This window comes from Toxotes jaculatrix, chromosome 2 (assembly GCF_017976425.1).
Source record: "Toxotes jaculatrix isolate fToxJac2 chromosome 2, fToxJac2.pri, whole genome shotgun sequence".
Classification (NCBI taxonomy): Eukaryota; Metazoa; Chordata; class Actinopteri; family Toxotidae; genus Toxotes; species Toxotes jaculatrix.
The window spans coordinates 18323788-18395876 of record NC_054395.1 but is presented as its reverse complement, the minus strand read 5'-3'; the positions used below and the strand labels follow the sequence as shown (position 1 = coordinate 18395876).

Sequence of the window (72089 nt, the reverse complement as noted above, 5' to 3'; positions counted from 1 at the left end):
ATGGGAGGTTTTACATTAGATTAAACACAAATCTATATAAAGCCAGAACCTTCTCATGACTCATTACAGGCTAATGCCAGCACACAGGACTTTTTGATTTTGCTATAACAATAACTCTGTGATTTCACTGTAACTATTTGATACTCAATTTCTTGTCTATTCAAGCAGACTACTGTAGGCAGTGGGTTTATGATCCATTCTGGTTCTGTCTTTCAGTTCCATCAGGATAAAATGAGCTTACTTCAGCAGTGGCAACAGAAATCACAGATGTTGCCTGCCGGACAGTCTGTACAAAAGAATGGGCCAGGAACATCTGATTACATGTATTGGCCACAGAATACAAGAGATGTGGAAGCACAGATGGCTCATCAGGCCTCCCAAAAGATTCAAGCTCGTCTGAAAGTGGCAAAGTTATTTCAGCAATACAGGTAATTAGATCTCTAAAGCTCAGAGAGATTTATAGGTATAATTACTGATAATCAAGGGTAGAATACTTCTGATTATTGTGACACCAAAGCAATCTTTGAGTTATGTTAAGTATAAGTAAATAAAAATAGTTCAGAACAAATGATCTTTTATTAAGTAAATATGAAGTGGTCACAGGCAGAACATCACAGCGCTGGAACCTGAATGGCTTAAGTGAAATCTTTAAACCTTTCATAGCTCCATCTTAAGCTGTTCTGTTTGAGCTCTAGTTAGGGATTGTGCTGATTATCAAAATAAATATCAACAATAAAAATAAGATGATTTTTAGTTCTGCAATGCTAAGTAAATATGACATACACATCTAGACAAGCTGCATGTTGACACATGGATACCATAGCGGTACTGCAAAGGCCTCAAACCTAACCAGCTGACCAACATTTGCCTGATGTGGTTACTTGCTGTGAAGACAGGTGCTGCCCTGAATGATTGCTTTCTCGGCCTTCATTGTGCATCTGCTTGTCTTCGGTGCTGGCTGACGTTTACACTCATTGCACCTCAGCAGCCTGTATTCTTTAGCTGATCTTTGTTTAGCAACCAAGGCTGGAGGGATAGTGGCAGTACAGCCTAAATTCATTCATTCATTCATTCCCACATTGTTATTATTTAAAACAAGGCTTTTAGTGTTACTTGTTGTCCAACAACACAGGGCTCGGCTAACCTCCAGCCAACATGATGTCACTGTAAGCTCAAACCCTGAGTCAGAGGACGAGAAGATCTGCCTCACTGTGTATGGAAACAAGGTGAGACTATCAGGAGTACTAAGTCATGCTTTGTTATGACCAGTCTCGGAAAACTTTGAGATTATTATCTAATAACACTAATAATGACATAATTTTAAACAAATTAACTCTAAGAAGAAGCCGATAGTGTATCTTAATTTAATTTTTGTTGCATCATTTAAGTCTCACCATTACAAACACACAATCTTACTGAACTGAACTGCATGAGCTCACATATCCCTGCTGTCCTATACAGACCTAGTGTTCTGATATGAATTCACATTACTATATCCACACCTTTTATGCTTAGGGTTATTTTTTCAGAGCGGACATCAAAGCAGAATTTGGATGGCCTCTTTTTGTCATGGTGATTAGTAAGAGGGCTTTTGTGTGTGTGTGTGTGTGTGTGTGTGTGTTTGACCATGGCTCTCATCAATAATACTTACAGTTTGCATCTAACATGTTTCATGCCCAACAGAAAGTTGTGCCACTCACTGTGAAGAACTCTGGTGCCCGTACAGTTTATTTAAGTTTTTGGGCTTCTGACCTTGTAAAGAACATTTTCACTGTCAGAGACTGTCATGGAAACATTATAACAAACAGGACTATCAAGCAACACACCCTTGGACCAGGTATGAAGAAGACACACACACTCATATGTCGCACCTACAAAAGGGTTTATACAGTCGTCCGTGTTTAATTGATAGTGATACCAGTGATAAATTAGCAATTTCCAGCAATGATCCACATCATGCACACCATTCGTAACTGTGGATTCACAAGGAGAAAGAACATAACAGCACAGGCAGTGACTCTGCATAGTCTACCTTGCTTTGAGGATGTGAATAATACATCAAAATAAAAAAATACAAAAAAGGGAATTTAACAACTGTTTCTGCTATAGTCATTTCTCAAATTAACATTACTGCATATGTAACTAATTTCTTCACCTTTGTTTTTCGTTTTCTCTCATGCTGTTTCTAGGAGAGGTATATAAGATCAAGGTCCATTTCCACTCTGATCATGCAGGCTTCTATGAGCATTTACTGGTCTTTAAGTTTGAAACAAGCCTGCAGTCCTCAAATAAATTTGAGATCATGCGCCTCTTAGAAGTTGTACATCGAAGAGCTCCTCCCCGCAGTGAAGAGCTCCTCCCCACAGCCACAAACTCATTGTGTGACATCCCAACTGCGAAGTGGACACCTGTCAAAGGGTATAACACATCAATATCATGTAATATTCAAGTTATTTATGTTAGTGTGTTCACTATGCTTTACCTCATTGCTTATGAAATCATCCAATCTGCATAACTTCTGGGATTTTTTTTTAGATAGAAATAAATATTTACACAAATAACTGAAGGGCTCAATGTGAAAGACAGTTTATCAGTTATATTGATTTCAGTTATAGTCTCCCTTCACATAGACAACTGTGTCACTCATCCCAATTTACATACTGCGATTGCAACATGACTTATTTGCCAGTATTATGAGTCATCCATGTTATTACTGATGTGCTTTTTTTCTTTGTTTTTCCACTCCAGTGTTATATTGATGAGGCGTAATCCGTGGGTTGCTTGGAATGCATATGCAATACCCTACAATATAAGACATCTCAGGGAATCTGACATGTATGTATTTACAAACTTTTCAAGTCTGTTAAGGGAAACCAGTTCAAATGTTGAGCCAGAATTGTGGCTGCATATTAAGTGTCATTAACAACCAGTCCAATGTCATGGCAATATAATTACATAATGCTTTCCAAAATAGGAAAATGAGTCTGTTATTTAATAATGACTCACCTCTGAAATAGTATCACTCCACCCTGAGCAAAGAGCAGTTAAGATTACACCAAATAAAGTCAAGGTGTCTTGGCTGATATGTAGTAAAATGCATAAGAAAACAGTGCTCTGATGTTATAACTTAACATACCGGGTGTGACTGTAGAGTGATCCATTTTTTTCATGCCACTGGTATCTCTTTAGGAGCCTGCTGAAGAGATCTCTGAACTGGGAGTTCTACTCCAGGAGGTTCCACTTGCTGCTGCATCTGGAGGAGCTCCAGCTGAAGACAGAGATAGAGAAATACAACCAGGATGATGTGCCCATGTTCAGACACAAAAACAACACAGACATTCTCATTCTGCGGGTGGTGCGTCTCACACACAATAAGACCCCAAAACTGAGAACTATCATTGCTTTGGCTGCAGCTTCCACCTCCACAATGTTACACATTTACAACATTTTGTGTCATCAGGTTTCAGGTGTTGCTAAGAAACCACCATTGAGGCTGTCTGGGAACCAGGTGATGGTGACTCCTTTAGACCAGTCAACAGCTTCTAACAATACATTTTACGCAGGATGGATCCGTCATCTGAATGCAGAGCAGGTCTATCTGAAATTTGGCGAAACGTAAGCACAGACAATTGTTTGAAAATTGTTTGAGTGCCCTCCATGTGCTTTACTGGTTAAAGATATTTTCATCACAGAGTTTAATTTTCAACCGTGAAATACAGCAAGATGAAAACAAAGCATGAAAGAAATCCAGCATAAAAGAAGTAGGGATACTTAAACTTAGTTGAAACAAATTTCCTACAAGTTTAACACTTGACTGAAATAAGTTCACACCTTTTCTCTGGGTTGTTGACCCTGTTGTTATAATAATGCCTAGACAGAGCACTAAAGGAGTTCTTGGTTTAACTGTTGTTCTAAGTTCTTTTTTTCTACACAGTTCTCACCAAATGCATTTGTTAACTTGTTCAGTGCTTAGCACCACACATGATTACATGTGACTTTGAATGCAGGTTCCTGAGTCATTTCAAGGAGGGCATGAGAGTCGGTGTTAGCTTCACTATCAACCGTATGCCCCTGTATATGCAGCACAGAGCAGTAGCACAGGCATGCAAGCAGAAACTGCAGGAGGTGCTGTTCCCTACTGGACAACTTTCTTCCCATCATTCACATCTACACAGGTCAGAGTCCCTCAAAGTCGAGAATCCAGGGAAAACATTCAAAACATGCAATACTGTCAAGTTCAAATCTTACAAATACATCTTACTGAGTCTGCATGCCTTTTATCTCATCTGTCCCTAGCATTCATATTTCCATGTGCATGTAAACACACCAGCATGTACACACTGACTCACTTAACTGTGACTCTGACTCTGACTCTGATTTTATTCCTTTGCACCAATGTCTCACTGTCATTAGGCTGTTAGAGCTTCAGAGCAACCCGGAGCAGTGCCTGGCCATTCAACACATTGTAGCTGCTACTGCGAAACCTGCCCCTTACCTGGTATTTGGTCCACCTGGCACAGGTACTGCACATGCATGTGATTGTGAATGCACCTTGATGCTGCACACAAAACATTATTTATATTTAGAATAATATATTTTTACATGTATTTGTCAGGCAAAACCGTGACCTTGGTGGAAGCCATCAAGCAGATAGTAAAAACCCAGGCCTCATGCACCATCCTGGCATGCGCTCCCTCCAACAGTGCAACTGATCACCTCTGTAAGAAGATTCTGGAAGGAAAGATTGGCAAGAGCAAGTTGTTTCGCTTGTACGCCCTCAGCTGGCCTGTGCAAAATATTCCCAAAAATATAAAGGTCTGCGCTTTTTTTTTTTGACTCAGTTCCTCAAAAATAAACAAACCTAGTAATTAGCACAAATATAACATTAATATCTTGTGAGGAATAAACCACATAAGCCATAGTTTCTAACAAGGGTTATAAAGATATATCTGTATTCATATACACAGTATTATTTTGTCTTGTACAGTTTTGCTGCAACCTGAACCAGGACACAAACACACTTTTCATTCCACCAAAAGAGGAGCTGATGAAGTATAAGATCATGGTCACCACCCTGCTGACTGCTGGAAGGTACAGTAACCAATGCAATCAAATACTATTTTTATTTGGATTTCCCTTATACTAATTAAGCCTCAGAAAAAAAACATGTCTTTACTTTTGGTATAATGCTCTTTAGGTAGCCAATAAGCATCTTTCACAGCATATTTTGACATCACAGCAGTAAAACCACAGATGTAATTAATAAATTCCATTTAGGTGTGCCAGTTGCAGTTATTGTAGTAATGTGCATGCTGGCACAATAGCGTGGTTTAATGCAGTAAGTTCAAGCTGCATTAAACTGCAACTTGAACTTACTAACCTTTGCTGTCCCCCAAATAAAAATGTCATGTCATAGTAATACCACGTCTTTCTCATATCAAAATGTGCCACATTGGTGGGAAATTAACTTCGTCTTCAATGCAATAAAGATAAAAAGCACTTGTTGCTACGACTGCAGTTCCTTTTTCCGAATGTTAAAATTTCCTGTGTCTCTGTCTCTCTCCAGGCTTGTGACAGCAAAGATTCCTCCAGGTCATTACACTTACATCTTTGTGGATGAGGCAGGCCAGGCTACAGAAACAGAGTGTATCATCCCTATAGCAGGTGACAACCAAGTTCAGCTTGTTTAACATACATTATGTGATATTCTGTGTAAGGTGTGCCCTTAATGTTTCTGTGGATGCTTCATAGGTTTACTGAACCCACAGATATGTCAGGTAGTGCTGGCTGGAGACCCTAAGCAGTTAGGCCCCATCGTCACATCCAGAATGGCAGTGAAACATGGCTTGGGTGAGCACTATGCATACAGTGTGTACATACAGGAAAACATTGGATGTGTAAAGTTTCCAAACAATAAGTTTCTAGTTTCAGTAATACATCGAGTATTTTAATGAAAAATATGAAAATAATAGTGAAAGTTGACTGGTTGTTGAGCCAGTAACACATCAGATGTTTTACTAGCTTATGTTATAGCTTGAATGAAAGGATGTTTGAAGCCATGTACTATGTGCAGGCGTGTCCTTGTTGGAGCGTCTGATGAGGGACATCGACCTGTATAAGTCACATGAGATACACGGGTTCAACCACCGCTTTGTCACCAAATTATTGAGGAACTACAGGTAATGATACTTACATTTGTCGCTTTATCTACTTACAATGTTACTGTTCTTTGATGTCTCCACTTCCCCATTCTTTGTCCAAACCTCTTCCTGGCTCACATTTTTTCAGTGGTCTTCTGTTGCTCTTCGCTCTCTCTCAGGTCCCATCCTGCAATTCTGAAAATTCCCAATGAGCTCTTTTATGAAGGAGAACTTCAGCCATATGCTCATAAAGAAAAATGCAGTCCATACCGCAAATGGGAACGAATGCCCAAGAAAGTAATGTAGACACACACACATGTGCCAAGCTCTCCTTCTCTCTCTAAGCAGGCACGCCTAAGCAGGGCCACCCCTCTCCATCCCTATGCTCATTTCTCTTTCTGTGTCTCAGGATTTCCCTTTGATCTTCCATGGAGTGGCAGGTATTAATGAGCGTGATGCCAACAGTCCTTCTGTTTACAACATAGCAGAGGTGGAGGTGTTGAAGGAATACTTAAAATCCCTCATTGACCATCTTCACAAAAAGGGTGTGACCAAAATTGAACCAGGAGAAATTGGCATCATTGCCCCATACAGGAAACAAGTGAGTATATTATTACAGTAATCCATTGATATATCAGTAGACCTGCATATTCTACTGCAAGTCAGTTTTGCTGCCATTTCTTCCCAGTGGCTGAGCGCCATTCAACAAAATAAATTATCCCTGTGTCCCAAAAGAAGGCCATTGCAAGAACACATGTATAAAACCAGTGACAGGACACCTTAAATAGCAGGGAATGATTGCTTTTTTGTTCTTTGTAAGATTTTTCCATAGCCTACAAAAGCTGTTTTTATGTGCATAAAATCACTCACAAATCAATCACACACTGTAAATTGGGACAGATGGGAGTCGTGTGTGCTGGGCAACCAACTTTAACTGCACTGTTTCTGTGTGCTGTGTCTCAGGTGGAGAAGATCCAGAATGCCCTTCGGACAGACAAAGGTCTCAGGAAGGAAAACTTGGAAAACATACTGGTGTGGCGATAGAAAGTGACTGTTTGTTGTGGAACATGTTCGAGAGAGGTTTTGGAACTGCACATAACAAATCTTGCATTTTTGTTTTCATAGGTTGGTACTGTAGAGCAGTTTCAGGGCAAAGAGTTCAATGTGATTCTGGTGTCTACAGTGCGCAGCAATCCCACACTGACCGCGTGCGACCAACGATTCACTCTGGGCTTTGTTACTGACGAGAAGGTGATAAACATTAGACAAGCACAGTAACTCAATAGCAAAGTGTAATGTTTGTGCAGATAGCCACAATAAATCAGATGCTCCTTTTAGAATTTTGAGCACACTGTTGCAAACATTTGCATTAAAAATGGCAGCACCAGTACACCAGTTCAAATGTAGACATTAATACATACACACTAACTGAAACTGTCTTCTCAGAGGTTCAATGTGGCAATGACCCGAGCCCAGGCACTACTGATTGTGGTGGGAGACCCAAGAGTCTTGATAACCAACCGTGTCTGGAACAAGTAAGACTATAGTACGCCCTCAGTGGAGAAGACTGGGTGGGACAAATAGATATTTTAGCCTTACATGCCTCATATGCTGACCTCTCTTTTTAGGTTTATCCATTACTGTTACAAAGAAGGGGCCTACCGTGGCATTACAGTCTCTGATGCAGAGGTAGAGGACGATGGACAGACTACTGAACTCTCACAGACCGTCCGGTAATAAGCACATTCACTTATATTCGCATACTTGGCACTGCATGTCTTTCTGTTGTCTGTAAATTGCCTTGAAGACTAAGGGGTTCTCTTCCCTTCTCTTCTATGCACCTTTGTACTACACCCCACAGGGAAGAGTGATTCAGCAAACGTTGGATCTCTGTTGCAGGAACCTCTAGCACACTGATCTTGAGCTCCAGTATCTAACATCAAAAATAGTAAGAATAAAAAACTGCATAAGAAGCTGACAACTAAGTGTCAAATATTTCAGTGTCTTTTCACTCAGGACATAGACACAAGGCAGAACTGAATTATAATGGTGAGTGTCAGGACCAAAGGTCAAAATCAAACAGATGAATAAAGGCGATATTTGAATGACAAATTGAACTGGTCTCTTAGTTTGGCAATAGTTAAACAAGGTCTGGAATTCAAAGTCAGTGGCGGTTTTTGGCACGGGCGAACCGGGCAGCCGCCCCTTGCAGCTGCAGGTGCCCCCTGCTTGCTGAGAAGGTGCCGTGCTCAGAAGCTGTGTGATGAGGGGAAAGGGGAGGGGGGCGCAGGGAACAGTTCACCTCTGGGTCTCTCCCTAATGGAACGGACAAGGCAGGGGACGATCCACTTTATAGAGGAGGCTTTTCATAGCTTGAGTTGATCAAGTACCTGCAGTCAACCACGGCTCACTGGCCTTGCTGTCATCAGTATCAGTCACTCAGTAGGGGAGCAGATTTCGTATGATGACATTATTGATGATTTTGCATCGAGGAAGGTCAGAAAGGTCAGGTTTTAGTTTTAGTTTTTGTTTGCTGCTCTTAGTGCAGTAGTGTTATAATTAGATTTCCTTTAGTGTGTTTTCATTTGTGTGATGAAGGATTTGTGCTATTCAGAGTATTTATTCTACATTTTATATGTATATTATTCTTTTATTTTTTATTATTCTAAAATAATAAAATTATAATGTTTTCATTTTGTATTATTGTTATTCTCTGCTGTTGTTATGTGTGATTGTGTATATTTTTGCCACTTTTATGTATATTGAGTATATTTATTTAATTTCTGATAACTTTAATTTCTAAATTGTTTTGGCAATGTTGGAGTTGGAGATTGTTATAATATAAATATGGCTGGGGGGGGGGGGGGGGGGAGGGGGGGGGCTCTCGCTCAGGGAGTAATTCAATGTAGAACCGCCACTGTTCAGAGAACGACAGATTGTTGATTGATTGATCTTTTATTATTTCTGGGCAATAATCTTAATATTTCTTTATTATAAAACTCAAACACTGTATCTGTTTCTGTGCAAATGGCGAATAAATCTATATTTGAATCTGGATCTACAGTACAGTCTAACACTATACATTCCAAGTTACCATAATTGCAAAGACATACACTGAAGATTACACAAGCACTGCAGAGGCATAAGTATCCATGCTCACTGGGTGGCAGTGTGGCCACACAGGAAACCGTGCATTAAATTTTACATTTTATAACTTGGCCAATTTATATCATACAAACGTGGGGTCAGGACTAATAAAAAAAACCTTAGCTGGGGAATATTACGGCATAGTTAGACAGCTTTATGTTATTTCAGATATGTACTAAACCAAGGAGAATATACCAGTAGATGTCCTTCAGAAATGCGGCTATAATTTATGAATAGAGTAGTATTACAACGCCTTATCTCAGAGGGAGAGAGAGAGGGAGAGAAAGATTGCCAATTATGTGTTTAATTCAGATTATTTCATTTCAAATGTATTTCAGTTTGTTGAACGCAGTCCTTGTCCCTGTTCTATGGACACTTATATTGTCTGTTTCTTGCCTAGAACTCACAATGAAATGATAAAGAAATTTCCCATCCTGCCGTTAATTTCATTATCTGATCAAAACGTTAGGCTCACTGGGTTGAAAAAGGATGGTTCCTTTTCTGGCCAATGTTAATTCTGACACTTTTATTATGCGAGGTGAGAAGGGCAGATAGAAAGCCCACAGAGTCTCTGAAAGTTTTATTAAAAACCCACCGTTTATCTCCTAGTGGAATTCAGAAAAAGGAGGGGACGGGTGTCCTCACTACAGAGATAATTTCACAAAAATACAGAGTGTCTAATTTAAGGTATAAAACGTTTGCCAGTCCACCCATAGCCTACGTCAAGATCTCTCAATCACTGCCTACATCTCAGATTAACAGTGAAGTGAAAACGAAAGGACAATTCAGTCTGATCAGGTCCTTCTTTCTCCCAAAGAAAAGTGCTGTGTATCCATGCTACCAATCACCTGACACCTGCTGACAACTGACAAAGTGAGGAAAACATTGACTCACTTTATGGTTTACTAAGAAATGTTGTAGAGCAAGAAAATAAGAGGGGGAAAAGTGCTGTAGGAACCGTTTGGAAATGCAGCAGGCTGTGGCCTATATTTCAGTCCAGTCCAGTGGTTCAACATTTGGAACCATCTGGAACAATGAGATGACTATGCACACTGAGTTAACAAATATTTGTCTAACAAATTTTCCTCTTTTATTATTCAGGGCTGTAGTATATGCCCACTTTTATTTGTCTTAATAACCAAATAACTGTCTACGTAATCACAAATACAGTCATGTAAATAAGTTTTACTATCAAGGAGTCTTTGATTAGAGAGTTTTTCCACTTTAAACCTACTTTAACATTTTATTTGAGTCAGTTATAACATCCTTTACAACCTGTTGGTTTATGAACTGTTGGCAATTTCATATTAAATAACAAAAACTTCAGAAACTGGGGCATAAAGTCATTCCACTACAGTCCAGTAAGACAGCCCTTGTACACTTTACACAATGACTTCAACTTGCTTCCATCAGGGTGGAGGTTTCTACTTCCCCGGGAGTAGCACCGATACCCTCCATCAGCATCAAGATGTCTAGGCCTTTGATGCCCCAAGAATCACAGTTGATATGCCTACTCTTCTAAACTTGTATCCAATCTTACACTATCTGCTGGCCTTGATGAAACTGTATGAGTTTTATCAAGGCCTATTTACTTATTGTGTTACTGTGTCAAACATATGGAGCATTTCCAGAATTACTTTTTCTTATAATACTACTACTACTACCACTACTACTAATAATTTTAGTAAGCAATGATACAGTACAGTTATAACAGAGGGCTAAAATATTTGTTGTCTACTGTTGCCAAACTAGTCCCAGTTTCTCTATTCCCTATATTCATTTTAACTTTCATTTTAACAGCATTTCAGGTTTAGCACACAAACTTGGGGCACAGAAAATGAGGTCTTGCTTGGCAGGTACTTCAGAGACAGACAGACAGACAGACAGACAGACAGACAGACAGACAGACAGACAGACAGACAGAGACAGGTACAGTTCATTATGCAGGGATTTCAGCATTGATGCCTACTATTCAATCTACTACTATTCCTGGTCCAATTCCCTCCAGTACACTCCCCTCTTGTCTTTCTGTAGATAAAGGGTGTAAATCATCTGTTCCGTGGAGCATGCATAGTTCACGTAAACAGGTCCGCAGTAGCAGGTTTACTGCGCTGTTCTGAAATGAATAAATAAACATCTCGCTTTACTCATCTGGTCATTTTCAACACGTTAAGTTTCGTTTCTCCAGACCGACAGGCTGGGTGCGCTTCCGTATGGGTGGGTTTGCTTTATTCCTCCGGGCTGAGTCTGTGCGGCTCCGTATCATGACACAGAGAGACACCGCCCATGTTGACTGCCCAAGAATATAAAAGCAATTAACTGTCTCCGGTATTTCCTCGGAGATGCAAACATCATCGTTGTTTTGATGAGGGAGATGTCAGGCGACTTGGCCGGACGTTTTCGCTGTTGAATAACTCTGATCATATTGGTTAATAATTTTGGTCAACATGAGGTTAACTTTACGCATCCAAATTGGACTCGACTTTTATGAGTTTTTGAAGGAGACTGATCGAGCATTAATCGAAGACAGACTTGAACTAAGAGAAATTTATAACACTGAGTTCAGGAACAGGTGAGTTCCTCCTGATCTGTATGTGTGCATGACAGTTTTATAGAGGTTTACGAAAGTTAATGTTGTTGTTTTTTAATGTTTATTTCAGGAATCCAGGGACCAAAGACCCAAACTTTGGTTCAGTCCTATATGCCCTGAAAACGTCTGGCAAAATAACCAGACGAAGAGACACCATTCGCTTCAACGCCACGGTAAGCACTTCCGCAGTGTGTTTTAGGCAGCCTGTTTTATTTCAATACATTGGTAACCTAATTTACAGAGTTTTAGAAGTGATGATATAGAGTTTGGGTGAACTCTTTGGCTTCTCGTTGTTTTATCGTGATCTCGGTCACAGGTACACTATTTTCCTCTAAATCTTTTTTTTTTCATAGTTAGGCCATATATTATGAAACTTCATAATACCTAGACAAATATAAAAGTTCTCGTTTTATTTTAAGATAGTTTACTCCAGCAATCGCAGTTTTTTTTATTAACTGTGGACATCCCTTGATGATTAACTGGAAACCCAAACGCATCTTTGTTATTTTCAGACTCATTCTCTGGTTTTAACTGGTTTAAACTTCGTTTAATTTGTTTGCTGTGGTGGCACAATTGTCAGATATAATGAATAGAATATTCCAGTTGAATTTCAAAGCACTTAATTATAAATTAAATTACCTGTTATGAATCAGATCCAACTAAGAATTGCTGTAGGGTGGATACTATATATCCCCAAACCCTCTTCATGTAGAACTAATAATTACAACTTTAATACCAGTTTAATTACTCTAAATCACAGGTCATAGTCTGTTAGACATGTCACCATCCTAGAAATAACTGGCACTCTACACCATAGGGCAATACTACAACGTAAAAAACATACAATACAAATCCGTCTCTCTTTTAATCGTGGTTTCAAAACAACATTATTCCACTGGACTTGTTATGTGACAGGGATGGCAAGTTGTTTACTTAAGAGGAGTTTTTAAAAATTACAATACATTGCTAAACAGTTCCAACCTTTTTTTGGCTTGTAACCTCATGTTTCAGAAGCCTATGAAAACCCCTCAGATTAATCTTATAACCCGTAAGAGAGACTTGACCCCTTTGCTAGCAAGCTACTAGACTAACCTACCTAACTTTATATAAGGAAGAAACCAGATACACCTGCTGCAACAGTAAAATTGTGCATGCACGTTCTTAGTTAAGAATCACCAGTCTAGTAATATATTTTATAACACTATATCAATTAGAGTTAATTTTAATGCATAAAAAGCACTTTTACTGTTTTGGACTTTTTTTTAAGCACTTTTGCTTTTAATTCTTAATGTACATTTAACTGATAACACTTAATGTACTTTTATTTAAGTAGGTTTTTTACTTGCAATAAAGCATTTATTTTTACATTGTTGTATTGTTACTTTTACTTCAGTAAAAGTCTGAATGCTTATTCCACTGGCTCTTACCTAATCAGTGTGATGGAAATCTCATGAGCTGGTTAACCCGTGATGGAAGAAGTTTAAGGATACCCAGATTTTTTAAGCAGAAAGCTATAATCTGAAGGTCATAATCTCTGGGTGTATTTAAATCCATACAAACTCAAACAAAATTTACTACACCTTCAAATAAAGATATTCTTCATTGGATCAAAACACCTTCCACATGTGTGCAGATTCTGTTGGGCACCAAATCCTAAACAATAAATCACGTGGCCTAAGTCATGTTGTATACTTTCTTGCAATACTTTCCCAAGGGAAGACAATCTGTCTCGGAGCTGAAGGGCCCCTGTGTTATGACTGTTCACTCCCTCAACAGTTAGGATAAAACCGGAGGCAGGCTCGGTTCGTGATATCTTTACAGCCTTGGTTGTTATGACAACGTGCACTGGGGACTGGGCCAGTTTGACTCCATGTCTTCACAGCTGTCCTTGAGACAGACAATAAACTATTGCTTTTAGGGCCTACTTGTAAGTGAGCCATGGAAACACAGCCTTATTCCATATAAAGACCTAAAGAAAAAAAAATTACTTTACAATCAGTTTCTCATAACTGAAAAAATTAAGGAACGTTCTTTCAAGCTTATTCAAAGATTTTACCCAGCTAAGGTATACCTTTAAAAATTCAGAAAATATATTGGTATACATTGTACTCCCTGTTGTACTTCCCCAGAGATTACTGTTCATTTAAATTGGCACTGCCCTTTTGTGAGACTTTTTGTGCAACGTGTATTTTTTTAAACAGCCATATTGATGAAATTTTAACATTATTTTGTAAACATGCACAGTTTGGCATGTTACAAATCAGCTCAAAACTGAACTTTCATCTGTATATTACCAATCTTTTAATTTTATTGGAATAAATGTTCATATTCATATATGCAACTTTACAAGTATAAAGCAAAGGAGGTCAAACAGTACACTGTTTTTCAGTTAAGGCAAATTTTGTAAAAACTATTCATTCCTGTGTTTTAAAATCTTTATATGAATCATAACACCCCGTAGCTTAGAAAGGTTGATTTTTCCTTTGTAAACCACAGTGTGTGTACTGTATTTATTCATTTTGTGATACAATAATCTGGTACTTCTTCTTTTTTGCCACAGAAAAAATAAAGTTTTCAAGTACTATCTATAAAAGTGGGATTTCCAACACTTATCCAGTGTGTCATCACTTTTAATACAAATGATCTGCTGTGCAGTAACTGTCATCAACTTTAAAACAAACATCAGGTTATTACTGATTCAAACCTTCTTACATCATTCATAGGAGCTTTTTTGTCGGTGTGTTTTCAAAGGAAATGTAAATTTATGATTCAGCTCAGTCAGAGTAAAATGCCAGACTTTCTAGTTTCTAAAATGTGTGTAAGGTGTTAAAAAATGTTTTCACTTCCGTTTTGTGTATTAGATGATTCATGGTTGGTTTGAAAAGTTCTGCTGTTAACAGTTAGGATAAAACACAGAAGTTTTTTGTTGTTGATTAAAAAAAATATTGAGCTGAAATTTTATGAGACGTTTTATGTTTTAAATCAACAACAGCAATATGTCTTTTAGAAAGCAAGGGTTTTGACTCAAGCCTCAATCACTTGCAGAATCACTGCGTAAGGACCTGGGTGGAGTCATTTTCTCAGAAATGAAACCTCAGATCTGAAAAAAAAGCCCCTTTGCTGGTCTTACGATAGACATTGCTATTACATTTATATATATTCACAAGATGATCAGACAAATAGGAGTTAAGTAAACAGGTGAGGATACCATTATGTTTACCACTGTCTATAAAAAAAAATCATAACAGAAGAGTGAAATTTTCCATTCCAAGATAAAACTGACATGAAGTGATCCTCTGCACAGGTCAGAGCTCTTTATGTGGACCAGTGGCACTCACCCAGGGGCTGTCAGCGACAGCCTGTGCAGAATGGAGCAGCCAGTCCCGGGCCAGCGCAGAACTTCACCCCTCCAGATGAAGCTGAGACAGGGGTTCGAGCCCGGAGGAAACTGGCTAATCTTCTGATGGTGAAACTGAAGAAACAGAGGTAAAAGGACCAAATAATGAGATTCTTCTTTTGATTATCATGTTCTGCAAAAGCCTGCATTTTTTCTTTGAGTTTGTTTTTAACCTCTGCTTGTCACTACAAGAGTGGGGTTCGGGTTTGTTTTTTTTTGTTTTTTCTCAAGTAAAACATGTTTAATAATTTCCTAGACATCTACATGTATATAAAGAGAAAACTAGAGTGTTTTTGGTTTATAGACATTTTTGTAGGAATAATTGGAATGTACATGTTAAGTTGCTGAATCACTATTAAATCATCCAGTGTGTAACTAAACATATCTCAGATGTCTGAGATATATTTGTTGGAAACTGGCTCTCAGTGGAATTTGTTACTCAGAGAGAAGGATAAAATAGCTAAGAAGAAGCATCTACACGCCTCATTATGACCTTGTCCTCTTTGCAGCATTGGTGTAACAGGCTGGTGGGGGAAGGGATTCTATGCTGTGTCTCAAGTGCAGAGTCTGTCTCCTGGTACCAAAATAAATATATTAATTTAAGAAAATGGAGACTAACCAGAGAGTGTTTTTCTATTCAACAGACAATAACTAAAGGTAATTTTAAAAAGTGGCACGCAACAAACAAAGGTCCTCTTTGACTTAATTTACTTGTGTGCTGTGGCAAAAAGCAGACGGGACAGGAAATAGTGTGGGTAGGATGGTAAGCACGAGCTTCAGGAGCCAGCATAGAGAATTATACATGTTATGTGAATTATACAGTTACACAGTTAAGTGAATTACACAGCTTGTTATCACTTTACCATCATTAAACTGTAGCCTGTCTCTGGCTACTTGTACTCAGTACAGCTCTCATTTCTCCATGAACCAATAAAAGCCTTGAAAGAACACAGTTGAATCTTGGCTTAGATTCACACACCACCTTGGTGCCTGTAATATAGTGTAACATAACCTTTTCTCTTTTTTGCATCCACAGGACTCAGTTCATCTCTGACAAAAATGGCATCAGCATCACCTCCGACCATCAGTTTCTGAACGGCAAACTTTGCTTGTGTGTGGCAGACACATATGAGGTATTTATGTTATGAAATTGCAGTGTTGTCTGCTGAAACAGATAAAATCATTGTTGTCACTGTAGAAATGCACAGCTCCACTGCATAGATCTGTCTTTTTCTTTTTCCTTTTTTAAACAGTACAAGGTAAATCTGAATGTGAAAAACACTGGAACAGAACCTGTGATTTTCACCTACTACACTCCACTGCACTGGCTCCCATACTTGAGTCTGAATGATGAGCTCAAAGTGACCAAAATAAACCCTCTGACCCTCAAACCAGGTAACACGAATATTACAAACTTTTTACTTTTCGTGATGATCTATTTTGCTTTGCTGAGAGAGAATTGTGGCCACAAGAAACCACAATTAACACACTAACTATTCTCGCCTGTTCTGTTCTGTTCTCAGGTGACAGCTATGAAATCAAGGTTTACTTTCAGTGCAAATGGGTTGGTTTCTATCCAGCTACACTGGCCTTTGAATTCAAACCAGACCTGGGGCCCTCCTCCTCTCCATTCCACATTGTGCGCTTTATTGAGACGCAGTGCATAACATCCTTAGGAATGGAGCTGGCACCTACAGCACCCTACAGACCTCGGCCCCTTCCTGACTGGACCCCTGAAGTTGATTACACAATTGTGGATGGGCAGCGACCTGACGGGTATCACTGTTGCTGATGCTGTTAAATATATAGCAAATGTAAAAACTGAAATGATGTATATCTCAAATGTTGTCTCGTCGTGATGTAACTTCTTGCATTTTGTCTTATCTTTCCAGGCTGTCTGTGATACAGCTTGAAACTGTGGTAATGCTGAAAAAGTATAGAATACCACCATATGTGAACCAGCTCATCCAGTTACTGAAGCAGTCTAATGTCTTCCCTGATACAAGGTAAATTCAGTTCACTTTTTGATGCCATTTCCACTTATTGGTCATGAGTTAAAGAATAAAAGTAGTGCGGGGACCATGAAAAGCCTAACCTCAGCCTGACTGATGTGTTTTCATGTTACATTATTGTAGCCAGTAGAAAATTATTTATATTTATATGTACAACAAATCTGTAATAGCAAACTTGTTTTGAGGGAAATGTGGTGTCGCCCATGTTACATTTTCTATCAACATAAAGAGGGAATGTGGTTAATTAACATATCTGGCAAGTCACAAAAATACTGATACTAAATGTGAAATATTGACTGACAACTGATTATCCAACACTTTTCCCTAACCTTATCCAAAGTACTTACATGTTGCATTCACAAAAAAATCTTCTCTCTTAATGTAATTCTTAATGTAATCCTTAATGTAATCCTTAATGTAATCTTAATGTAATCTTAATTTTCTACAGTATGCATATAATTTGTTTCTTTTCCTTTGGTCTGTTTAGAAGAGCCTTGCTGGAAAGTCCCTTGAGCTGGGAGACATACACTGAGAAGCTACAGCTGCTGCTGTATCTGGAGGAGCTTCAGATGAACGTGGACATCAGGAAGTACAACATCCCCAACAGAGATAAAGAATACTCCGTCATGTCCAGAGACCCGGTCAACAAGACACTTCTTGTTCTGGAGGTAAATAAGTGTGACACTCACCCACCCATTCACTTCCTCGCATAATCAGTCTGTCCCTAACTGGTTCACTTGACACTCTCACTTTGAGAGTCAGTAGCTCAGTGACTATCACTGTCAACAAATTATCTCTTTCCTCATTCTTGTTCACCTGCCAGGTACCTGGTGTGTCTGAGAACCGCCCGTCTGTGCTACGAGGAGATGAGCTGCTGGTGTGTCCTATAGGAGAAACAGGGGTGAAGTACCGCGGCTATGTCCACAGTGTGCAGCTGGACAGCATCAAACTGGGCTTCGGCGCAAAGTAAGATCAAGACAATACAGTAACTTACAATCATTTAAAAATATAGATTTCTTTGACTGATGATTAACAAAGATAATACTCATTTTTAGTATCTAAGATTCAAATGGTTTGTCTATGAATTTCTTTGCAGATTGCTGGATCGTTTTGTAGATGGAATGAAGTTCAGTGTTGAGTTCACTTTCAACCGCCTGACTCTGCAACTTCAGCACAGAGCAGCGGAGCTGGCAACTCAGCACGGACTGAGAAGGGTGTTGTTCCCTGCTGTGCCTGCCTACCCTGCTCAACGAGCTGAGCTTCCCAACCTCAGGTTGGGCATGCTAATATATAAACAGTTTTTATCTTCTATCTCTATAATGAATTAATAATGTAAGACAATGATGAGGGCTAGAATTATGTTTTTTCACTTAAGATACATGCACTGGTCTCTAGAGGACTACACAGAGAATAGTGTTATAGTGTTAACGCCCAGAGATCCCAAATGTCAAAAACACCTCATGTGCACCAGAGCGCAAATTGATTGGTTGATTAAACTCATGTAGGGAGGTGAAAAAAAAATCAAACAGGAAAAAACATGTAAATGTTCATGGAAAACCAATTTAACTTACCATTCTACACTATTAAATACAGGATTAATGGAGACATTTTCTCACAATCTCCTATATAACCATCTCCGATATAAACCATGTTATTCAAACAACATTGGCCTAAACCAGGTACTCGATTCTCCCCTTTCACACCTCTGTTTTTCTGTTGATAGGCTGTTTGACTTGCAGCTGGAGAAAAACCCAGAGCAGTACCAAGCAGTACGCCAAATTGTCGCTGGCTCATCCAGACCTGCCCCTTACCTGGTGTTTGGCCCACCTGGAACAGGTACACCAAGTACCAGCCAAGTACTTCCCTTTTTAGAGTTGTACTGTTTAAGCAGATTAATTTTGATCTGTTAATCTACCAACTGCTCACAAAGCCAATATTTTGATGGTTACTGTTCAGGCAAAACTGTGACTCTGGTGGAGGCCATCAAGCAGATAGAAAAGACCCAGGCCTACTGCCACATCCTAGCCTGTGCTCCCAGCAACAGCGCTGCTGATCTGCTCTGCAAGAAGATTCTGGTCCACGTGGATGGGCGTAAAGTGTACCGCATGTACGCCAGAAGCTGGGACCCAAAATGTGTCCCACAAGAGCTAAAGGTCAGTGCTTTGAAAGGTGCTCTGGTTTCCCTGGTGATTGTGATTGACTGATGTTTCAGTGCATGATGTTTGTTTCAGATGTGAAGCATTTCTATTATCCAGAAAGTAACTCCTTCACTATTCATTCACATGCACTCATTCACCTGGTCACAGCTAGAGAAAATCAGGACCATTCACTCGCTTCCTTGCTGTAGTACTGCTGCACTCCCTGGTGCTTTACATGTTTGATACTGCTGTATTCTAGTCTCATTGAAGACATTATGGTACTTTCACAGGCATGCTCTAACCTGGAAGGGGAGTGTTACATTTTCCCTCCTAAAGAGAAGCTGATGCAGTATAAGATCATGGTCACCACCCTGTTCACTGCTGGAAGGTAGTGAATGACTCACTTTGCATGATTTACTTCCCGTTCATGTTCTCTGTCGTCCAAAATAAAACCCTGCGCATGAACTTGTGTGGGAATAAGTTTGCTACCATGTACCATGTGTCTGATCTCTGCAGGCTAGTCACAGGAGGCATTCCTGAGGGACATTTCACTCATGTGTTTGTGGACGAGGCAGGGCACGCTGTGGAGACCGAATGTTTAATCCCATTGGCAGGTAAAGAGAACAAAGAGCTGCATCCTCTCCGTAATTGTACTGGACTTGCTTTATGTGTTGTTTGATTTCTTTCTTTTCTTTTTTTTTTTTTGTTTTGTGTGTGCTTCAAAGGGCTGCTCCATGCAGAGACTGGTCAGGTTGTTCTGGCTGGAGACCCCAAACAACTCGGGCCCATTCTGAGATCCCCTTTTGCACTGAAATATGGCATGGGTAAGTACAGTCACACTCACATGTACATTGTTTGGATAAATGAGGACTTTGATGATGTAGTTCTACAATTCGGTGTTTGTTTACACACAGACTTTTTTTTTTTTTTTACTGCTGTTTGATGTGTTTCTGGAGTTAAAAATCTGTCCTGTCTGCAGGAGTTTCCCTCTTGGAGCGCATGATGAATGATTTCTCTCTGTACCAGAAGGACAATGGCATGTTCAACAATTGCTTTGTCACCAAACTGCTGTGCAACTACAGGTGTGATAGAAGAAATAGTTATAAGTCACTGCATGACAGAAATTATGTATGTGATTTCCCAGAATTCATCCTCTAATTTGTTTTAATTTTTGTTTCACATTTTCAGGTCCCATCCTGCCATTCTGAAGATTCCCAACGAGCTCTTCTATGACGGAGAGCTGCAGTGTCATGCGGATGAAATTTTACGCAACAGCTACTGCAGATGGGAACATCTTCCACAGAAGGTAATGGTTGACACATACTGCACAGTGCATGGGCAAACACACAGGCAAAACTAATATTGTTAAAGAACATAAAGACCGCTATAGCACGAATTATGTTTTTTTCTCAATTCCACTTTGAAGTTTACGCAAAAAAACACTTTAAAATATTCCTCACCTGTTTTTCAGGACTTCCCACTGATCTTCCATGGGGTCACTGGTGTTGATGAGCGTGAGGCCAGTAGTCCTTCATTCTTTAACAGAGCAGAGGTGGAGGTGCTGATGGACTACGTCAGGAAACTGCTGCAGCCACATGGCAAGAGGGGCCTGGCAACCATCTCAGCCAAAGACATAGGCATCATCGCCCCCTACAGGAAACAAGTCTGAATTAATTCACATACCTGAATGTCTGAGTTCTAATGAACACTCATTGAAGTAGAAAAACATAATTATATGTAGATTAAAAGCTGGATCTGTTTTTTTTTCTGCGTGTCATATAGGTGCAGAAAATCCGTAGGGCCCTGGAAAAAGTTGGAAAAGACCTCAAGTTTAAGGACATGAATGCACTTAAGGTACTAAAATATTTCACACAAAAACAATGTGAAACACACAGCAAAGGCTCTATCTTATGTTATAATATATATGTGTGTGTGTGTCAGGTTGGATCAGTGGAGGAGTTCCAGGGTCAGGAGAGGAGAGTCATCCTGGTGTCTACAGTTCGGAGCAGCCCCAATTACGCAGAGATAGACAAACAGTTCAACTTGGGCTTTGTCAAGAATGAGAAGGTATCTGCTGCACAACACATGCACGTGCTCTGTGTACGTACGTTCAGAAAATTCTTCTGACACACTTTTTGCTTCTCCAGAGATTCAACGTGGCTGTGACTCGAGCCAAAGCCCTGCTTATTGTGGTGGGAAACCCCAGAGTGCTGAGCACAGATCCTACCTGGGCCTGGTATGTTTCACATGGTCGCCTCTGCTTTCTGCTGTCACAATATACATGTATTAACATTAAAATTTAATTTTAAATTCAAAACTTTATCATTGTTCTCTCCCTCCCTGCTCATCTGCAGCTTCATCAAGTACTGTAGGGATAAAGGAGGCTACGAAGGCTTTGTTAATGCAGAGGAAGACGAGGACTTGGTGGAGAGACTGGCTGCGCTCTGCATCGACATTGGAGCTCAAGGTGACATGCATATATCTTTCAGTGTAATCCTCAAAATGAATGTTTTGAAATGATGTTAAAGTCATCTGTTTTCTTTCTTTCTGTGAATTGTTTCTTCTCAGTGGAGACTGCAGAGAGTGTCGTTCAGCAGCATCTGGACCCAGAGTGGAGGAGCGACCTGTGAACAAATGGAAAACCCACACTTCCATCCTTATCACTTGGAGGGACTCATTTGGCTTTTAGTTTGGGATATTGACTCACCAGATACCTGAAACAAAAGGTTAAAAAAAAATCAACATATATATACTCAGGGTACAGTGGCAACTTTCCACATTATATGTGTGTGACAGCCAGTATTCACATGGAAAAATATCAGAATATCTCTTTAATGTCAGGTCCTTTCATAGGGAGGGGACTTATGTTTCAAGCATAGTTTGTCTTTGGCTACTTCAGTGGTCTGTATTAACACCACTTTCAAACAGTTTCACTTGAAATAACTGAGAACCAAAAAAAAAACAATCAAGAATATCCATCTCAGAGTTATTTGATAGTTAACTTTTCTCGGTCATTACTGTTCTTTTACAATCGTGTTGTTTTATGATGATTTGCTGATTCACTGAAGCACCTGTCCAGCAGGGCAAATTTGAATGGTGAGCCATACAGGAATAGGATATCTATTTTTGAATCACAATTACTAAATTACCGCTAGTTTCATTCATGTTAACCAGATGAAAAGTGTGTATGGCCTATTTTGTGACTTAAAAAAAAAATCTAAGAAGTGCACTCAATGTCCAAACTTCTTTTCCATCAGGTCATTCAAACCAAAGCTACAAATAGTTGTGATGATTTACTTTTGGTTTTCTGTTAAATGGCAAAATTTACACTCTGGATTTTGATACCAAACAGAAATTAATTTTGACTAATTCCTGTCTTGGACTCAGAAAAAACACAAATATGAGAGATGTTTTGATATACTTTGGAAATGACAAATTTTAAGTATTTGCAATAAACAGTGCATTAAAGCCAGCATCACGTGTACTGTCCTTTAGCACCTTTCACTTATAGAAATGTTGGACAAAATGATCAGAATATATATATATATTTGCAAAACAAATCCCAACCAGTTAAGATTATGTAGTATTTCAAAAATACTTTATTAACACGTTTTTTTTTTTCCTCATCCAGACATTCAACACATCCCACTCCTGTTAGTAAAGCATCATCCCAATCAACATTTTATCTTGAACTGTGGTTTGACATTAGATACAGAGGCACTGTCCAGGAATAAGCCCCAGCCCGCAGTATTTTGATCTCTATGGATCTAAATTTACTGGATAAAAGAAAGATCACCATAGTTGTAGCTTATGATGGTGGTAAGATCAGTGTACAATCCACTTGTAAGCTGTTTTTGGGCACGAACAGATATGGAATATACAGTACAGTACAAACAACCAAGTCCCGTCATACTGCCTCGAACAGGTTCACCTTAACTGCAGAGGGCTGCCTCTAAGGAGATGAGATGGTTTAATGGTCGCTTAGTGAAGAAAACTACGTAGTTTATGTTGTACTTGTGGTCACTGGCAAAGTTGGAGCTCAGGCTTTCATCCCAATTCTGTTGCAATGTCTCGGTCAAACCTCCTGTTCACAGGATCGCTCTAAAAATGTCGGACTTTGATTTAACGTTTCAACTTTTAGCCCAAAGACATCATGGTCGTCCCCAGACGCATACCGTGTTTTTATGGCTGGCCTTCACCAATTCAGTCATCTTTAAGGGCTACAATAGAGAAAAACTTTAACTAGACACTTGGTACGCACATTGCTATCCTTGTTTGTTCAATCACATTTAGGAATGTCCCTGTAGTGTCAAATAAAGGGCTGTTATACACAAGAAAAGCCCCAATTTCAAAATGTCAAGAGAGTTGCTGATTTGATGCTCCAAGCTGAGGAGGCAGCATGATGGTAATGACACTGAGCTGTCAATAAAACTGTCAGTTGGGTATTTTATTAAAACTTTCACACACAGAATAGGCCTATAATCTGTCTTAATAACAATATGGCTGTGTACAGTGTGCACTCGTCCTCAGTTAATCCAGTACACTGCGATACATCATGACTGTATATTGCATCTGAAACAGTACAGAGTTCAGACAGGAGGCAGAGCTTGTTTGGGGGAAGGCGTTGGTGACGTCTGTCAGAGCCAGTGCGAGCGTGACTGCGAGTATTGTGTCCATGACAATAGGCCACTGTCTCCAGTGCCAGTTTAAGCTATCGCCATGGAAGAGAGACGGACCAAGGTGCAGTCCAACACCTCTCCGCACAAATAGTCGCTGCTGCTTCAGTTTACGTAGGTTTCGGTGGATTAATGCAGTGTGAACAGGCTCTAAATTTAGTCCTTTATATCAGAAGCTGGGGAAAACAGAGCTCTGCTGACACAGCACTTGGTGAAATAGGACTTTCAGGGTGAAAAATGAATAGTGGTATGACGTATACATGAAGGATCGTGACTGGAGCTGATGTATAAAAGGAGACTGAGCGGTACACGCAGGTTCACAAGACGCAGGGGTTCCACAATATTAAAGCAAATCTAAAACTGCCTCCAACTTGCAGCCATGAGCTAAGAGAAGGAGTCAATGAGCTTGTGAGCTACAAGGCCCTTCTCTGTAAACAATCATAACACAGAGGCAGATGCATGATATATTTGTAAAGTATATGCACATATAAATACAAACATACATTCATACATACAGGAGGAGGGGGCAGGTCCTTCACACAAACAGGCTGGTGTGCTGGTGGAGGGAAGCAAAACTGTGAACAGAAACAAAAACTGACGGTGTGTGAGTAGCAGAAGAAATAAGAGTTTAAACAAAAAAGGCTGATTTGTTTTGCTTTTCAACAGGTGTGTCAGTCTTTCATATTCGCCTGTGGTATATCTGCATCTGTGAAGTGTAGTCCACGGAAGCCATTGATTTAAGGTTTCGCTAACTTTGCTCTGTGTGTGGAGGGGAGTCCTCCCTCAGGTGCTGACTGGCCAACAAACTCCACCTCTTCACAGCAGCTGGCAGCCGCCCCTCTTCTTACGCTTGCGGACCTGCAGGGCTGCTCTGGTGGCCATCTCAAACACCTCCCGCACACCGTCCTTGGTCTTGGCAGAGCACTCCAGGTAGCCAAAGGCACTGATGCGGTTGGCCATGTCTCTGCCCTCCTCAGACTTTACCGGCTCCTGGAGGTTTAATGTACAGACGATGGGTTAAAAATTTGTGTGTAGACATTTAGCAGGGAGACTCATTAGTTTTGGGATTTATTTCCAGTAACAAATGGATGCAAAGAACACACACCTGTTTCATTTTGGCCAACTCCCTGCGTGTGTGTTCATCATTCCTAAGGTCCTTTTTGTTACCGACAAGGATGATTGGGACGTTGGGACAGAAGTGTTTTACTTCAGGTGTCCATTTCTCGGGAATGTTCTCTACAAGAATGAAAAAAAAAAACCCAAGTTGCTGTACAGTAAATTCCAGACTTCCTTCCTTACAAGGACAAAGTTGGGAGAGTTGTGTCATTTCCCTTATGACTGTGCACAAACATCGAGAGGTCACTGACCCCTGGCTGATGCATGATCTGAGTCTGCTAGCCAAAATAAGCGCTGTTTGCTCTGAAAGGAGATGCCATGTTATGCTAGTGTAGGAACACCATCTGTGGCATTGCCCATAACAAAACACTGTGGGAGAAAACCCTGGGGCAGTTGTTTAATCAAACATGATATATTTATTCATCAGTTTGATTTGGTTTTTGAGGGCCAAGAACACTCAGATCCAAGCCTGAAATACATGCGAGACATTCTGTGTAAACCTCCAGAAAATTCCAGCATAATCTCGACACGATAAAAGCAGCCACATTATATTCTGAAAATCTATTTATACATCTTGTTCCTCTTTAGTGAGGAAACACCTGAATTTAAACACAAAAATAAAAGTCTATTAACAGTGCACTGATCAGAAAAGTCAGTCTACAGTTGGTGAAATTTGGATGACTGCGCTCTTACTTACTTTCTTTTAGGTCTTTTTAAGTGTTGTCCCTCACTTATAGATTGCTTTGCATAAAAGTGTCTGCCAAATGAGTAAATGTAGTGTAATGAATTACTAAACTACAGCAAGAAAGCAAAAGAGCAGGTAACTGTAATGTTTGTGGCAGCAGCAGAGACAATTATAATACCAATAATTTAATCATGCACACATATACATAAAGAAACACCATTTGAGTAAGCTTTTTTTTTTTCATAGAATGGACCACTGCTTTCATGAAGTCCCTGGAAAATTGGGGGATTGTAATGAAAAAATAAAAATAAACACAACAACGGAAATTACCAGAAGGGAAAACCCTATCCAGATGCTCATTACTGGTTCTACTGCACTAACAGATCAGCTCTCCTTGTGGTGGAAAATGTGGGCATTTAGTGGGGCATTTGGTGAAACTAAAGCTGCCCTTCTGTACAAAAATAACTAATTTTTTCAATGCAAATGGGTTTCTACACTCAGAGGGAACTCCCACCCATGCTTTATTTGATTTCTGTTACTCTACTGCATTAGTGCTGCCTGAATGATCTGCACTTTGTAGACTGAATCCATACATGGGCCTCATCTAACTCTACTTATTAAATGCTCAAAACAATGTCAGTTCTGTATAAACTGTGAAGAAATATAACCAGAACAAAAAAAAATTTCAAAACTTTTAGCAGTGTTTTGATCAGGTTTACACACTTCCTTCTGTCTCATGATCCAATAAAACCTTGCTGTATGATATCAGCAATGCATCCACACCTCATAAAGTTTCTGACATTTGCTTCTTGATTCCTGAAAAATTATTTTACTAGGGCACAGAAATAAGTTACAGTATTACTTATAATCTCTCTAGATTGGTAAGCAAGTGTATCCATCTTTACCTAAACTGTCGGGGCTGTCTATGGAGAAGCACATGAGGATAACATCTGTGTCGGGGTAAGAGAGAGGCCTCAGTCTGTCATAGTCTTCCTGACCTGCTGTGTCCCACAACGCTAACTCCACCTGAGAGACAGGAAGACAAAGAGCAAAACAAGTGATGCAAGTGGTGCCTGGCATAGAGCATAATATCAATTATATAATTAAAATAAGGTATTATGCTCACAATTAATTAACAGCATGATGAAGAGGGAGAAAGGCAATATTTATTTAGCACCATTCAGACAAGGCAATTCAAGGTGCCTTACAGAGGTAAGAAAACAGAAGCAAAAGCAAAACAGACAACAGAGACACAAAAACATAGCATGGACGGAAAGAACAGAGGGAGAGAAGGAGAAAAGAAAAAGAGGATTTAAAACAATTAATTCTTCTGCTATGAGGCCTAAAAAGCAACTCCCCAGAGCTGGAGATGGCTCCCACAGGCTTCTCTTAGGCTGTTAATCAAACTGCTAGCAGTCCCACAGTGCCTGACCTGCTCTAGATAAAACAAATGCCCAGCATAAAAACATTTGCTAGAGCTCAGCAAGAGCTGTAGCACGTTACAACGCAACCACAAAGTACCATGCGGGAATGTCTTATGTACAGCAACCTAGAAGTGTCATTTCATGCATACATCATATGGCTTTTCTTTTTTTACTGCAAAAATTCTCTACAAATTGATTGAGATCTCAGTTTTAACTGTAATCTTGACCTGTCTTATCCTCCTCTATCCTGCTGATTTAATTCTACAGTATCCTTACCACCATTACAATCACAGCTGGGAAACTGCTACTGCAGAGAACTGGATAAAAAAAGAAAAAAAAAGGTTTTAATAGTCCCCCAGAGAGCAACTACAGTATATTAGCAGTTCATCTGGGCTTTACTGACATCCCACTACTCTCATGTCTTGCCAAATCGTGCTTGTTGGCCGACAAGCTACTTACCTTGGCAAGACTGGCTATCCACAGCACCTTCTGACTTACAGTCTAGCACAGGGAGGGCATTTCCCATATGATGATTCTTGCTTTGGAATTCTTTTACCACTAGGTGTCTCTCAGGAGTCAGCCTCCTCTGTGGTTTAGTCTACCACCATACTGTCTGTGTGAACTTTTCAGCCCTCTTTTCTTAGCCTTAGTCTTCTTTGTCTCTTAGCCACAACTAAGTATAATCAAAGACTGATAAGTAAAGGTCAGCTGTAAGTTGAACAATGACACTGACTTGAATGACGTGAAATATTTTACTACACCAAATGCAGTTGCTTTAGAAAATCAGTGTACCACATTTGAGAAACTTGGAATACAGTCAACTTCACATTATATAGCCCAAACCCCGGCTGATTTTGCAGCCCAGGAAACAGGAACAGGAAATGGGACATTAGTCATGATGGATGAGGAGGGGGGGGGTTCCAACCCTGCACAGGATCCTTTTCCTGTTGTTGGCTGAGAGGTCTGCTACTTTGTACCCATGTAAAGACCCAAGGATTTGCTAACAATACACACTTATCCCCATCAGTCTTGATGGCACGTGGTTCTCAAACACCAGAGCCAACAGGGTCACACTTGTAACACTACAGCAGCAGTTTTAGTGTGTCACATAAATCTGAGGGGTCTTAAGATGATTAATGTCTCTTTGGTGGAACTGCAAAAAAAGGCAGACATTTGAAAAGCACCACCGACCAGACACTGCTTTTTCATTCTCTGTTAAACATTCATCTGTACAGTAACCAGCATTATAGCTCTAAAAAGTACAATATGTCCCTGTGAAATGTAGTGGAGTAGAAGTGTAAAATTATATAAAATGAATATACTCAAGCAAAGTACAAGTACACAAATATTAAGTACCTGTTTGCCATCAACTTCAATATCAGCGATGTAGTTCTCAAACACAGTGGGGACGTAGACCTCAGGGAACTGGTCCTTACTGAAGACGATGAGCAGACAGGTCTTCCCACATGCACCATCCCCAACTATCACCAACTTCTTCCTGATGGCTGCCATCTACAAACAGAATACACTTTGATTAGTTTGTATGTTTGAGATACATGAAAACGAACAGTCATTAAACTGGTGAGAATCAAATCTTTTCAAATAGAGGAGGGAGATGGGGGGGGGTAGGCAATCGAACTCTGTTTTAGAGCCGCACCCTCTTCCCTTTCCTGGGCTGTGTCCTGTGTGTGAGGTGAAAAACAGAGTTTGCTGAGGGTTCAGCCCTGGTCTGGAAAAGCAGTGGGAGGGAAGAGAACAAGAGGAAAGCTCAGTGCTAAACCTGCAGCTACCCATGCATGGCCTCGGTCACACAATCGCATTAAAAACAATCCTGCGATGTGTCACTTCTACACCCCTGTGGCGATGTGATTTACACCTCTTTCTGGGTTTGTCTGACACCTCCGGATTGCACACGTTTGTCTCCCATTCTCTTTGCCTTTAATCCTGAAAGGTGTGTATATGTGAGTGAAACGTGGCTTGCCAGAGAGATATGGCCCCCACACACAAACACACACACGGATCAATAGCCATCTCCCACAAGCTGACAATAATGGAGAGAAGGCAGTAGGTGATGAGACAATGTCCTGGCTGCCTGCCATCAGCATCAGCCTCCACAGATCTCAGACAACCTGGACCGTCGGGTTTTGTATGCTAAAAGATCTAAACATCTTCCATCACACACATAAAGTGTTTAAATCACTGCTGATGATTGATGCAGAAACACAGCCTTATTATTTAAAGTGTCTAACAGCAAAATATATATATTTTTTATTAAAAATGGATCATATCACTACTTTCACGTAAAAGGTGTCACTTGTAGTGATGAACCACAAAGAATTATCACACAACTCTGCAACTCCCCACAGCTTTATAGAGCGTTATATCATCTTTCAGTTTATTGTTCTGGTTTTTGGGGCCACAACTTTACCGTTTTCCTTCACTCTCATTTCTCACAGCAGGCAGCTGTTTTTAGCAAAAAGCTCGAAAAACACAGTGGAGCATTTAGCTGCTGCAAGACTATGCAGTTTCCCTCAGGGGTTGGTGTAGAACGAAACAAAAAAAAAAAAGAGAAAAAGAGAGGAAACATTGGAAGTGTATTCATTAACGGGACAGAAACACAGCTCTAAATGAATGCTGATATTGCTCCATGTCTGCTTGATGTGTAAATAGGCAACTGTTCACCATACACTAAACAAAAGTTTTTCAGACTTTATGTGTATGAACAGTTGTTTCCTTTGAACTGGTCTGTCGGGGGCTGGAAAGACCCCGTTGATACAAAATTCTAACAGGCTGCATGATGTTTTTATTTTATTATTTTATTTAGGAAGAGAATGAAGAATACATTACACGGCACTTTATCCAGCTTTGCATTTAAAAGAAAGCCAATGAGCCCTAAAGATAACCCAGAAAACCCAGGTGTCCAGGTCTCCACATGAGCCTTCATTTGATTATCTCAGCTTGTGTGGGGACGCCCTCAGTGAGTTGTCTTCGCTCGCTGTAACGACAGCTATCATTTTCACCACAACAATAAAAAGACAATTGTTAAGTTTGCTTATTTTCCTCACACACATTAAATCACGCCAGTGTGTTGTCAGTTTGTCTCTGGAGAGAGCCACCTGTTCTCTGTGATAGCAGGCTGCTGCTACTCCATACATCATACTGTCACTGCCAGAAGGAAGACAGAGACACGCGCATGCACACACATGCACGCACAGACACACACCAACACGTGGCACAGTGCAGCCCCAGAAAGCTTCAGAAAACGGGGCTAGTCCTGCAGATCTAGTACCATGATGAAATAATGCAGCTTATTGACGACAATTGCTCTCACAGCACGCTGCCTGCTGTGACACTGGCAGCACATGGAGCTTAGTGTGGATAATAGCCCCTTTCCTTTGCATTAATGTGCCCGTGTGTGTCTGTGTGTGCACACACTGTGCTAGTACAAGGACGAGAACAGGGACTTCTTTTGAAAACCGGACAGCACGTGATGTGTTCTGCTGCCCTTAAAATATGGCATGACACTGATACAATATTCAGGCAAATTATGTTTAGATAATATTCACTCAAAGAATAACTAACAATACCATCAGCATTTCCAGATATTTTACAATATAATATCAAAATCTAACCACTGCATTATTTATACATTGAACAAAAAAATTTGAGAACTTCTGTTGTAACTATGCCGTTTATGTTTTGAACAAGGAGGTTCCCCAAAATCTTTGAGAAGCCAGCAAGGTGAGACAGGCAGTCAGCAAAGGGATACTAAAATTAAACTGTTTACAGTTAATCTGCCACCATTTTGATGATCAATTCATTGTTAAAATATTTTTTCAAGCAAAAATGTCAAACTTTTTTCAGGTTTTAGTCAACAGCCTTGTGGAGTTGTGTAGGAAAATAACTACTTTGTACAGCAGTAGACCAGTGAAACAATTTTCTTTGTTAAGGCTTCACTGTACCTATAATTAACTCATGGACTATCCAGTTGTATGCTCTTACTGCACGGTTAACACTTCCTGCAGGTGGCTCACAGTCAAAGCTTTTCAGCAAAGAGAACAGAGCAAGTCTTTCCTTATACAAAGCTGCAGGAAGTCCTCAGCTATAATAACTGGTAGGTTTTGTTAGTTTTAACCTGACGTTAGCGGTTCTGTCTTTGTGTTTTTCAGCACAGATGTTGTTAGGTGAAGATCTGGAGGCGCCTAATGTGTTTTGTGGATATTCCCAAGTTATTTCCGCCCTCATCGACCTTCCTCCCTTCCTTTATTTGCTTTCTTCAAGTGACTTCCTGGTAGGACATAAATGGTAGTGACTGAGGGAAGAGAGAAAATGAGCAACAGGAAAGAAAACTGGTTTTCACCCACTTTGCCATTTTCACCTCATTCTCCCTCCTTAAGCTTCTCCCCTCAGGTCAGTTCAAATAAGCTTTATTAACAAAAGGAGGAGTCGAATACAACCAGTTCCGCCTCTTTTTTCCCCTCAAGTGAGACAGCGTGGGACTCTGTGAGGGATTTCCATGTTAGTCTTAGCATTAACTTGTGCTAAAGGAGAGTTACCGTGTGTGTGAAGATTCATGAGAACAGACCCAGGCGTAACAGAGGCTGAGGTTACACTATTTTATGGGAATATTATGGATATCAAGTAAATACAACTTTGGACTATTTCATCCTTGGCCTTCAAGTGATTTTTACTACATCCAATGTTCATACTCCAATGTTATATTAAATATACTACAGTAAGATCATTAAAAGCATTAAAAGCAAATGAACTTTATATCATCTTACAGTGGCTGCATTCATTGTTTTGCCATTTGCTGTGGTATTATGTAGCTCTACTTTGTGTTACATTCAACAATCAATAATTAAGCCTGCCCTGGATTTTATGTTGTGGTAAGTAGGCTTCTGTGAACGTTGGGGGAAAAATAATTTTAAAGAGGAAAAAAACAGTTGACATACACTCATGAATAATTTAAATAAAGACTGATAACTGCGTGTGGTATTGAAATTGTACCACTCATACTGCCTGCAGTTAGTCACCATGATAGTCACATGACAATACATCTGCATAGATCTCAGTGTTGCAAAGAACCATGAGAAACTAAAAATGCACCAGCGTTATATTCTGAGCCTGAACACATGCACTCGCACATCAAAGAGACAGGTCATATAGCTGTGCATGAAACTGCACGTGTCTCAGGATGAATGATCCTGTCTTGCACAATGTTTGCCCCTGTGTGTTGTAGAAAGGGACAAAGTTCTCATTCCTACCACATGCAGCACAGGTGCTCATTTCTCCTAGATTCTTCCCTGACAGGGTCTGAGTCACACCTTCCATAGTAACACATTAGCCAGTCTTGTTCATTAGACGTGGTAGGGGGTAACAATGGCACGAAACTGCTCAGTGGCCTCCAGGAGGTAAGACAGAGACGGAAACCTCTCTCTCTCTTCTTGAAGTATCAACCATATTCTAATCACATGGATCAGCAAACTCAAGGTATTTACACCAACCCTGCACTTGGTGACCCCGTTGATTATGAGAATGCACAAGCCATAAAACTCCCATTATTAAATGTCCCGCAGGCTTGCACCAGTCCAATTCAAGCAGAATCATCAAAGTACATTGCTAGGCACTTGTGTGTTTTTACCTCAGTAACAGGACCAGAAAGAAAAATGCTCTCAATGTAAGATTCAACTTGACAGAAGGAGCTCAACGTGAGATCATTACTTTATATTAGACTTATCGAAATGCTAAATGCACTCAGGAATTCAAAAGACCACCAACAGGCATCCACACAGTTACTGTACATTTCACTCAGTACATTGTGATGATATGAAGCATTTTGACAATCAAAACTTAAGATGCCTTGAGCTGATCCAAGCTTTAACTGATGGAGCCATGCTGGTTATGTTTAAGGCCCAGTGCATTTCCAATCTTTTCTTGGTTTGTTCTGAGTGTGCTAACAACACCAACTGTGTTAAAAACAGTGGAACTGCACAGTGTTGTGAGTGGGTGAAGCATGTGTGGAGCTTCTGTTTATTTCGTATAAACAGCTGTTTCAATTAATGACGTGTGTGTATGAGTGAGGAAGGCAATCAGCTCTGCTTTAAAGCATTTTTAAAAAGGCACTTTGCTACTGTTTCAGTGACACTTTACAGGTGAACCACATCTCTTAAATGCTTCTGATTGTTGAGAGCTGCATTTGTACTTTGGTATTTTGTTCATGTGTGGGAAGCCGTCTGACCTGCTACCAACAATGACAGAATGACACTCCTCTCTTTACATGCAGGCCTGTTATACAAAACACTACAGGACAATATACAGGTTTATTAAAGGAAATCACTTGTGGACCTAGATGTTACATCAGTCATAATCACATAACCCTCATCATTTGGCTCAAACCATGTTTAGTCTTGCAACTTGCATGAAGAAAAACAAAAAAAAAAAACACTCCAGCTCCTTCAATTATTCAAATGAAGCCAGTTCGGTGATAAAGCAGGGGTGTGAATACAGTGCGGCAAAAAATGCAGGGTCACCCAGGAAAAAAAAACTGAACCTGTCAGAAATTTTGCCAGACAACATCATCCAACCAACATCCATCCATTACTGGGACCAATCAAATACATGCACACACATTTGTTGTAGATTACTTTGTAACATGAAAAACATATTTCTACTGTTTACAATGAAAAACGAAATAACTGCCGTCATAATACGTTTCCTGAGTTGCAAAATCCAGTTTATTCCAGATCAGAAATGATTAGTCGAAATAAAGGTGAGCATTTCCTGTTTGTAACCTAAATGTATTTGCAGTTTGATTGGACAAACTGAGCTACAAAAAGATGTAAAACTGGGCTCTGGGAATTAATGACTGAAAAGACTGAAAGATTAAATGTTTACTTGCAACAATGACAGACAAATTAATCGATAATGAGAATAATTGTTAGTTGCAGCCCTAGACTATTATAAATCACTGTGTAGTGTTTTGGCATCTAATAAGACTTCAAACTCGTGGATGTCTGGCCTTTCTGGATTGTATTTCATGTCTCATCGCATAGAGAACTGGGAAACTGAAGACCACAAAGGTCAGCTTCTCAGCTACGCCTCCTGTATAGAGAAGGTGTAAGACTGGGGGTGAGGACATCGGCTACAACAACCTGGAAGATCAATCCAACACTGGAGTGCCTTCAGGACAAGTCTGAATGTCCTGGAGAGGCTGGTTGTTGAACTCCAATGAAAATTTTCAGAGAGACCTTAAGGTGTCACCTCAACAAAGATGTTTCTCCATGAAGTCTGACAGGGATGGGGAGACAAGATGAGGGAGAAACTGCCCTTATATGGGTGTGAAAAGAAAAGTGAAAACTAATTAGTGCAACTGGTGCTTCTGTAGTGCACTGAATAATAGAGCCTGGATAGTTTCAGTTTTCTTAAACTTGCTAATTAAGGTCTACAGTGAAAATGAATAAAACAAGCATTTTTTTATGAATTAGGCCAAATGTTAAGGGGAGAAGATTTTGTCTCAAGTCACGGCAAACAAATACAGAAAAGCATAAATATAGATCTACAAGAAGATAAACCAACAGGATTCCAGCTGCTCAACAGAACTAAATGTGACCACACACAAATACATCCTCACTGCTTTCCTTGGAAAATGATACGAGCAGCTCAGCTGGGACCCCTCCTCTTAAATGTAAACTAACTGTACTCTTACAGGTGACTTATGAACAAAACATTGTCAAAGATAAATATTAACAGTAGTTAGCAGTAGAGGTATTGACACATTGATTGGTCAAAGCAGCAAAATGCATTCCACATGGTGATTAATAACGGGTCACTGAATGCTCACACACAACCCTGTCTGACTGTGTAAAAATGTGGGAGGACATAAGCTATGAGGAATGTCTCACCTACTTTCAACCCCCCTCACCCTTTTCAGCTAAACACACAACATCCTTCCCAAATGCTCAAAAGTCGTTATTGTTCTGTTTACGTGCTTCAGCCCATACAAGCAAAAATCACAATGGTATCTTAGGGTTACAAAAAGCGTGCTTTGCATCTACTTCAGCTACATTTCTCAGGTGCTCGGTCAAGCTTCTGAGGGACTTTTAAGCTGTCAGACAAAACATAATTTGAATATGTCTACTTGAGCTCTGGGAAACTACGGTGGGCATCAGTAGGTTAATAAATAATGAGAACAATTGTTGTTAATGTTGTTCTACAAACGTTAAAAGAGTACTCCACTGATTCAGCATTCTACTCCTATAATACTGTCAAACACACTATGGGACAATTTAATAAAAGTATTGAAATACATACAGCAGAACTAGAGATACCATCGTTTTTTTATTCAAACCATTCTTCTTCCTTGTCAAAAACCTGGTGCCTACATCACCCACCACACAACTTTCCTGCCAACAGTGTGTTATGTTAGTAGCGGCTAATGTAGCCTCAAGTTGCTATCCTCAAGCAAAGGTGAGGAGCGGGATACAGAGGTCCAGTTAAGCTCACATCTTTCTAACTGCACAACCACAGATTTTTTTTTTCCCATTTTCAAACTTTTCTCAACCCTGACTGACGCTGCCGCAAGTGATATGGCTTAAGGCAATTTATCAGATCTCACAGAGCTCCCACTGGAGTCAAAAAAGGCTTTATAAAACTTTTTCACATATGCAGTACAACTCCCAAAGACCTGTAAACGGACTTTCATGTGTAAAGTCGGTTGAGTTCCCCTTTAAAAGAAATCATTTAGGGAGGTGCAGGCAGTACTTCATGCAGAGCAACTTAGTCGACAAACATACTCTGACTGCTTTATTAATTTTAATGTAAACCTACTTAAGGCTAAGTGTGCACCGTGGAACTGTACAGTGTAGGGAAAAAGAAATTAATATATACATTGATCAGCCAAAATGTTAAAACCACTGACAGCTGAAATGCATGATGTAGGGCATAGGTGTCAAACCTGTTCCACAAAGGGCCGTGTGGCTGCAGGTTTTTGTTCCAACCAATCAAGAACACAGTTTGACCAATCAACTGTCTGAAGACTGAGATCAGTTGATTAAATGAGTCAAGTCTGGTGTGCTGCTGCTGCTTGGTTGGAACAAAAACCTGCAGCCACACCGGCCCTTTGTGGAACAGGTTTGACACCTCTGATGTAGGGTATCTCATTACAATGGCACCTGTCAAGGGATGAGATATATTAGGCAGAAAGTCACCAGTCAGTTCATTAAGTTGATGTGCTGGAATCAGGAGTGTGTGGATCTAAGGTATGCAGCAGACAGTGCCTAACAAAAGTGGTCCAAGGAGGGACAACCAGTGAACTGTGACAAGGTCAGGGGCTCACTGATGCACGCATGAAGGCAGGCCCATGTAGTCTGACCCCACAAAGGAGCTGCTGTAGCACAAACTGCTGAAAACCTTAATGCTGCCTTTGATAGAAAGCTGTCAGAAGACACAGTGCATCACAGCATGCTGCGTATGGGGTTATGCAGCTACAGACCGGTCAGAGTCTATGCTGACCCCTGCCCACCACCCCGAGCACCTACAATGGGCATGTGAGCATCAGAACTGTACCATGGAACAAGAGGTGGCACCAGGATGCACTCTGCGGAAAAAAGCAAGCCGGTCGAGGCATTGTGATGATCTGGGCAAAATTCATGTGGATGTCACTTTGACACATATCACCATGGCAGCAGTATTTCCTGAGGTAGCGGCCTCTTTCAGAAGGATAATGCGCCCTCGTTCAGGAATGGCCAAAGGAACATGACAAAAACTTCAAAAACTTCCCCAGATCTCAATTCGGTCTGTGGGATGTTCTGGAAAAATAACCTCACAAATTACAGGATCAGCTGCTGACATCTTGGTGCCAGATACCAGAGGACAACTTCAGAGATCTTGTGGAGTCTCGACAGGTCAGAACTGTTTTGGTGCCACAAGAGGAACCTACAAAATATTAAGCGGGTGGTTTTAGTGTTGTTGCTGATCGGTGTAAAAAACACTGGATCAAACACTGGTTAGAATTGGAGGCACAGAAAAACTTGGTTAGGCTGTTCCTAGAAAACTGCTGTTTTCTGTCATTTTCCTTCCTCTCCTTCCAAAACATAACAACTTTTTGCCTGAGGTCTGAACAGAGAAAGTTGCAGCCATGCTCAAACTGTCAAGGTTGAATCCAACTGGAGACCAGAAGTGGCTGCTCAGGATCCAGGCCAGGGAAGCGGCTAAAGTCAGAGAACCTAGCAGGAGCCCAAAATAGGACAGAGCCATTGAGACTCCCCCAGCCCAATTTATCACAGCGCACACAGCTCAGCTCAGAGAGAGAGGACGAAAGAGAGAAATATCACACAGAATTATCCCTTCATCCGCCCCTGAGCCTCCGCTTGCAGTACAAACAGACAGAAAAGTCGGACAGATGGAGGGAAGGAAGGAAGGAAAGAGAGGCGTGGTGGTCAAAACTAGAACATGAGCTGTAGCACAAGCAACAGACACAGAGAAACTTCAAAATACTTATGTGTACTAAGTCTTGATTAATATTCCATGAGTAGGAGATAAATAAACGGATGAATTAGTCATGGGATGACTTGGGAACGGAGCTCATCAGGATTTGGTTAGAAAGGATGAATACATTTTTGCTTTCCAAGTCTTTAGCACAGGCTGCTGTTACAGCATTATAAAGTGTGCATATGCGTGGACACACACGATCTTGGCTGGACACGGTGAAGCAGCTGACTTGTTTGTACTTGCTTCTTACTCTATTTGCTCCTCTGGCTCCCCCTCCTCTACCCATCCTCCTCCAGGCTCTTGGTCTCACTCTGTCCTCGCCTCATCCTTTCCTTCACTTGCTCGCTCTCTCTCTCTCCCCCCGTGTTGCAGTGTGACGTCACCATCAGGGAGCTAATGTTGCGTATCCTTAGGGTGCTGCATTCCTCTCTTCCGACTCACATGCACAGTACAAATGAAAGCCAAAGATGACACACACATGTAAGCAGCCTGGATGGAGTTCCCAATCCCAACACAGAAAAACGATCAACTAATTTGATTAGCCGTCTCAGTTTGATTACAGCCTCTCAAATGGGAGCACTTCCTGCCTCTCTTTGTTATATATCTTGGGCTGCAATTAATAATTATTTCTATTATCAATTCAACAGGAGATTCTTAAATTGGCTTCAGGTGATCAGCTACATTATTTCTGTGGAGTAGAGTCGACACTCATTCGGTCCCCACTGAACTTCAAAACCCACACACAGTCCACTTCTGGCTGTACAGTGGTGTTACAGAGTGATGGACAATAAAAAAAAGATTGAGGTGAGACTAAAAGTTTGATTAGAGATTTGTTAGCACCTAATCTTAACAGATACAAATCTATTACCAGCAGGAACCTGGATCCAAAATAGAACCGGCTATCAGACCACATCTCTAAAGGCTCTGCTGCTGAAGGAACTCAGAAATGTTTAGCTTTCTAAACTGTCCTTTTAGGGACTTCCTGAAACTGCAAGAATCAAGATCCAAACAGGAAACTCACCCAGAGATTATTTTTATTCCCCAGAGTTTTATCTTGCCGACATGCTGCGTGTGCACGATATACACACAGAGTTTTCCATGCAGACGTGTTTGTGGGTCACCGTCAAATCACTAGAAAACAAAAAGTTAAGAGCCTAAACTCAGCATTTTCCTGTGTACTCTGTGTAAAAGAAACTGCAGTCATATTAGTTTTCAGTATGACACTGGCCTCCTTGGAAAGAACCGACGATGGAAAGACTAATCTTAGACAGGATACCATGGACCATTGTGTTTGAACACCTTGGCCAATAAGTACCTATAGTTTAACAATGCGCAAACCAACAGCTGGCCATTGAACATGACTACGAGCTGGAAGGTTGGAAAAACAGCTGAACAATCCCACTGCTTTCCATCCAGGACCTCCTAAACATTTGCTTGCAGAAATATGTAAGTGTACTTCCTAAGCTGGCCATTCCTGGATTTTTGGCGAGTAAAACACTCACAGTAGGTCAGTGGTAGAGAGCATGTCAAGGGGAAGAAAACGAAGCAAAACATCAGGCTGAAATACCCTCTGGCGATGCTGACATATATGTGGAGCTTCTGATCCATAATAGTTTACCATGAAGGCTTTAGTACTGAGCTATTCAGCTGTCTTCTGAGGTGACCTCAATATAGCACAAAGAAAAGAATAAGAGGTCACATGGTAGAGATGGAAGATGCACTGTCAGAATAATAATACTATAAATATGAGAAACCACATCCTCCTACTTCATTTTAAAGTTACTGATCATTGTCAGATGATATCTATTTTTCAAGTCTATTTTAATATACTACTAACATGCTCATATCTGTGTTGGTATAATTATCAGATGCTGTAATTGTTCCCGTCTTCAAGCAACTTTCAAAGTTACTCTTAAGTACCCTTTAGTTCCTTTAGTTAGCTATATTACGTTAGACTGAAAAAATGTGAACCTTGTCCTTTAAATGTTTAACTACTCCTACAATATGGTTGCATTGCTGACAGAGGTATTAGGTTAGAAATAAATTTAATTTGGACTTTCTTGTTTATGAACTACACGCTTAGGAAATCTTGAACAACATTTAATCTCTTAATGTTTTGATCAGAGATTCAACTTGCAAGGATTCCTCTGTGTGTGGGCTCTTTTCCACATACTCATATATCCAACGTGTCATATACAGTATTTATATGTGCAAACAATACTTCTACGACTACTTTTACAACACTAATACAGACCACTTCCCACTGAGCAGCTCTGGATTACATTGCTGGGTCCGGTGAGTGTCACAACCACACTGTGATGACAACAGCAAACGGGATTTTTATTCTAATGTAGTCCGGATTGGCGATTTCCACATTTCCTTCCTCTGCACAAGCACTGATTTTTTTTTGTGGGTAACACTTTCAATTTGTCCACTACCTGCAAACAGCTTGGTCAGCACTCAGCTGTTCAGATACAATGACATCATAGTTTCTCCTGTAGTAGCCACACAAAACATATTTTCCTGCAAACACGCACACACACACACAGACAGACAAGCCAGGGAGGATGTAGGATGACATTTTATGTTTTCCTCTCATGTATGTGTGTCTGTGTACGCTGCAATGTCCTCTGTGAGTGCGTGTGTGTGTGTTGTGCCCAAACACAAATGGGAGTAGCCCAGTCGATGCATGACATACTTTTGCAGGTTTCACTCTGGTTCAGGCCGAATACCGGCTGTGCATTTTTCTTATAGGGGAACAAGCCAAGACAAGGGAACACGCCGCTGTGAGATATGAGGGTCTGCGCTTCAGTAGCCGAGCAGCACAACAAGGGTGTGGTGGCTCGGAGAGAGGAATTTCTTCGGGACAATTGTTTTTAACAGTTGTTAAGTACAGACACGGACGACAGACTTTCTGGGAAGAGCAAATGAACAGTCACTCACTTAAAGTTAGCCTGGAATTTGTTTTGATATTTCTTTGGTTTTTGTTTTTTCGCTTCCCAACGATTCACGTTCAGAGGGAACACATCCGATACCACCGATCCCCGTTTACTCGTTAAACAGGTTTCGAAAAAGAAAGACAATATCAACTTTAAGCAGTCACTAAACATGGCTTCTGCCTGCCTCTACAGCTTAAGCCCATATAATTAAATTACATAAGGAACTATATAATGGTAGGATACAGGGGCTGGGTCTGTGTGGCAGGAATGCCGATATGATCCATATCTTCAACAGGAGACTACAAACAGTACAAACAGTTCCCTCTCAGTGTCCCCGGTTTGTGGCACTTTTCCTCCACGTTTTTGTCAAACAAACCTCGAAACACTTGAGCCATTCGGCTGGAAAACTTCTAAACAAGTAACAGGTTTCAACTCGCCGAGCTGCTGCTGGCACCTCGGCTCATTAACGTGTCTGCAGAGAGCGGCGGACGTTTAACTACTTTTTTTTTTCAAACCCCTGCGTCGCTTTATCGACTCAAGACGACTTTCAAGCGCTTCCAGTTTGACAGAGGTAATAAAAGCGAAATTTCTTCTCTTACCTTTCCAAGGCTGTGCTTTCAATTGCCGAAAACCTCCGCGTTTCCTCCTCCCTCGAAGCAGCTGTGAGCAGTGAGCGGCGAGAAGCCAAACCTAGGCTTACTAGACCCTCCCAAAGTGCTGCATTCAAGGTCCCTCAGAAACTCAACCTCAGCTCTCATAGTATCTACTATAAATCTCTATGATAAACTTTACATGGTTACATATTATTCACACTTTACATGTTATCCAAAATTAATTCTGCCGCAGTGTGGCCTTATTGAAAAGAAAAATACACATAAAGTAGCCTATTACAATTATGTGTAACGTAACGCATTTACATTTTGTGCAGCAAATCTGTGCAGCATCTTATTGTTGTCACAATGACATGGCTTTCATGCTATCCACTAGTTTTAAAAGTGAATTCGTTTTTTTAAAAACTGAATTAACTCAGTTTTCATTGAGCTTTAAGTTAGGTTTTAATCCCCTAACCCATAACCCTGATTGCACGGTATCTGCAGGTATTGCAAAGTCCTAAAACTGAATTAAAAGTGAATTCAGGCTTAGACAGTTTCTGTGAGTTATAAGTGGAGACATTGCATGCCTATAAAGTAAACATGGTATTGTTGCAACAGCAGACTGTGCCCCAGGAGACAGCTCAGTTTTTTTAAGTTTCAGTCAGCACCATGAGGCCTGTAGCAAACACTGTTATTACTGCAAATTATAGTACCTAGGACGCTCGTCCACTCATTATTGCCTTTATATGGGTTCACGTTGTGTTAATTCATTAAAAGTCTTATTCTACACCGCTGGGAAGTATTGAAAAAACATATGGTATGACATTAAATAATTCTAGGCCGTGTTGTCCCTACTGCTTTCGCATCACATTTGAATACTTTGGCCAGTATGATAATGACAGAGATTTTAAATTGCATTCCATATGGTATTAAAAATTTGAAGAACAATGCAGAAATCGTGTAAATGAGGCAGAGGGTCAGTTGCCCACCACGCACTTCCCTCAGAGCCCTCAGTTTGTGATGAGAAAATTTACGAAAGCACTGGAATGCAGCACGGAGTCTTGGCCGTTTGAGAATCCAGCGCTCGCCCGCTATTGGTTGAACGGATTCAACCGTTACATCGCCCCGCCCCTTTACGGTTAGAGAATAATGACATCATTTATATAAGGAGGTGGTCAGTCATTTAAATTGTCAGCATTGGTTGGGTTTTCTCTTGGTTCACAAGTAACGTTTCAGTGTTATTCAGAGTTTTGATATAGCTGAGCTGAACGCTTACAATTCTCTTCTTCAATTATAATTATTATCCTGATTATCATTATGTATATGGTGATGTGTAAGGAAATGGACTTTGACCCAAGTGTCGATCTCCCACAGTCCAACAGGAAATCACACAACAGGGATTTGAGCTTTTTAACATGCCATTCTCTCAGTGAGGTCGTAAGTTTATTCACCCTATAGTGTTGCCTGCTTTACAAAAAACACACAACCGCTCCAGAGTAAGAACAAACAAACATTTCATATTATTAACCCACTGTAGCCTATTGACTTACGATCATATCAAGACACGGTTGTAAAGCCAGGAAGTTTTCTTGCACCCAAAGAAAAACACCTAGCGGGCAAATTTCTTGTGCATTGATTTTGTTTCTCATTGGAAAAAAAAAAGTGTCAAAACAAAGAGTTAGTTGTTGAAAGGTCAGAGCCACAAGCTACCACAACAAACTGAATGTATTTGACTTCTCTGCACCCTGGCTCTTTGACAGTATTTTGGACATGTCTCTGCAGTTTCCATGGTAATACGGGTAATACCCACATACTGTAGTTTCAGAGAATACAGAGCGCAGAGACACCTCCCAGTCCCATACAAAAGTGATATTTCTGCAAGCTCCGGGCAAGGGGGGAGCTGCAGGCTGATGTGTGTTGACTGGAGAAAGATGAGTGTCTGAAGTGGAGCCACACTTGAGAGATAACATAACCCTGCATATTGATTTACAACATCCCTATACGCTCTATCATTCTCTCTCGGTGCCTGTATAAACTGCTACTTTGACACTACGCTATGTGGTGCATCAGCCAATTCTGTAAGCTGAAACAGTTCTCCGGGCAAGGATTGTTTGGAGACATCAATACTGCTGGGAACTTCAAATATTTACTTGAATCAGTGCAGACACAGTGAGTTTTGAGTCTAAATAAAACAAACATTTGAAGTTCCCAAGAGTCCAGTCACACCAGCATTTATGACGGTGAAATTTCTGAAATGAAATCAGTTCATTTCACAAACTGCAGCAATCGGTGGATTTGCTCGTGGTGGTGAGGTAGATTTGCATGGTGCTTTTGTGTAGTGTAAAATTTTGACATGTAAATTTAAGCCGTTACTATTAAACGGTATTTCACAATGAGGTGTGACTGAATTTCAACTTGCTACTTTCTGAATCTAGAAAAATGTCTGTTTTCATCATGAGTGTAGCAGAAATAAAAAAAAAAATAGAACAATCAAAGCATTATTTTCATCAATATGCAAAACATGTTAACATTAACAGCAAGGCCTCAGAAACCCTCTTCACCAAACTCGCCTGGCAGTACCTGCAGGCTGTCACGAAAAGAGTTTTGAATTTGAATTGCAGGGACTGAGCTAATCGCAGAAAAGCAGCACAGACCAAGGCCAGTGGTATGTCCAACATTTAGCACCATAGCCGAGCCTGACCGAATTTCACTACAGAAGTCAAGTGCCAATGCTGAGGGCCTTCAGCACAGTCTGGGAGCTTCAAATAAAAGTCCAACTGCTGCACACACAACACAGAAACTGTTACTAAATTAGGTTTTGTTTAAAAACCATAATCTGTGATGGATGATGATCAATCAGCTGTCAAGAGACAGTTATCCTGACTCATTCAATAAAACAACAAGCCCTGAAATGAGCTGCATCTGCTGTATGCAGTATCACCAGTGTCTAAGTCTGTGGGCTCAGGACTATGCTGTACAGTCTCAGCACAGTACAGCAAGTTTGTACAAGAAGCCTTGAGGGGACAACTCGTCAACACCCACACTGCTACAAGTAAGCTAGTCTTTATCACAGTAACTTGGACAGCATAAAGTGAGTAGGCGGGTTTTCATAGGGTTGATGAAATACAGTATGAGTGCCAGGCAGGAGTGCCAACCCATATAGTGAATTTGAAAAGAAGAAGAGGTAGGGGGAGGGAAAGAAGAGCTTCTGTGTAATTTAGAGATGGAGACTGGGAGCAATACACAATAAGCTCGAAAATAAAATCAATAATGGCCAATAAGAAAAGAAGAAACTTCAGAACTTCAGAAGGGATAGGCTGTTACTCAACAAAGTTGCAAAACCAAGAAAACTCATCACATTGCACTTGTTTCTGTACCTGTGGAAGGACAACTTCCCCCATGAGCTGAAAGATTCACAAAAACCTAAGTGTCATGAAGGTAAATTCAATAACTTTTGCATTTTCATTTTAAATACAATATCTAAGTATAACTTTAGGAAGCACAAAAAAGATGTGCATGCAATGACCTAAGCCTTGTATTGATTTATCAAAGCTTATGTAATTCAGTATTGTGATCATACAAGAACCTTCACCCTCAGGATACAACATCAAAATATCAATAAAATCTCTGTGAAGCCCAGACTTGGCATTTCTCATCTTTTTCCCACGCTGGTCATTATGGATCAGTGAACACAGAAAACAAGCTTGAGGCAGCAGTGAACCTCTGAGTCACTCTTCATGTCCCTAGGGAAGTTTACTCATGAGAGAGGAGTTGGACTAGATGTCCTCATTTCACCCTACAGCTACACTGTGAGGACAGAGTGACATCTAGTGGTCTTACACACTCAGTACAACCTATACACACATTATTACTGTCTGAACAAGGTAATGTTCTGGAACAGGATGAAATCCACCTCGTCATCCTCAGTTTGATGCTACACTCATTGTTTTGCTTGGCAATTGATGAAGCTGTTACACAACCATCTGACATGGTCCAATTAACAAAACAGAGGCAACATCTGGACTCTTTTCCTTAAGAAGTAAAGGTTTTCAAAGCAAAACATTTTTTTTTACTACCAATAAACTGATAGTAAACTGAATATCTTCGGATTTTGGGCATCTTCCACAATTTGCTAAGATTTTACTGCCCAAACAATTAATTGGCTAATCAAGAAAATAATCCATAGATTAATAAGTAACAGAATCAATACATGAAATAAAAACAATTAGAAGTTAAAACAATCTAAAAGGACTGTAATTTTCCTCTATGAAAATGTTAACTCAGAAGCTTCTTATAGATATTATACATTTTTTCATTTTTTTGTGCCATACACATGCACCAGTTGATAAAAGTGAATGTGAGTGCAGGTCTAACCACTAGAGGGCCCTAAAATCACACGAATAGTGACATTTAACATCACTCCTCTGTGTGGTTTTCTGTCTTTGTGATTGCATAATAAGTCATTTTCTTTATATAAGGTATTTTATGAGGGCTAATTTATTCCAGCATTGAGATCCATTGAACCACCTCTTCCTACTGTTCACGCTCATTCACCCCTTCAGAGGATAAGTTTAGGATTCTTAAACTAGGCCAAAACCAAATAAAAAGAATCATATTTCTCCACAAGATGACATTTATAACCACCGACCTCGTCTGCCTCCTCCTACTCATGCTTGGAGCTGATTTTTCTTCAAAATAGTGCTATTAGTAGCAGAGAATGTGGGCTCACTGGTTCTTTCCTCTCCAAAGTGTCTTTTATCTTGGCTCCCTCTGGTGTCTTTTTCCTCAGTAAGCTGGAGTCAGTTGAGTAAAAGACACTATTGGGAACAAAGAAAGAGTGAGTGAAAATTCCCCCTGCTGCCTCTCATATAAAATGCTCCCAGATCGCAGCCAGCGGCCAGCATGGATTATCATTAATCATGAGTAGGTGTTGTCATCAGGGGACAAAATGAGGAGGTCGGAGGAAAGAGGGAAGCAGGTGGGAAAGGAGGATTGAGGGAGGGGTGAGATGGGTGAATGAATGCACTGTAGTCGCACAGGCAGCGTATACAAACGGACTGAATTGCTTTCAGTGTCCGTGCTTTGCACAGCGATGCCTCTATGGGGTTATAGACACAACACATCTGTATGGATGGGGTGCTGTCTCACTATCAGGCAGTTTAAACCTGTATGGATGTGAATCCAGGCCGGACAGAGTTTTTGTTTAGCAGACCATGTTCACAGAGACTTTAAAAACAATTGCCTCCTTCTTGTAAGGCTTTACAGGGATAAGCGAGCCATGCAAACATAAAAGCCAGGAAATGAAGAGACAGTAAAAGTTTTATCCCATTTCACTTGGGCCAGATATCCAGCTGTGCTGCTCAAATATGCAAAGCTAAAGGCGTGCATCCATGCTTGTGTTTGCGTACGGTCCTCTAATCCAGCTTATGTATAGTGAGCCACAGTGTAGCAGCGTGCTGGATACATGGATGGGTTGAGGGCACAGTATCTGCTAAGACCCTTCAATGCAAGTGGAAGAGCAGTCTCTAAACCTTAAGCAACTGTATTCTCTGGGTTCCTGCTTGTCTCTCCCCTAACCGCACAATACTACAGCATAAACCTGACAAATACATTTGCAGAAAACTTTTCTCTCCAGGCTCCAGATAGAGCCTTTTCTGTCTGATCCCATCCTGATAAGAACTAAAGCTGTTTACAAGATTTAGAGAAGGAAAGAGAGAGACTAAGGCTGAGAGAGAGCGGGAAAGACAAAAAAAAAAAAAAAACGAGACTGAGAGAGGATTAAAAAAGAAAGACAGAAGGAGTGAGAGATATTCCTGTCCCTGAACCGGCAATGTGGAACAACATAATCCCAGATTTTTATGGCCGTTGTTTTTCCTGAAAAGCTTTTGGATTATGAGTGGCTGTTGCATTATAACGCCTGTATCTCATTGTGCTCAGGAGATTATAAACATGACCCCCCCTGGCCCTGCTGCTCAGATGAGTTGATGGAGCTGAGAGGTCAAGACACAAGGGAGGAGAGGAAGAATGAGAGGAGGAGGAGGAGTTTTGACTTTTCCTGAGGTTTTAAATGATAGAAAGATGACACCAACGACAGAAAAGGAAATTCCCCGACTCTAACTCTCCATTTTTTCCTCACATACCCAAACATGTTTTTTCTTCCACTTTATTAGTCCACAGTAAACGTAAAAGCCATTGGATGCTATATTGCAATATAAAAAAACAGCTTTTATTTACACTGTTCAGGTCAGAATGCCTTGCAAACCTGTGCCATTATACCCCCCACCACCACCACCACTGAATATTTTAAAAAGCCATGGAAACAAGTCTCGTTGCACCTGCTCTCATTGCACCAAGACAGCTTTCCAGCTGGTGCGCATATCATCCTCCATGTATGGGATAACCGACTCCCGTCCACACATGGATATCTGATAAGTTCAAGGATCATCGCTCTGGATGCTCTTCTTGTTCCAAAGTGGCCCAGATGTCTAAACAAACACATACAAGTGCGATCTGATCTGCTCTCTGGTTAATGTCTGGTTAAATTTGGTCAAATAAAACACCTGGTTTAGGCCAAAGAAACAGACTGACAGTGAGGTTAAAGGATCAACACTGACTAAGGTCTGGAGATGGGACACAAACCCTGGTCCCCAAAGTCAAAATATCATACTAGTTCGAGGTTTAGGACTGAATGTAAACACTGGTCAAAGAGCATGTAAGGACCTAAAAACCCGAGCTGTTTTACTTCTGTAGAGGGCAGACTGTTCCTGCAGAGCTGTCCCTGTCACGGTCCTGTTGTGTCGACGTTAGAGAACAGCCTGACAAGTAGGAAGGTGGTGTAAGGAAGTGACATTTTGAGAAGAGAGGAGAACAGAATGTCGAGCGGCGACACAATTCTCTTCATTCCCCATAGAGTGTGGCACATTTGTTGTGTTTATCAAAGTCAGCCTGATGTGAGGAAGCTGCTGTCCCGAATGTCTTCGGGTCTACACGTGTGAGAATTGAACCCCTGTATTTATATTTGAAAAGAGGATTTGTAGTGTGGATTATGGTCACTTGTACCTTTGACATCACTATGGATTACAGGGGATGATAATGAGGCAGATTACAGTAACAAACTCAGAGAATTCTCCTCATTTCTTTTTAGTATCTTTCAGTATCTTTTCAGCTTTGTCTTTACAGCTCACAACTTTTTAGTTCACATTCACCGCAATCATCAGCTTTGTTCCCAGCAACATTAGCCAGCTGTTTTGAGTTAAAAAAAAACCCCTCTAAAATCCCACTCCATACTACCTGCACAGCATCAAACAGCAGACAGACGAAACTCGACACAAACATGACTCCAAATTAATGCTTATGTTGCTTTGTGACTGTTGAGTGTGGTTACAGCTTGTTTGGCTGCGTCAAAGTGGCAAAAAAAAACATGGTGCTTTAAAAGAAAGTCACTTTACTATAACTAATAACTGCAGCTTCACTTGCATTTTTTTCATCAAGCCATTTCATAGCAACCACTCCAGGTTAAGGGTGCAGGGGCAACAGGGCAAGCAGAGCATCACAGATGTCCTTTTCTGAAGCAGCATCCTGTAGATATCCCTGGAGAATCTCCAGGTTCTGCCATAACAGCTGAGAAATGTTGTCAGTCACTCTGTCATGAATCTGAGTTTCAACAACTGCCTACAGTCACATCCTAGCATATTCCTGAAAAAAGAAAGCATTTTCTTGAGGTTTGACCACCTGCAAGTAAAGCCAACAAGACAATAGGCAGGTGAGCCAGAGCCAGAGATGATAATTTGAATTTGAAGTTTGCCTAGTATTCCCGCAATAAACGGAGTCTGAGAGCACGGAACACACCGCAACAGCGTTCCTAACATTAGCTGCTCCGGTCCTCTATCTGTATCAACAGCGACCATAAATCGACAATTAAGTCATAAGCCAGCTGCAAAATATGCTAATACATGCTAATTAGTGCAAACATCCAGGTAAAATAGTGAGAAATTTACTTATTTACCAAAAAAACTGCAACACAGACTCCTTCGACGGTCGGTTAGTACAGTCTACACTACAACAAGCCATATTGTAACAAAAACCTATCCGAACATTGGCAAACAAACACGGACACTGCAGCCCCTGTCAACCACTGGAGGTAGCCGGAGGCCTCTGGATGTAGCCGCCTAGCCCAGCCGATGCTTTAGCAAAGAGCTAACAGCCAGTGACTGTCTATGGAGCTGTCACTCAACGTAACCACGCCCTAATTTAGTCTAATTTAGTTTAATGAGTCTGTCCACATGAAAAACAGTGGGAATATCTTTCCACTTTTAGTGCAATGTTACCATTCAGCTTTAAAGTGAAAAAAATGCACTGAAAGGAGATCAGTGTGAGGTGTGTCTAGGATGTCTGTAATGTAATTTTAATGGAGCTAACTGTAGTGTAGTTACCGATAATGAGAGTCTCAAGCAAGGCTCATCTAGCTTTCATGCTGTAATGTAAGGCCATCAATTAGCAATGAGGGCGGAGACTGGTCTTTCATGCTCATCGTAGCTTTGAAGGAATTAGTCTGTTTGAACATTTACATCTCTGAGTGAAAGGGAGAAAGACAGAAACAGACAAGAGGACAGAGTTGAGATGGTAGGTTGCACCCTGCTGCTATCTGAGATAAAGTGTTCTTTGCTGAGGGCAGCTCTGTCTTTCAAGTCAACTTACACCCTGTGATAAGTGATCTACTGTAACTTTATTTCTAAGAAGCATCGCTTGATTAAAAAAAAAAATTGCTTCTTCAGCAGTTTCAGTTTTATAAATGAAAGGAGATATTTCTAGATAAGAGAACTTTTAGGAAAGACATTTAGGATTTACTGAAAGGCAGCATATGTTAGAATTTTCACAAAGAAATAAGATATAAAATGCATGTTTACACCATATATGAGCATTCCATATGAGTGTCCACCCTTCATATGTACATGTACTGTATGTCCTTTACTTATTCCCTGAGGGATGTAATTAGTTCCACACAGAATGGAAAGAAGAAAAAAAAACAAACAAAACAGAAAAGCAGCATGACTGACAGACAGAAGGAGACACACAGAAAGACAGGAGGGAATGCAACAGTGAACATTAGTAAGACAAGGGATAGCAAGAACAGAGGAACTGCCATCCAAATGGATAACACAACAAGGAACAACAGTGACAGCTACACCTTCCAGCTGCTGTCTTTCATATGCTAATGCTGGTATTACTGCCTGCCAATGCAACGCGGAAGACAATGTGCATGTCTGTATGTGTTTATGTGTGTGTGTGTGTTTTTTTGCACGCTTATTCCAAATGAAGTGATGCGCTCAGCAGTCTGTGCCACATGGTACCGGTAATCAGAGTCATCTGGCAGGGCTTTCGAAACACGTGCACATGTACACACATAATATTGTGTGAAAAAAAAAAAAAAGCTTTCATCCTCATTTTCATGTTTCTACATGAAATTAAATTTTAAACAGTAGTGTACTGGATAAGTTTGATGATGATGATGCCACTTAGAATTTATTGTAACAGGTGGAAGCCAAGGGAAATTTTTTTCTGAAAGGATAAATCTGGTCATTTTATATATTTTTCTTACTGGTAACAAATCCCATGAAAAGACAAAATCCTGCAATGAACTGATCCTTGTAATGAGTATTGCCTGTGGAGCTAAAGCCTGATATACTGTAGCTCATTCCTTTGTTTTTTTATACCTCCACTGTTGTCAAAAAACTGTTTAAAAAAAATATTAAGTGTGCCACAGCATTGCACTGGATGACATGGCCCTTCATAACACTGAACGTGGGCACTGGAGTTTATTTTGAGTTTATCCCACATACTGTACACTGTCCTGTTACCATAAATACTCGACAGCGTACCAAGTCCACACCTGAAAACAGTCCACCAGAAATGCTTTATTCACGCTTGTGTGAGGGACATTTGCTAAGAACTACAGTTGTTTTGTGAAATTACTTAGCATTTAAAAAAATAAAAATAAATCTGTCTGACTTGTTTTTAAAGATTTACATCTTCAGTAGGAAACAGTGGGCTCAGGCTGAGAGCCACAGACAGGCTGAGGAATCTGCAAAGTATTGAGATACTGACTAACACATGGTTGGTTTTGATCTTTTCATAGGATTTGTTGACAGTACAAAAAAAAAAAGGAATATTAACAGCACACACCCCGACAGACAAACCCAAAATATAACAGTTTCTGTTTTCAGCCCTTTTGATTCCAGCCCTGATCCTGGTCTCTTTTCAAAGGAAACTCTGTGGAGTTTAATGTGAAAACCACAACATTAGTTTAAATTTGTGGTTTCCATCCAGACAAGTGAGACAAACCTGAGGGGCTGCCTGATGATCAACAGGAGAGAAAAGCAGAAAAATAACACTTACTGTCTCTATTTTTAGACAGTTTTGCTTTTTGAATTGTGAATAACTGATTTTAGCTCCTCTACAAATCATTTGCATAAAAGAGGAGGAGAAAAAGTTACTCTTTGGTTGACTGTGTCATAACTCATGGGCATACTGATCCGGTGATGAGGGGTTACAAATACATTTCAATGGGTCACAAGCCAAAAAGATTTCACTGGTCTGAGGGTTAGGAAGCCGTATTTATAAAGGCACAATATGGTCAAAATTTATTTGTGTTCTTGATGTATTTTCTTACCGCTGTGTTTTGCATGCTCTCCCGCACTCCTGTTACAATAAGTTTTTGGGACCTTAGACACAGAATCACAGTCTCACTCGCTTTGCTTTGTGCTTTCAAACAGTGCACAGTTTGTTAAGGCTGAGTGAGGATTCAACTGTTCCCACATCAGGTAAGTGCTTGTAAAAAGATTTGAACAAAACAAAACAAAACAAAACAAAACAAAACAAAACAAAACAAAACAAAACACACACACACACACACACACACACACACACACACAAAAGTCACTCTGATGTTTGCATGTCACAGCTGCCACATGGTACATTGTCTACAATCATTAATTTCTCTGATTATACAGAACCATGTGGCAAATTCCTCATGTCTGTAAGGATTAGCTCATGGTCCAGCAGCATTTGTCTCCATTTCAGCTGCTTTACTGAGCTGATTTACCATTCACTTCAGCAGCTGAAGGAAATGTATGACAACAGATGTGATTAGACTATTTTGAGCTGCTCTCCTACTGTATTTACATGTCTGTGTATGTGTGTGTGCGCGAGCACAGTCGTGTGCGTAGGCTAGCATGTGCCACTCCATGTACACGCAACATCCAAGGTTGTCATGCTGTCTGTAAATCTTCTCTCCCTGGGAATTGACTATCTATTCTGCGACAGAAATGCACTGAGGTCTCTGATTGGCACATGTTAAATCCCTCTCCGTGTCACTGGGAGGCCACCAACTGGAGTGTGTGAGTGTGCGAAAATGTGTACATGTGTGGGTGAGGGTGTATGTGTGTAAATGCCACACATCCCAAAGGAATTAGGTTCATTTTTGATGGCTTCCAAGCAGCCCTGGGATCCTGCATGCATGTGTGTCTCTGTTTGTTATCTCGCAGTCCACATGCTGAGTTTAACTGTGGTGCCAGAGAACGGCGCAGAAGACAAATCCCATGATTCACCCGTGTTTCTTGAGAGAGAGAAGAACGAAGAGACAGAGAGAGAGACGGTGAACGCTTTGGTACATTAAGAAGACAATATGGAGGGATCAGAGAACGAGAAATAAAAACACAAAGGTTGGCATAAGGTTAAAAAAAAAAAAAAGAGAGAAAAGGTGCCGAGAGTAAGGGAGGGGTGAGGAGAGAAGGGTGCTGAAGGATCGAGAGGGAGGATGGAAAGGAGAGGAGAGATCAGTAATCTGAACTCTTTGTCAGAGTAACAGATTAGCTCACTGGGTGAAATGATATATGACTGGCATCAGGCCGCCTCACATGCACACGCGCACAATCACACCCCCACTATGGATCAATTACCCTGTCATCCATGTGTGCAACCATACATCATCCCCTCGATTACATCTCACACACACACACACACACACAGAGGCACTTGTATGCTGACTCCTATATACACTAGAACTTCAGCTGTACTTTGTTTCATTGACTGTAGGTGTGCATCTAGTGTTTTTTACGACCAAGTTTCTCTACTGCCTTAATACCTTTTACTGTCCATGTGTTTCTCTTGCTGCCAGAGGAAAAACTGCACACTGCACACACACAAATACACATGCATGCACAGTCACACACCCACACAGTTACACCCCAGGGCCAGTGGGGCTGCTTCCTCAAATGAACTGCACTGGTCAGAGTGACTGAGTCTGGACAAAGTTATTTGTGAGTAAACTTCTTTGGGCAGTTCAGGTCATTTCGGGCAACAGAAGAGACTGAGACCGCACGCACAGACACACACAGACACACAGACACACACACACACACACACACACACACAGACACACACACACAGGTCAGTTTGGTCGGGCATGGTGTCGATCACCCCTCTGCTCCTGTTGGTGTAGTCTACTGGGAAATGGTCGTAGCTCAGCTAAAGTGAGTTCAATTTAATTTGAACTTCACAGGGCCCAGAGAGAGAGGGAGAGAGAGTGAGAGAGAGAGAGGGAGAGAGAGAGAGAGAGAGAGAGAGAGAGAGAGAGAGGGAGAGAGAGAGAGAGAGAGAGTGTGTGTGTGTAAGAGCCAATATTGTTTTGTCCTTCACAAAGTGACACAAACATTTAAGACTTCCCGCATGTCCAACATCGAGGCCCCTGAGAGACTCTGATGACGCATCTTTCTGTGGTTGTGTGGACAAACTTTGATTTGAAACCATCATTGTGAGGACATTCTGGTTGGTCCTATCAACTTTAAAGGGTTGTTTGAGGGTTAAGACTTGGTTTGAGGGCTCAGGTTAGGATTAGGTTAGGGTTATGATTGTTTCAGAAATTTAGATGTGATAGGTTAAGGTAGGGGGCTAGGGAATGTGTTATGTCATCAAGTGTCCTCATAACTATAGAAAGACAAGAATGTGTGTGTGTGTGTGTGCGCTGAGGCATTAGACCACGCTTCTTTCTGTTTGCTTGTCTACGCTGACGAGAGACGACTAATATCATGTATCCAACAGGTCTTGGCGTAGCCCATATGGTCTTATTCACATTAGTGTACAGTATCATTTACGTTTATTGCATGCGCCTCTCTGGGCAGCTGGTTTCTCATCAGGCCGCTAGAGAGCGCTGCTCCACTTCAGAGCTGACAGTCAAGCAGCGCTCTCTATCTCCCAGACGGACAGACAGGAGCGCAACAACAGTCTGCCTGACTCCCCGACCGCATCACACCTCTGTCCCGCCACACTGGGCGATTTTCTCATCATTTCCCTTAAAAAGAGGATAAAGAGGAGATTATTGGTGCAAACATAAAAGCCCGATTGAGGGGGGTTTCAAGTTGGATGTTTCCTCTGTGTTGGTATGGCTCAATAAGTAAGTTTCCTGTCTCAGCTGCTGTGCAGAAGAGGAGGAGAGGAGCGGAACTTTCAGAGGACCTTTTCTTGCACCGGAGTAGCCGCGGGGCCAGCGCGCTGGTTTTATCCAGGGAGGTCATACCTGCCACTGGCTCCCTTTCTCTCTAGACCGGCTGCGGAGGTGGATGGTATGGTGTAACTTTTCCGCTCCAGTCGAACCTGAGCGGCCGGTGGGAGAGCGAGAGAGGAGACGTTTTATGGTACAGGAGAGGGGATGCGAGCCTCTCCTCCGTCTCGGATAGCGGAGCGGCTATGAGGAGAGAGGTCTACCTGCAGGGCTAAGAGAACAAGACCACACCGCACCAACAGGTATGGACCACTGGATAGCCTTTATACCTGAGCAGAGCTCCGTGGCGCATCCCATGGCTTTAACGCGCTCCTTGTTAACTCTATGAAAAGTGTGCCTGATTAAAAGTAAATTGGTGGCACACCTGCCACGCATGAAAATGACTACAACAGTCTATTGGTTATCTCATCTCTGAAAAGCATTTACGCACGAAATAGATTCGGGAAACAGACGAGGATTTTATTTTATGAAGGCATTAGAGTTATGAAAAAGATTGCTCGTGGTAATATCCCATCAGCCTGCGCGGGTATGGAATGAGTTTTATTATCACGGTTGTGATTTTATAGCAAAGACAAATGATTGCGGTTGTTTCAGGTGTTGCACAGCCTATATAGGCTTGCCTCTCTCTCTCTCTCTCTCTCTCTCTCTCTCTCTCTCTCTGTCGGACACGCACACATAACCACACACACACACACACACACACACACACACACACACACACCAGGGCACACAGGTCTTAGCTGTGCGTACACGGGCATATGGCGCCGGGTTCAGTGCGCTATTTTAAGCAGGGCTGGTGTTTGGCGGTGGCAAACAGCTGTCTTACTTCTTGTTGATTGATTCGATGAGCTGTGGTATTTCCAGTGGTGAGAAATGACAAGTGTGCTGTCGCCTTATTTCACGGAGGAAGAATAGATAAGGGACCCTAATGCTTCCCTCTGACGCACTAATACTTGCCTCCCATTTAAAAATAGATGCACTCAGCGGTGGTTTGTATTGTCTCTACATGACAGAACATAATGTGCAGTGTTGGTACAGATTAAAAATGAGAAGATGCGCGTGGAGCATGTAGGGAAACTCATCACCCTGAAACCAGCGCTGGGCGTCCTCTGCGCAGCGCCATGGATCACCTGATGTTCTGTACATGGTGCCTCATATAAGATAACCTTTATTGGTGACAGCGGCAAAATAGTGCCTCAGTTTGGCTGCAGAGAGGAGGCTGCGAGGTGTTGAAGGTGTTATAGTGACTACTTTTAGCTCTGGATTTGTTAACATACACTGTTAGAAGTAACAAGGTAACACTACTTTTTTATTTCATGGCTGCTTCTGGTCTTTTCAAAACCTGGAGCTGTTCATGACTCATTGCGTGTGCACACACGTTGGTTTGATGTGAATATGTGTTTGACCTGCTTCTGCTCCATCTGTCTCTTGTCTCTTACCCCCTCTCACAAGCCTCTATGCAAAAATAAAGGAGGTGAGACAGAGAAGTGGAGTGAGGAAGTTACAAGGTGAGAGGAGAAAGAGGACTGACAGTGAGGCATGAGTGACAGGAGAGAAAGATGCAGGGAGGTGACGGGCAGAGCAGCGAGGAAGATTGGATGTTGGGGTTTATGAGGAGATACAGGAATACATTAAGGGAAACAAATGTGTGGTCACCGATTAGTTGCTCCCAGAATGGTTCTCAAATGTATTTTTAATGTGGCCACAGGCTAATGAATACCATCACGAAATGTTATTCAATAAATGTGTTTGGTTCTCTGTTCACATCACTTGTCACAGGTACGCAGATGTGAGAGGAGATGGAAGGAAGAAACGGAAAGAACGACAGGAAAGATGAGAAAAATGAGGACAGTTCATGTGAGCAGAAGATAACAGTGTTTAGGTTTCTATTTTTTAAAGAAGATTAAAAATGCTTTATGTATTTATGTGAGTATCTCATTACAAATCTAGTTTTGTGACATGCCATTTGGGAAACATCTGCAGCCGCCCTCCTGCGACAGGCTGCACACCCACTCCAATAAATAAAACACAACAGTATAGTTCTTCTCCTCATGTGTTATTTCTTAAATATGAATTGCAGTGTTGGCTGAATTGAATTATAGCTCCTGCAGAATAAGGCAAACAGTGCAGCTGAAATGACATGAGAGATGGAGAGGATGACGCGGTAAAAAAGACAGATTTGTGTGCGTTTCTGTCTTTGTGATGTTTTAGATGTTAGTAAGGACATTTTCGGAAAGCGAGTTTGAGGGCTGGGTTTAGCTTAGATTAAGTTTAGGTTAAGGCTTTGGTTATAGGCTGCGTTTTGTCAAAGAGGGTCTTCACGAGTATAAAAATTCAAAAGCATATGTGCACTTCATTATTCATGTCGTGGGGATGCAAATCTGTTGTCACAGTGTAGGGACTCAACTCTCAGCAGGGGACAAAAAGCTGGTCCTTACAATGACAACCATTGACTTTTGGTCAAGACTCGGTTTTCGATTAGACATTGAGTGTGTATGATAATGTATACATCAACTAGTCCTCCAACCTTAATTACTATTTGGCCGCTTGTCCCTACCCTCTGATATAACTTACAGGCATGTACCAACAGCAGGCCAACCAGACCTTCGTTGTCATGGTTACAGTAATAAATATGTGGTTAAGGTTGTGGAAAGGGCATGGATTAAGAAAAAAAAGCCAAAGCTGAATACAAAGTTTCACTCAGGAAACATGCAGTGGGGTCTCCTGTCATAATTACTACGGCCACTGGAGGTCACCTACCAATAAAACGTAACTGCTGCTTGTGCAGACGACCTCTGAGGTTGTTCCTCTTTTTTTTTTTTTTTTTTTTTTTTTTTTACAGGAGGATGATCCCTCTATGCCACAGGGATGCCCTGTATATGAAGAGCAATGTAGGGAATAATGCACTGCTTTGCAAACCAGCAGTGTACTCAAATTACCGTTTTCCTGGGACTGCAACTAACAATTAGTTTTGTTATTGATTAATCCGCCAATTATTCTCTCAAACGGATCGATTAATTGTTGAAAACTGAAAATTGCTGATTACAATGTTCTAGAGCCCAAGGCGACTGTATCAAATGTCTTGTCTTGTCCAACAGTTCAAAATCCAATAATACTGTATATATTATAATGTAAGGACAAGAAAAAGCAACACATGCTCACATTGTAGAACCTGGAACTATCAATTGATGGCATTTCTGCTTGAAGAATTATTTAATTTGATTAAAAGTACACTCTCTCACACACAGTCATACTCAAAAATACAGTAAGCTTTCATGTTTCCATATCCCACAACTTCTTTATGACTCCCTGTGCACCTTTAACACACTCTCCACTTCCCTGCATTTCTCTCACTCACTTCCTTTATCCTTCTCTTCAACCAATAAGCCCCCTGGGCCATGGGAATAATGTCAAAGCTCCTGTCCAGTGAGACACAGAGAGAGGGAGAGAGAGCGAGAGAGAGAGAGAGAGAGAGAGAGAGAGAGAGAGAGAGAGAGAGAACAACCAGCAGAAATACAAAAGTACAGTATGTGTCCTATAAAAGGTGATCTCTTTTTCATCTGCCACCTCCTGTGGCTTTGCGTGATGAGAAGAGAATAAGAGAGAATGAAAAACGAAAGAACAAGAACGTGAAACAAGAGTGAGAGAGGCAGAGACCTAGACATAGGGAGAGAGGAAAAAAAGGAGAACGCTACAGGGGATAAATAAAAATAAATAAAAAGCATGTGTCCTATAAAAGGTGTTCTGTATTTCATTTCATTGGCCATCTCCAGTAGCTGTGTGTGGTGTGCTGAGGCCCAGGGGGGACGAGTAGCCACTCTAAATGTGTGTAACCCACATAAAGAAATTGTTTCTGGGAGATCGGGCCCCGTAAATTCATTCCTAGCCGCCAGCCCTGTTCTTATCCCACCTCCCAAAGGTGAGCTATAACATCCAAACACATATATTTTTTAGATTCTTTCTCTCTCTCTCTCTCTCTCTCTCTCTCTCTCTCTCTCTCTCTCTCTCTCTACTTATACACACACACACACTTTTTCCACCAAACATGTAGACATACACACACACCCTTCCTCCTCCACAGACACATATCTTTCAACAGAAGCTCACTTTATCTGTATGCAATTTTTGCTCAGGATGCATAGACATATACACACATTTTTTGATACACACACACGCACACACATGCACACACACACACATTCTTTTTTTTTTCACAGAAAATACACATTCACACAAACACACACACACATGGCTTTGCTCCCAAATGGCTTGTGTGGGACAGTAACGGTGACAGCTACAAAAACATTGGTACCTGCTGTGGAACAGAACAGCCGCAGAGAGAAACAGCAGCAGATGCTGCACTCACAGCTCCAGGATTACCTTAGCCTGAACAAACTCCATTACTGCCTCTATTACCCAGGTATACACAGCCCAGGAAAAAGCACTTTGCAGAACCACTGTTTACCCAGCACCTCTGTGCCCCACACACTGTTTCCCTTGACTACAGAGCAAGGAAGGGGTGAAGACCAGAGAGAAGCGAGAATTGCATGGGGGGTAAAACATAAAGTCCATCTGTCAGTAACTCTCTTTGTCTCAGCTATAGGGCAGTGTGTAGTGCAGAAACAAGTAGTTGGTCAATTCAGCAGTCAAATGAGAGAAAATTAATTATCAATCAATTAATCGGTCGATTGTCAAATGATTAACATGAACAGCTTTGATGACTCAGTCGTTTAGGCCAGTTTTCAAGCAAAAATGCTAGAAATGAGAGGATCTGCTGCTGCTTTGTGTTTAAATATCACGGTTATGTGACTATCTTTGGGAATTGGACATTTTTAAGATAAAATAAGCATGTTTTTTACATTTTGTTGACAAAACGATCAATTAAAAAAAAAAAAAAAAATCAATCATAGAAGCAATCTGAAACTCCCAATCCTGTCACAGCCATCATGTATTCATCTAAGCATATTTGGGATTCATTTTCACTGTTGGTGGGACGCAATAAGACATTTTAAGGCATAACCAGACATTACATCGAACTCTGTTACAGTAATTCCAACTAACATGCTTTGATAAGTAGTTGATCAGGTCATTCATTAAACCGAAATCCAAAAATGTTCTGGTTCCGGCCCCTAAAATGTGAGGAGCTGACAATTTTATGTATTATATTATTGTTAATGGAATAACAAGCAATTTTAGGACATTTGTAAACTAGAAATAGATAAGGAAGCTACAAATGATAAAACAATCAAAAGATTACTCAGTAATGAATATATTATGTGTTTTCAATCCTAAATTAGTTGATTATATTACAGAAATACCAAACTTCAGCCAGTTACAACCATCTTGTATTAATTTGAAAGTGCCCAGGATTTTTTTTAACAGTTGGTCGGACAAGATAAGTAATTTTAGGACATCGTGTTGAACTCTCATTCCGTGATTGCCATTTCTCACTATTTTTGACAATTTGTATACTAAACAATTAATCAATTTACTGAAAACAATCAGCAACAGTCAATAGATAGTAATAGAAGGAGAGACACAAATGACAGGGGAACATGGTGCAGCAGTGCTCCCCTTTGACTAATGAGAGTATGCGATAGGGCAACAGTGACTGATCCAGACTGATCCTGTGTGTGTGTGTGTGTGTGTGTGTGTGTGTGTGTGTGTGTGTGTGTGTGTGTGTGTGTGTGTGTGTGTGTTTTCCAAGGCCATATATGCGACTGCAGTGCCAGCAATACAGTGCTGAAAGGCTTGTGAAACACAGCGTAAGTGGATGTGCAGAAGGTTAATAAGGGAGAGAATGAGCAAAAGCATCAGTGAGTGTGTGACTCTCTGTGTGTGAAAATGCATCGTAAGAGAGTGTGTGTATTTACGTCTGAGGTGAGTGATGAACTGCCATGTGTTTGAGCTGAAAGCCATCCATCACCCTCATCAGTGACTCTGGGGTCCTGTCGTTACATGTTTCCCTTCATTTACACTGTTAATGGCCATCTCTCTTCGCCAAACTCTCTGTTGAGCTGTCTCACTGTCGGCCTTTCTCTCAGGTTCAAATTTTCTTGTGTGAAAAGAGTTTTTAGTGGTTTGTGAAATCTTTTAATAAGCTTCAGACTGGGAAGTAACTTGCATCTGTGTTTTGAGTCTCTCTGACTCATTTAGCTTCCGCCAAACAAGGAGAAATTTGATTCTCGTAATTCCAAAGTTTTCTTATTCTTATGCTGTGTGTTCTTATATTACCAACATTAATCCCGGGGGCGTCTACGTTCAGTAGTCACCTAACTTGGTCTTTTTAGAGTTAGAGGGTGTGTGAACGCCCCAGCTGAGTTTGGGTCTCCTGGAGAGCGGCGAGCATTCACTGAAGCTAAGCTAGCTGCAGGACGGTCTGTAAATTTCCATATTTTGCAGCTGCCGAACACTGCCAGTGAGGGGAGCTCCACTGCTAAATGCTACTGAATCGTTCAGCGATTCAGTATAGTCACTTCAGTTTGAAGATTCAGTGTTGAAGATTTGTTTGTACATGCACGGTTTTCAAATTTGTTTTACTGGCATGACAGTAATCAAGTACTCTATTGTGAAAGCAGACTGTGAAAGTGTTAGTATAAGCAATTCAGACTGTTGACAATCAATGGTTTACACATTGCTACACAGTGTACTTTAATTAAAGAAAAACTAATAAATGAAAACAATTAAAAGCTAAAATATGAAGAAAAAAGCAGTAATATAACTAACATTCATGCTAATAAAGCTTGTTTGACTTTGACAGAGACCAGCATGTGGAGTGGCAAAAAATACTTGATTAACTGATTACTTGTCTGACACAAAATGAATCAGATTAATCACTTTTCAAGCGCTTGGTTCCTGCTTCGTAAAAGTTTTAACAGTTACTGATGTTATATAGAGTGACTGATTCATTGACTAATGAAATTAATCTTTAGTTGCAGCCCCACCTGCATGTTCCGGCCATGCTGTGTATTGTATGTTACCTCTGTTGACTATTACAAACCGATGCAGGCTAAATGCAAATGTGTTCCTAAATGTGTCTGCTCTTCTTGACATCAATAAATCACACAGTGTTCCTAAGTGAAGTTATGTTTTACTGCAATTTACTGCAGAGCACATAAATTGCCTTGGAAGCACTTACTTGATTGACATCAGTTTTGTGTTGTAGAACTGTAAAACCTACAGGTTCACTGAGGTATAATAGACAATATTTTAGAAACATTATATTGTGGTGGATGCTGCAGTGCCATGGCAGTTAAATTCATGGGGTGCAGGAGAACCATCATTGCTATTGTAGCAGCCATCCTTCTCTGACAAGTTGTAACTCATTAAGAAAGCAATTTGACGTGTTGATTTCAGCACGGCTATAGCTTCTGCTAATAAATGGTATCGCTCTCAGCAGCAGTTGTAAACGAACCAACACTGATGCTGATGCTTTGGTGGCATCAGAGCTGACTCACTGTAGCTGACGGCAAAGAGGAGCTGTTAGCCAGAAGTCAGAGCTACACCACACATACAACCCTCCGGCTCCCACAGCTTTCTTCATCAACAACAACTAGACAGCAATCACTGTGGTCATTAGGCCACAATAATTAGGGCCTGGCCCTGTGTTTGTGTTTGTGTGTCCTATCTCTGCTCTCCTGGGGCACGTTTGTGGGAATCTTGCCTTGGCCATACCGTCGGCGATGGTGAGGAGTAAGGAAAGGTAGGGAGCAAATGATGTCCCCAAGGCTGTGACATGCGAACCCCAGATGGACACTGAGGAACTGAGCCACTGTTGACAGAGTATAATGAGAGTGATAAACTCACTCACTCACTTTGTCACTCACTCAGCAGTAAACTCACTCACTCACTCTTTCCTTTAATAATTTCTACTCCTTTTTTAATTTTTTTTTTGCCTGTGTATAGCTCTGGGCCTGTCCTACCGGGTGCCTGTGTTTGTCTGTGTATGCCCTTTTATCTCGCAGTCTTTGATTATGTTCTTATAAGTGGAACCACTAGATATTTTATGGCTGCCTCATTAGGTTGTCAGGCAAGCCGATAGCACATGCAATTATATCTAATTATGCAATTATGAATTCGGTATGAAGCCTTATATACTGCAGATTGGTATGTTTGAGCTGGAGCACATACACAGTAGTAATTAGTGCAGTTTTGTGGGTGGTTGCAGCGTGTGTGTGCGTGCGCAAAGCTCACTAATGGTAGTTCATAATGATGAAGAAATATCCATGCACGAACAAACACACATTTTAATACTCAATGTCAACACACATGGCATATGGTGTATATCTTCCTGGATGAGGCTACAGACTAAGAGTGCTGTAGGGCTGTCGCTTATTTTTCAAAGTTGTCCGAATGTGGAAAAAATGAAATATTCAAATTGTAATGACCTGTTCAAATTCAAAAATTTTCAATCTATAAGTGCATCACACTGTTAGAAGTAGTTTGCCTTGTAGTCCAGCAGAGCCTGCTCTTAAAATTCACTATCAATTTGACCTTCCGAACGACCTACTGTGCCAACCGGATAATCACAACACCAAAGCACCAGAGAACCAGCATGAGGATGTAATTCGGGTTCTAACCTTTGACTCCAACTGTAGAAGAGACTGTTACATTCACTTATATATGGAATCAAAATACGAAACACATTTCATCTAACTGTCGCCTGAGGTTTAGCTTACCTTGCCATCTTGTCACTTTGGCGCCATCTGCTTGGACCAGTGACACTGGCAATGTCTAATATTGTGGTAATGGATAGGTGTGTCCTACGAGGATAACGTACTACGGCTGGCTGAAACAGGAAGAAGCTGAGTAAGTACTACAGCATGCCCCCCTCGTACACAGCGACAGCCTCTCTTGTGTGAGGCCCTAACTGACTTCTCAGCCAAGCACACCCATTCACTTGTATTAGATGGAGGTGGGATCAGAAGTAGGCAAGTGTGTACTGCATGGCTGGGTCAGTGCCCGTTAGGAAAGAGAATACAAAATAGATTCATCTTTGGGGTAAGTTCATACCATATAACTTCACTTAAAGTAATGCCAACGTGCTTAAAACTAATGTTAGGGCTTATTTCAATGTTTCAAAAAATAATCTAGCAAGCGTGTGAATTAAGCTTTGTGGTTGCTCAGGCACCACACGTCTGCCCTCTACTGGCCAACACTGCATTTTCAGAAACACACTGTACTGTACGTCACGCACTTTAATCTCTGAGAAGTTTGTCGCTTTGGCTTCAACCATAAGTGACACAGTCTGCCCGGGTAAGAGGGAACACCTTGTTAAGAAGCTTGAGAGTGAAGGACTGGTTCTCCTAATACGCTTCAACCTTCCAACAGTTCTGTTTTTCTGTGACACATCCTTCACACCGGCACTTCAGTAGATGAGATAAAAAAAAAAAAGAAAAAAAAGAAAACCACAGTAGAAGAGGGGAATGAGCTACAGTAGGTGGTGCGCTTCAGTGTGTCATGTTTCTCAACAGATCCTATTGAAGAAAGCAGGCGAGGCTGCTAGGCTCCCAGTGTGTGTGCGAGACAGGGCTGACAGTAATACAAGCAGCATCTGGCACCCCCTCCCAGGGATCACATCCTTAAGACGGTTTCTCTTACTAATCCCTTCCTAATATGACTAATATTATGACACTGCCATTAGCCACAGCACTCTGAGGGCACACACAGGGAGAAAACTATAGCCATGCACACGTGCGCACAAACATATGTCATTTGGTGTTAATTTGCAACATTTTCATATAAATTTACACACGTTTTAATGCTCTGTTTCGACTGATCTAAACAACAGCGATCTAGCTCTTACATTTCCTGTTTGTTATCCTAAACATCCATCCATGCTCAGTCATTTCTGGAGAAACCCATTTAGTGGACAGATAACAATGCCCTTTATATTCCCGCCAGCAGCCACAGTTGTTCATTACAGGAACTTGTTGCTCAGCCAGAGTTAATGTTAGCCCCCAAGGCAGAGGAGACAAAGATATGTGTCAGTGCCTACAGAAAACAAGACTTAATCAACAAATGGCGAGGAGGAAAAAAGCAACAGTGATTGCAAAAAGATTATATCTACTGTAGGAAATGGAACATGAGCAGTGCGGGGTCCACTTAGCACCAAGGAGGATGTTACATTTCAAAAAAAATCACCATTTTAAGATCGTAGTATTTTTAAGTGTTTACGTTCCTGTAGGATTAAAGTCAGAAAAATGCCTGACATGTTTGTAGACAACACATCTTTCTTTCAGTTCCAGTCAGGATAAGACTCGGGCTGTGTGGGAGAGACAGAGAGAGGCTCTGAATGCAGAACAAGGATTCTAATTTTAAAGCCATGAATTACCAAAAGACTGCTTTCAATTTGATTGAATCCAACTTTATTAGCATTCCGCCTGCCTTTATGTGATGAGGCTGAGCCGGCCTTGTGTCCTCTCCCGGGCTGCAGCTGTGGCAGAGAAGAGCACAAAGAGGAGCTTAATTTGTGATGCTGATGGCTTTAGTACTTTCGGTCACAAGGAATTACATTGTCAATTATTTTTGTCAATATGTTTCTTACATGTTTTCTCCTCTAATCTCACACAGAAATGATTGGGACTAAGTGTGTCTGTCATATTGTGTAGAAATTACACAGCACCAAAGATCAGTTATTATTTCAAATGCTCATTTTCTATGAAAGGAAGTGAAGAGGAACTCAGATTCTTAACTTAAGTACCACTGCAACACTCTATTACAGGCAGAAGTCCTACATTCAGAAAACTACTTGAGTAAAAGTACATTAGTATTATCAGGGAAATACACAAAAGTAAAAGTACTTGTTAGGCCCATGTTACTGGTGTATTATTATACATTAAGTTATTAGATTTTAAATACTGATGCAACAGTGTGTAAGCAGAATTTTACTGTTGCGGTGGTGCTACTTTCAACTACATTACACATAGTTATGGAATTTAGTTTCCTCCAGCGTTTCCCAACCTAAGGGTCAGGTCCCTCCAAAGTGTCACAAGATAAATCTAAGGGGCTGTGAGATGATTAACGCGAAACAAGAAAAGAAAAAAACACAGTTCTGCTACATAAATTACATGAATTTTAGTGACTATAGCTGTCTGCTAAATGTTGTGTTGTAAAAAGAACAATATTTCCCTCTGTAATGTAGTAGAGTAGTACTGTAAAATTCTTGCATAAATCTACTTCGTTTTTTTCTACCACAGACGAAAGGGAGTCATTAACAATCAACACTTTGATGATAAACATCCCTGTTTTCATGTTTTTTTCTTTTTAATGAGCAACAAAAGTGGATGACTATATTCATTTTACATAAAACAGATTACTGCAGGGGACAGGATAGGGAGGCAGCGGTGAGAGTGTACGTTTTGAGTGTTTAGCACTTAAATTTTGTCACCACGATCATGCAAGGTAACATCTGTACAGTGCTTATTATACACTTTAATCTTTAATCTCTGACACTGTCATTAATCTTCCTTGAATTTCCTTAAGTGGAAAGGTGGTAAGGAGAGAGGTGACAGTTTCTTTAAAAGGTGAGGTATCAGGTAAACTCTCACCATCTGTGTAGTACGATGGAGGCATTAGTGTCAGACTGAGCTGAGGGTATTTAGCTTTATGTAGTCTGCTTCGAGGGGTGAACACTCTGCATACCCCTGACTGCACTAATGAGGCCCCTGAAGACCCTCAGGACTCTCTGAAAATTGGGGAGCTGTCCGTGGTACTGACCAGTGCAGCAGCAGTCACCGATGGAGCTGTCCGTGGTGCTGCAGGAATGGTGTGTAGCGAGGTACAAACACCAGTACAAACTGTGTGTAGATTCACGACTGAAACTCTGTGAACAAATAAAGATGGAAACATGCACATGCATTCTTTTTGCCAGATTTATAAAGCTGCACATTTGTGTAGTTCTGTTTTATAAATCTCAGTTCTTGGGGAACTGGGAGCACGTGTACGAGCCTCTTTTCCACTCCCACAGCTGAGCATAACTAGATGTACAAAAGCCCCTAAACATCTGTTTTCATGTCGTTATCGACACTTGTGCCCGTGACACCACTCATTAGACTTGTCCATGAAAGACTGACAAAAGAATTGCAATTTCACAGATTGTGTTGCATCGGCAAGGTTCCCCAACAACAGAGAACAGCTGTCATTATGCATGACCGTTATGCACAGCTGCAGCCTTTCATAGCGCCTGTATGACCAGTTCATTACATGCAACTATGAAACGTCACTGCGGTAAAATTTTCAATCATCAGTATTAAAAGTCAGAAAGATGAACAATGATTAATTCATAGACCTCCTGTTGAAATAGACTTTACAAATTACTTAACAATTTAGTGTGAAATTAAAGGAAATTATGGTTTGAATGTAAATAAAAAGAATGATCAAATTCATCGCTCAAGTTGGCAAACAACCTGAACAAACAATGTACTACTGTAAGATTACATATGCATATCATATCACCTGCGGCTAGCTCTAGAAAACCATGTATAAGCCTGTGCCCCACACGTTCTTCCTTCCTTCCTTCCCTGGAAACAAAGATGTTAACATTGGTCACTGCAGTCCACTTGGTATGCATGACAGGAATGCATCAGATCACCATCATTTCTCACTGCGAATGTGTCATTCCTCAAAATTCTGGCCACCCACATGACGATGACAGAGCTGCCCTCTGGTCGCCTGTCTGAGGCAGAGGTCGGGGTCATCTGCTTTAAGGACAGATTTGTTCAGAGCTGAGATTTCCCAGCATGGGGAGACAGTTGTCTTAAGAATCTCCTTGACATAGCATGGTCCTCCTCACCCCCCAAAGGTGTTTGGAAAAGAGGAGGTATTGCAGCGAGGCATGGTGTAGAGAAAATACGTCTGACGAGGAGTTGTTTGTTCATGGGGAGAGAGAGGTGAGGCCAGGGCAACGGGTCACTGCAGAGGAAGAACAGCCGCTGAGAAAAACAAAAAGGAATTCTTATAAGTGAGGACAGAGAGGATAAACAAAAGATGGAGATTTGTGAAGGAAGTATTGTGTGGTGTGTGAGTTTCATGCAATATGAATTACCTGCATAATACATGAGATTTAAATATTTTTTTATTTATTTTTTTACGGGAACCCAGTGTGTTCCTGTGTCATCCTAATTCAATATCAACTTTGAAGCATCCTGTTTAAATATTAAATGACCTTTCTTCAACTTGCCTTCTTGTTTTCTGAATGTGTGTGCATTTGCTAGGGCAAGTGAGTGCATATGTGCATATACGCACATGGATGTGTGAACTTGTGTCTTGCACCTCATTAATAGATGATAATCCTGACTGGACGGAGCTGTGCTAATGCACTCGTTGTCCATCCCTCTTTTTGTTGTCTCTCTCTACCTGTCTCTCTCTCATTCAACCGCTTTAGACACAACTGGGAAGACTGAAATGGGAGTTGGGGATAGGGTTGATGTGAGGATCCCGTGTGTACGTATGTGAGTGCGTGGGTGTGTGCTTGTGTGTGCGTGCAGGGTAAGCCTAGGGGTAAGCTTTTAGAGGTCTGAGCAGAAGGGTGTGAGTGAGAAGGAGAGGACAGATTTGAGCAGTTATCTCTCCCTGCAGACCTCCTGTCCTGCCTGCCCACATATCCACAAATACACACACACACATGCACGCACACATGCACGCACACACACGTACACATTTCCCATCTGTAATCATGTTTAGCATGGCTCTCTCTCTCTCTCTCACACACACACACATGCAGTCCAGTCTGAATGGACTACCGCATCCAGCTAGAGCAGAATGCCTATGCGGACTGAGTCTGGCTGCTCTGTATCTGTTGTGCCATAACAGCAGAATCTCTCCACTGTAACTCCTATTGCTCACCAGAAACAAGCCCCGAGCTGCAAGCAGACAGAACATTGCCCGGGATAGTGGGGTTGATGCTATTTTTACAACCAGCGTGATGAGGAGTGTGCTGAGAAAAAGTTCAGCTCTCTTCCCTCTCAGATAATTAGAATGCTTGTGCTTCTTGCTGCCTCACCTGTCTCTTTGTTACAGGAATGAATACATGTTAGGGAAATACAGGTAAATGGATAAATGGATAGATAAACTGACTGAGAATACAATTTGCAGTCACTTTGTTTCTTGCAAAGGCAGGTTTGCAAAGAAAAGGCACCTCCACTGAGTCGGCGGCTGTGTATGCATGGGTGTATGTGTGTGTGTGCGTGTGTGTGTGTGCGCGCGCGCACGTGCATGCCACAAAATGTTGCAGTAGGAGTGGAAATCAATGCAGAGAATATAGTGGCAATTACCACAGCAGCCTGCAAGTGAACCTAGTGGAACAAACTAACTAATACATGAATAAATAAGCACAGTGAAATGGAGATGTGTGTGTGTGTGTGTGTGTGTGTGTGTGTGTGTGTGTGTGTGTGTGTGCGTGTCCGTGTGTGTGGCGTGTGTGTGTGCGTGTGTGTGTGTGTGTGTGTGCACATGCGGACTGGTCTGTAGATCTTGGACAGTCCTTTGCTGTGCCAGCCAATTAACGAAGTGTGTAAACCGACCTCATTAAAGAAACACAGCATTGGTCACACACACACTCACACTCTCACACACACACACACACACACACACACACACACACACACACACACACACACACAGTCTCAGTATCAAGGCAGACTCTCCTATTTCAAGCATACTATGCATAGTAAGTGAAAACCTTTTTTTCTTTTTCACAACACAGGTCTTACTACAAAGTGTCCAGTATTGTCTGCTTGTTTGTGGTTTCTTTTTTTGTGTGTGTGCGTGCGTGTGTGTCTGTTTGGACAAGCTGTCAAAGACTGATTTAGAGTTTGTTGCTTTGAACCAACTGCCAAGTGCTGCCTCACGAGCACTCCTTTTTGAGAGAGCAAAAGCTTTTCAAGGTCCACACCTACTAACCATTCCTCTCTCTTTCTCTGTCTCTCTCCGTCTGTCTCCCTCTCGCCATGACTCTCTGCCTCTCGGCTTCTTTTCTTGTCTTACACTTATCTATTTCAGTCTGGGTTCTCCGTTTCTCTGACTGTGCCCTTCTGTTTTCGAGTGGTGGATGAATACAGCACAAATATGAGCCTTCCTCATTTGCTTCACTGTGTAATAATGTTGAGTTGTGAAGATGCTGTTTTGTTGGTATCATGACTGAGTGCTCGGTGCCTGCGTCTTTTAACTTTCTCTGCTCAATGAGACAGTGAAAAATAAGCCAGCCAGGAGACTTGAAAATATGAAAATATGTTCTCTTACCGTGCTAAATAACCATGATTCATGGAACAGTGTGGAGTATTATAAGCCACCCAAATGAGGGAAACTGAATATAGTCAGAAAACATTTAGCGTGACTGGATCAGATGGTGAGGTTTGTGTTATTCCTTCAGGGTTGCGGTGTTGAAAGGCATGTCTGTTGCTTCTATTTCTGCAGCACACGTGCTCTGTGTCTCAATTTTAAACAACTCAATTTAGTTTGATTCAATGCAGTGTGATTTATTGGCATGAATGTTAATGAAGAGTGTTTCTCAAGCTTCAAAATAAGATCGCAGTTACAGATGATATGTATTTAATACTGCATTTAGAACACTGAACCATATCCATGTTAGAAAATCTATTAAACGTTTAGAGTCAGTTACCATGTGAAAATGGCAAATATTTTTGTTTTGGCCTCTGAAATGTGAAGACTTGCTCACTTTTCTCTGCTTCATATCGTTATAAGCGGAATACCTTTAAGATAGCGTTCATTGATCAGAACAAAGAGATTTTAAGAAATCAGTTTGGGCTCTAACTTTAATTTTGAAAGTATTTTATAATTACTAAATGACCATTTGTCGTATGATCACACAGTTTTACTGCAATTACACAAGATCACATAAATCAGTTCCATTAAGTCTGCTCTTGACATTTATCACACAGTAGGAATAGCGCTGGAAAAAACAAAATTATTTATATATTTATTTGTTTTTGTTTTTTTTGTACTCCTTTTGTTCTGCTTTTGAACTAGTTTTTTTTTTTCACTTTCACATATTGATGCATCTAGGCAAAACTCGACAGCTGTTTTTGCCTTTTGTTTGTCTGTTGTTTGTCTTAGTAATTTGTTTGATTTTTTTTTTTTTTGTAGGGTCTGATTGTTGTTTACTGTTCTGGGCTATTTGTTGTTGTTTGTATTCCGGGAAATGACAATGAAATAATAATGTTTTACAGTGAAAAAAAAAATTTCATTAAACCATAGTAAATAACCAAGTAAATAATTACTAATACAATAATTAAATGGCTTCTGCCCTGTCGTGCATTTGTGTGTGTGTCAGTGTGTTGACAGTGAATGGTCTGAGTTTGATTTGATTCCTCTGTTCCTTTTCTTACAGCAACCCATCAAATGCAGCCCATTTGAATGCATCCATTTATCTGTTAGCTCGCCTACATGCAGCATTATTGCCTGTGCTCTGGTTGACTAGCAGAAATGCAAATGGTTTACATGCATTCATAGTCACGTATACATACACATACACACGCACAGGAACTGTAAGTTTATACAGAAGACAGATGCATCCTTTAGTTAAACCTTTTGCAAAACAACATCTGTGTGTGGGGGTGTTGTGGAATGGGCGCTGAGTGTGTGTCTATGAGCATATCTTTGTTTTTTTTTGTGTGTGTGTGTGTGTGTATACAAAGGCTGATACTATGCTGACAGAAGGATTCAGAGGATCGGGAAATGAAGCTTCTGTGTCCAAATTTTACCACAGATTCTGGCTGGTTATGCAATCCAGTGCAGCCAGTTACACCTCTATGAATCACTGCACATGCACAATGTGATTTTCTTTACTATTCCACAAAACAAAGAGAAACATTTATTTTCTTTACATCAGCATCTCTTTAAAGCTACGCCACAAATGGTTAACTTCACACTCCATTCAGCGACATAAAACAATTCTGCACACACACATTTGCAACAAAGAAGCGGACAGCCAAGCCAAAAAGCTAAGTCCTCATCCAACAGATGGGGGATTTAACTACAAGCTACATGCTATATTGCTGAAGGGGACTCTAAGAATTGTGTCATTTTGAAAAGCTGAACTGCAAACTGGTAATCAAAGGCCCAAGAGCAAATCCTCCCCTGAGGCAAACATTCATGTATTCACATACACTTATGCAGCAGTATAGCCTGCAGGCCACCCATGGCTCCAAATGTACCCAGCACGC

The 72089-nt window shown here is 40.9% G+C and overlaps 3 protein-coding genes across 4 annotated transcripts; 2 read left to right on the top strand and 1 right to left on the bottom strand.

Moving 5' to 3' along the window:
• The first annotated feature begins 2302 nt into the window (after positions 1 to 2302).
• Positions 2303 to 7877, top strand: LOC121191277 (putative helicase mov-10-B.1). Its single transcript, XM_041052461.1, has 16 exons — positions 2303 to 2418; positions 3190 to 3355; positions 3461 to 3615; positions 4008 to 4175; positions 4414 to 4520; positions 4616 to 4815; positions 4988 to 5091; positions 5567 to 5664; positions 5752 to 5850; positions 6074 to 6179; positions 6320 to 6437; positions 6550 to 6741; positions 7104 to 7172; positions 7266 to 7391; positions 7587 to 7675; positions 7769 to 7877. Exons 1-16 carry the CDS (start codon positions 2303 to 2305, stop codon positions 7875 to 7877), a joined length of 2022 nt encoding a protein of 673 aa, XP_040908395.1.
• A 3733-nt stretch (positions 7878 to 11610) lies between these two features.
• On the top strand, positions 11611 to 22896 carry LOC121189612 (putative helicase mov-10-B.1). Its single transcript, XM_041049931.1, has 23 exons — positions 11611 to 11859; positions 11948 to 12050; positions 15182 to 15363; positions 16311 to 16407; positions 16528 to 16669; positions 16798 to 17050; positions 17167 to 17280; positions 17774 to 17954; positions 18110 to 18252; positions 18383 to 18559; positions 19010 to 19122; positions 19243 to 19439; positions 19715 to 19812; positions 19941 to 20038; positions 20150 to 20248; positions 20404 to 20506; positions 20613 to 20730; positions 20896 to 21087; positions 21207 to 21278; positions 21366 to 21491; positions 21572 to 21660; positions 21779 to 21891; positions 21993 to 22896. Exons 1-23 carry the CDS (start codon positions 11735 to 11737, stop codon positions 22052 to 22054), a joined length of 2997 nt encoding a protein of 998 aa, XP_040905865.1. The 5' UTR covers positions 11611 to 11734; the 3' UTR covers positions 22055 to 22896.
• Positions 22897 to 24558: 1662 nt separating this feature from the next.
• LOC121189954 (rho-related GTP-binding protein RhoA-D) lies at positions 24559 to 41460 on the bottom strand. Of its 2 annotated transcripts, XM_041050443.1 has the most exons (6): positions 41355 to 41370; positions 38838 to 38947; positions 28682 to 28837; positions 26807 to 26927; positions 25206 to 25336; positions 24559 to 25090 (listed from the first exon to the last, which is right to left on the bottom strand). In XM_041050443.1, exons 3-6 carry the CDS (start codon positions 28835 to 28837, stop codon positions 24917 to 24919), a joined length of 582 nt encoding a protein of 193 aa, XP_040906377.1. In that variant the 5' UTR covers positions 38838 to 38947; positions 41355 to 41370; the 3' UTR covers positions 24559 to 24916. The 2 variants fall into 2 exon arrangements, with proteins under 2 accessions (XP_040906377.1, XP_040906386.1); XM_041050452.1 differs by lacking the exon at positions 38838 to 38947 and having other exon boundaries at positions 41355 to 41460.
• Between the last annotated feature and the right edge of the window lie 30629 nt (positions 41461 to 72089).

Bases quoted from the DNA above. Each gene is read 5' to 3' on its own strand.
- LOC121189954 (XM_041050452.1), bottom strand. From the start codon at position 28,837: ATGGCAGCCATCAGGAAGAAGTTGGTGATAGTTGGGGATGGTGCATGT. The intron at 26,928-28,681 runs GTACTTAATATT...CCTGTCTCTCAG, and splicing joins TTGAAGTTGATGGCAAACAG to GTGGAGTTAGCGTTGTGGGA. The intron at 25,091-25,205 runs GTGTGTGTTCTT...TTAAACCTCCAG, and splicing joins AGTTGGCCAAAATGAAACAG to GAGCCGGTAAAGTCTGAGGA.
- LOC121189612 (XM_041049931.1), top strand. From the start codon at position 11,735: ATGAGGTTAACTTTACGCATCCAAATTGGACTCGACTTTTATGAGTTT. The intron at 20,039-20,149 runs GTAAAGAGAACA...TGTGCTTCAAAG, and splicing joins ATGTTTAATCCCATTGGCAG to GGCTGCTCCATGCAGAGACT. The intron at 21,088-21,206 runs GTCTGAATTAAT...CGTGTCATATAG, and splicing joins TCGCCCCCTACAGGAAACAA to GTGCAGAAAATCCGTAGGGC.
- LOC121191277 (XM_041052461.1), top strand. From the start codon at position 2,303: ATGCGCCTCTTAGAAGTTGTACATCGAAGAGCTCCTCCCCGCAGTGAA. The intron at 4,521-4,615 runs GTACTGCACATG...TGTATTTGTCAG, and splicing joins ATTTGGTCCACCTGGCACAG to GCAAAACCGTGACCTTGGTG. The intron at 5,665-5,751 runs GTGACAACCAAG...GATGCTTCATAG, and splicing joins GTGTATCATCCCTATAGCAG to GTTTACTGAACCCACAGATA.